At 36.5% G+C, this 66,890-nt stretch overlaps 5 protein-coding genes across 6 annotated transcripts; 3 read left to right on the top strand and 2 right to left on the bottom strand.

Moving 5' to 3' along the window:
• Positions 1–15,947: 15,947 nt before the first annotated feature.
• LOC147492467 (cysteine-rich receptor-like protein kinase 10) lies at positions 15,948–20,352 on the bottom strand. Its single transcript, XM_086564225.1, has 7 exons — positions 19,302–20,352; positions 18,275–18,409; positions 17,674–17,795; positions 17,364–17,574; positions 16,907–17,144; positions 16,610–16,760; positions 15,948–16,442 (listed from the first exon to the last, which is right to left on the bottom strand). The coding sequence occupies exons 1-7, from the start codon at positions 20,287–20,289 to the stop codon at positions 16,134–16,136; spliced, it is 2,154 nt and encodes a 717-aa protein (XP_086420351.1). The 5' UTR covers positions 20,290–20,352; the 3' UTR covers positions 15,948–16,133.
• Positions 20,353–20,442: 90 nt separating this feature from the next.
• Positions 20,443–24,410, bottom strand: LOC147492466 (receptor like protein kinase S.2-like). The gene is made up of 4 exons (XM_086564223.1): positions 24,141–24,410; positions 23,962–24,028; positions 22,064–23,384; positions 20,443–21,854 (listed from the first exon to the last, which is right to left on the bottom strand). Exons 3-4 carry the CDS (start codon positions 23,326–23,328, stop codon positions 20,591–20,593), a joined length of 2,529 nt encoding a protein of 842 aa, XP_086420349.1. The 5' UTR covers positions 23,329–23,384; positions 23,962–24,028; positions 24,141–24,410; the 3' UTR covers positions 20,443–20,590.
• Positions 24,411–33,702: 9,292 nt separating this feature from the next.
• PGI1 (phosphoglucose isomerase 1) lies at positions 33,703–44,212 on the top strand. Its single transcript, XM_086569457.1, has 14 exons — positions 33,703–34,351; positions 37,454–37,567; positions 38,157–38,255; positions 38,354–38,437; positions 38,603–38,746; positions 38,824–38,889; positions 40,582–40,650; positions 40,731–40,838; positions 42,269–42,321; positions 42,415–42,553; positions 43,050–43,206; positions 43,335–43,413; positions 43,705–43,771; positions 43,900–44,212. The coding sequence occupies exons 1-14, from the start codon at positions 33,821–33,823 to the stop codon at positions 44,032–44,034; spliced, it is 1,845 nt and encodes a 614-aa protein (XP_086425583.1). The 5' UTR covers positions 33,703–33,820; the 3' UTR covers positions 44,035–44,212.
• A 1,697-nt stretch (positions 44,213–45,909) lies between these two features.
• On the top strand, positions 45,910–57,767 carry LOC147492464 (uncharacterized). 2 transcript variants are annotated; one of them, XM_086569456.1, is made up of 21 exons: positions 45,910–46,474; positions 47,924–48,180; positions 48,297–48,368; positions 48,535–48,669; positions 49,437–49,555; positions 49,636–49,941; positions 50,070–50,157; positions 50,295–50,400; positions 50,481–50,594; positions 51,106–51,269; positions 51,355–51,475; positions 51,778–52,002; positions 52,143–52,333; positions 53,561–53,728; positions 53,825–53,930; positions 54,763–54,900; positions 55,449–55,610; positions 55,695–55,895; positions 56,200–56,394; positions 56,478–56,549; positions 57,234–57,767. In XM_086569456.1, the coding sequence occupies exons 1-21, from the start codon at positions 46,043–46,045 to the stop codon at positions 57,384–57,386; spliced, it is 3,525 nt and encodes a 1,174-aa protein (XP_086425582.1). In that variant the 5' UTR covers positions 45,910–46,042; the 3' UTR covers positions 57,387–57,767. The 2 variants fall into 2 exon arrangements, with proteins under 2 accessions (XP_086425582.1, XP_086425581.1); XM_086569455.1 differs by lacking the exon at positions 57,234–57,767 and adding an exon at positions 56,705–57,026.
• Positions 57,768–64,246: 6,479 nt separating this feature from the next.
• Positions 64,247–66,044, top strand: LOC147492463 (protein FAR1-RELATED SEQUENCE 5-like). Its single transcript, XM_086567511.1, has 3 exons — positions 64,247–64,916; positions 65,002–65,713; positions 65,822–66,044. The coding sequence occupies exons 1-3, from the start codon at positions 64,247–64,249 to the stop codon at positions 66,042–66,044; spliced, it is 1,605 nt and encodes a 534-aa protein (XP_086423637.1).
• The last annotated feature ends 846 nt before the right edge of the window (positions 66,045–66,890 follow it).

Genomic DNA, 66,890 nt, shown 5'->3' with positions numbered 1-66,890 from the left:
CAAACACAAAGCTTTTTCCATTTCGACATTCTCTACAAGGACAAGGACACGGGTCGAGCCGCGGTTGTTCACAAATCATAAAATTGAATGAAATCAGCCACCCCTTGTTTGTACACATCTCCAAGTCCGTCCAATTCATTCATCCACTCTTTCCTCAATTGGTCGAGACATTCTGCAAAATTAGACATGTGGGGTTGAACAAGCACATTGTGTAATCTATCGATTTGATACAACATAATACACAATCAAACCTTGAATATAGACATTACGAGTACTAAGGCTTTTGTGTAAGTCGTTGAATCCTAAACTCGACTTCAACTACATCAAAAGTAAGCTCTGTCTTGTCCAAATAAGTACTGCCTAGGGTAGCAAGCAAAGACTAGTATTCTCAATTCTAGCTAAGTCTATGATATTAAAGGAATAGCTATAAATAGAATTAACAAAGAATATTAACAAAGAAAAATTGATTTAATCTGCCGTAACATTGGGCTATACTACCACCTTAGGCAGTAATCACGTCGAACCCTCAAATACATATACTTCATCATTGTTTCACCACCGAACATAAGAAAACTTCAAAACAACAAAGATCTATCAATACTCACCAACGCCAAATTGTGATACTTGCTCGGGTTCTTATATAGAGTTGTTATTACGCGGACCGCTTTTTATTACTACACATTGCGTGAGGTCTTTGCATACGCTTATTACGTGGACTCGATAAACCAACACCTCAACCTTTTCTAATTTTGTCTAAAATCGTTTCTATCTTAGCTAGTCCACAAAAAAATTTGTATTGAGATTGATTGAGACAAACAATTGACACCTCTCGATCATATTACAATATTTACGATCCCAAAGAACCGCTATAAGTCACCGCTTGATTTAGATCCGAGATTCGTGTGTGCACCAAGATCCGTGGTGTGCCGAGATCCAGAATCTTATCACTGTGGGTTCAAGTGTGATACTTGCTCGAAGCTTATATAGAGTGAAATATCAATTATAATATTCATTTAAGTGAGCAGACCACATTGTAATTCAAATAAAGCAATATAATGCCAACACCGACTGGACAAAATCCTTTCTTCTTGGCAGATTCTAGAAAAGTGAGCGTAAAAAGTAAGAGAGATACCATCGGGAGAAGCCTAGCAAGTCAAAGGCATATACAGATTTCCCTGCTAGTATTCTAAATAACATACTAGAATAAATGCCAACAAATCAAACCTAATCTACATATTCGAAAGCACCACGAGAGAAATTATCATATCAAAACCACAACTACATACTAAAAACTAAGCTTGCATATATGTATGAATCAAGTAGTTCTTGCTAATAGAGAGACTTCAATAAGAAATGCGAGAAGCTAGAAAGGATAAAGGAAAGAGAGAAATTTCAGAAGCTTTAAACTCACGCTTCTTCTAAATCAAATAACTTTAATAGCAACATCTGTTAAGCTCCTTATCAAATCTGCAACGAATTGCAATGTAACAATGCATATTAAGTCAACGCGTAGGAAACCAACAACTCAGGATTTATGTGAAAATCTTACTTCTCAAATGAATTGAATAAGATATATCCTAGACGATGTAGCGCTTTGATATACACTAAACAAAAACTGCTTAATGCAAAGAGCCGCCTAGAGTATAGCAAATCGCCTCCGCGGAACCAAACGGTAAGTATGAGAACCTCACATTATAATAGTTTTTTCAATCCATACAAAATCTTATTAATACTTTTCTCCAAAGATGTAACAAACTAGAAAGAAACCTAAAATTATTACCTCAAACCGCAAGAAACGGATTGTGTCAAACGCTGTAAAAGAATTCACAAATTCACAAATTTATTTGCAAAAAGAATTCGAGAACTTTGAAAGAGTTCTCGATTTCAAACGCCGGGGATTAACTTTCATGATCACAAATTCACAACATGCTTTCACATACGTCATAAGATAGATAATTGTAAATTGTGATTACAGCCTAATGAAGAGAAAAGTTTGAGGAGAAAAGAGGTATGGCTTAATTAGTTTTGGCCTTCTCTCACACTGTTTATATAGGAAAAATAGTTAATTACAAGATGAAATGCCTATTTAATGTCTCTCTTAGACACTAACATATAATTAAGGTAGATATATAGCCAAATATAACATTTGCTACTTACTAAATATCATTGACGATTGTGGTATGGATCACCAGCTAGCATTTACTCAACACTAATATCCGATATTATCATGTAAACGTAGTTTGGTTTCTTTAGTCGAATAAGTTAATGACCTAATAAATAAGATTTTATACATTATATGATTGTAGTCTGTGAGAAAAGCGAATATGTATTTTTCCCATATTTCCGGTGTACCAAAAAAGTTTATTAAGAGTTGAAGAGTGTACAAGACTTAGAAACCTTACGTAATAATACAAGAAAAAACTCTAATACTATGCTCAACCAACTATATGTAGTTATCAAAACTCGGTTGCCACACAATTCTAGAATCTAGCAAAGCACCCCCAAAGGTTTTCATGCTTGCATAATTTGTCAAGATATGAGAAGTGCTTTTTACTTTCTAGTTGTTGTTTCTTTCCATCCATGCAAACACCACTATCTTGTGTGACAACCCGTTTAGGTCATGCGACCTAGTAGAAAAGACAAAACCATTGATCTTGATACTTTCTATAATACGCTTTTAGCTTGGTGTAATGGTCCTTCAACTAATCGCCATAAGTCATTCTTGGTGTCGTTTGCAGCCAATAACTCGTAAAAAGACGATAGTTAGAAAGCTAATATTACTAACTTCAGATTTCCTATTTAACTAATGGATGAATTAAACAATACCTTGTTATATAACCGCATAAATGAAATCTGTTTGTATCCAGACTCGACTTTGCAACCCCTTTTCCTCTACCACGAGATTGTAAGGCCGTATTCACTACAAATCGTTCATGCAATTACGCATTTATATTTTCATGTAGAGTACTAGAGTAGGTTTAGAAACCAAATGTGTCAAAAAAAACCTGTAGTAATCATCAAGCTTTTCGACGCCTAGTCGAAACAGGACCCATCTACGATTTGAATCCATTGTTTAACACTTGGAGTCACAAATTTTACCATCGAAAGCAAAGGCCCTTCATCACTATACTACGCCATCTTCATCCGTAAAGGCTACACGCTTGATTTATGATTTCCGTCCCATAATTGGGCATATATAATCCATAGCATACCTAATCGACTCGTAAATAATATACGACTCGAATGGACCCTTCAACATATCGTTTATTGCTGGGAATATTTTTACACTCTTTCATCGCCCTATTAGAACAAGAAATTTAAGTATACACTTTCAATTTTAAAATCCAATTATAGAAAAAGCTAGAGAAGATATTAAGGTAAAAGTAATTTACATACCGCTCAAATGGAAACATCCACCTTTGATGCACAGCCCACAAAGTAGCGCTTCATCACCAAATGCACCATGAGGTGGATGTGTATATCAAAAACGATGGTGGAAAATATTTTTCAAGCATGCACAATGCTTCTGCAACCATGTACTTGGCCTCTTGGATATGTTGCCCTAAAACTTTAGAAAGCACAACAAGTTGAAGAATAAGCTTTATCGATGAATAGCTCTTCGCAGATCACGACATGTTTAGGAAAGCATGTTGAAGCAATACGGTAGCAAATAACACATAATGACATGATAGTCATGTGATTTCATTACGAGCAAACCAAAGGATTTAAAGTGACAATGTTGCTCGATTTGATGAGAAACCGAAGGAAGCTTCAAGTCCTTCAAAATTTTGCGAGAAGTTTAACTTCGCCTTTAGTTAAGACAAATGGAGCCTTCGGTTTTATTGGTTTCCTGTGGATCGGTCCGATTGCATCCACCCACCACTATGAATTCGCGATCTTCCCTCATATCTTCTCAAGCACCTATCAGATCCTTTGACTTGTCTTTCTTGTCTAGGATGTAATTTAGTAGATGTTCCGCTAACATTTTTCTCAAAGTATGCATCACATCAACAACATGTCGGATTTATGAGTGGGCCAATAGGGCATATCCCAAAAATAGACCTTTATACCAAGCCTCCTCAGAACTTGAACATCTTCATCATCTACACTATCATCCAAATTCACATCAGATGTGCTTTTTTGCTACTGTTGATTTTACCCGCTTATACTTGATATGACTCACACTGCTGATAACTTTTCTCCACTTAACCTTTGTGGAGCAATGTTCAACTCTTCAGTCTTAAGTCCCAAGTATTTGCCTGACCGAAACGGGTGACCCAACGGAAGAAAGGGGCGATAGTTTGTGTAAACAATCTTCTTTGCATGCTCAAGATATATCGATTGAGTGTTATCTGAACAAATCGGACATGCTTTGTAACCATGTGTTATGCAACCCGCTAAGTTTCCAAGAGCAGGAAAATCATGAATACCCCACACTAGCATAGCTCTCAAGGTAAAATGCTGTTTTTTATGCATGTCATAAGCCAGCACCCCTTCCTTCCACAACTGTTCCAACTCCTCATACAATGGCTGAAGAAAAACGTCGATATCTTGACCCGGTGCCTTCCGCCCAGGTATCAGCAAACACATCATTTGGAACTCTGGCTTCATACATAAAGAAGGGGGGAGATTATAAGGTACCAAGTAAACAGGCCAACAACTGTAGCTAGTGGATTGTATTCCACGGGGATTGAAACCATCGATTCGCGATTCCAAGCCAAACATTACGCCGCTTCCCCGAGCAAAATCAGGCCAACTCTTTTTACATGTTTTCCATCGATTGAGTCGATGGGATGTCGATATGATCCCAAGAAGGTGTAGCTCGGTCGTACCATGTCATTTTAGTTAAGCTATCCATGGATAGTGTACAACCTCTTGAGCCTTGGAATCAAGGGAAAATGTCTCAAAACTTTATTCGCTCTTTTGTTTCTTTCTTACCCATCTTTCCTTCTTTCACTTTGTATCCGGGTGCTTTACAATCGACACATTCCGTTAACTTAGCATCATCTTTCCAAAGTTATAACATACAATTGTTCTCACATGCATGGATACTTGTGGCTTTCATTCCTAGATCTTTCAAAGATTGCTTTCATTACGGTACTTTGATGGCAAAGTGATTCCTTTCCGGGAACCATATCCTCAAAAGGGACAAAAGTGCGGACACACTAGTTCCCGACCAACCATATTTCTTCTTCAAGTTATGAAGGTCAACAATTGCCGAAAGTGTTGTAACGGAGCCTCACATGAAGGGTATAGCTTTTGTTCTCGCCATTTTCTTGTATTCGTTGTACCTCTTCCCCAAATCGGGTTCAAGAACGGTGGTGGTTCAAAATCCCCATATGATTTTCTTCATCCTCATTCAAATCACATGCAACTACTTCATGCACTCCATAAGAAGCATCAACAAAATTCCCCATCCCAAGCCCTTCAAATTTCCTCGGTGTTTTCTTCTTCAATCAATCGGCTCCACCACGGATCCGTACATGGGTTCTCACCATGTAAAACCCATACACGATAATTCTTATCCATCCCGCACCTAATCAAATGTCTAGAGATTGTATCAAACACAAAGCTTTTTCCATTTCGACATTCTCTACAAGGACAAGGACATTAGGTCGAGCCGCGGTTGTTCCACAAATCGCAAATTGAATGAAATCAGCCACCCCTTGTTTGTACATTATCTCCAAGTCCTGGGTCTAATTCATTCATCCACTCTTTCTGAATTGGCGGACATTCTGCAAAATTAGACATGTGGGGGTTGAACAAGCACATTGTGTAATCTATCGATTTGATACAACATAATACACAAATCAAACCTTGAATATAGACCGCAGTACTAAGGCTTTTGTGTAAGTCGTTGAATCCTAAACTCGACTTCAACTACATCAAAAGTAAGCTCTAAGTCGGTCCAGCGCAGCTGGCCTAGGTAGCAAGCAGCACTAGTATTCTCGAATTCTAGCTAAGTCTATGATATTAAAGGAATAGCTATAAATAGAATTAACAAAGAATATTAACAAAGAAAAATTGATTTAATCTGCCGTAACATTGGGCTATACTACCACCTTAGGCAGGCACCGCCGTCGAACCCTCAGTCGACATATACTTCATCATTGTTTCACCACTGAACATAAGAAAACTTCAAACAACAGCATCTATCAATACTCAGTCAACGTCAAATTGTGATACTTGCTCGGTTCTTATATAGAGTTGTTATTACGTGGACCGCTTTGTTACTACACAATTGCGTGGAGGTCTTTGCATACACGCTATTACGTGGACTCGATAAACCAACACCTCAACCTTTTCTAATTTTGTCTAAAATCGTTTCTATCTTAGCTAGTCCACAAAAAAAAATTTGCATTGAGATTGATTGAGACAAACAATTGACACCTCTGATCATACACAATATTTACGTGATCCCAAAGAACCGCTACAAGTCACCGTTGATTTAGATCCGAGATTAGTGTGCACCAAGATCCGTGTGTGCCGAGATCCGTAACCTTATCACTGTGGTTCAAGTGTGATACTTGCTCGAGTCTTATATAGAGTGAAATATCGAGATAATATTCATTTAAGTGAGCGCACCACATTGTAATTCAAATAAAGCAATATAATGCCAACACTGACTGATCAAATCCTTTCTTCTTGGCGAGATTCTAGAAAAGTGAGCGTAAAACCTAAAGAGAGAGACCATCGAGGAGAGAAGCCTAGCAAGTCAAAGGCATATACAGATTTCCCCGCTAGTATTCTAAATAACATACTAGAATAAATGCCAACAAATCAAACCTAATCTACATATTCGAAAGCACCACGAGAGAATTATCATATCAAAACCACAACTACATACTAAAAACTAAGCTTGCATATATGTATGAATCAAGTAGTTCTTGCTAATAGAGAGACTTCAATAAGAAACAATTAGAAGCTAGAAAGGATAAAGGAAAGAGAGAAATTTCGGAAGCTTTAAACTCACGCTTCTTCTAAATCAATAACTTTAATAGCAACATCTCTGTTAAGCTCCTTATCAAATCTGCAACGACCATTTAATGTAACAATGCATATTAAGTCAACGCGGTAGGAAACCAACAACTCAGGATTTATGTGAAAATCTTACTTCTCAAATGAATTGAATAAGATATATCCTAGACCGGATGTAGCTTTTGATATACACTAAACAAAACTGCTTAAGTGCAAAAAGAGCGTCTAGGAGTATAGCAAATCGGTCTCCGTGAACCAAACGGTAAGTATGAGAACCTCACATTATAATAGTTTTTTTTCAATCCATACAAATCTTATTAATACTTTTTCTCCAAAGATGTAACAAACTAGAAAGAAACTGAAAAATTATTACCTCAAACCGCAAGAAATGGATTGTGTCAAACGTTGCAAAAGAATTCACAAATTCACAAATTTACTTTGCAAAAGAATTCCAGAACTTTCAGAAAGAGTTCTGATTTCAAACGTTGGGGGATTAACTTTCATGATCACAAATTCACAACATGCTTTCGAATCACGGTCATAAGATAGATAATTGTAAATTGTGATTACAGCTAATGAAGAGAAAAGTTTGAGGAGAAAAGAGTGTATGGCTTAATTAGTTTTGGCCTTCTCTCACATTGCTTATATAGGAAAAATAGTTGGTTACAATGAAAATGCGCCTATTTAATGTCTCTGGTCTTAGACACTAACATATAATTAAGGTAGATATATAGCCAAATATAACATTTGCTACTTACTAAATATCATCATGACGATTGTGGTATGGATCACCGGAGTTAGCATTTACTCAACACTAATATCCGATATTATCATGTAAACGTAGTTTGGTTTCTTTAGTCAAGAATAAGTTAATGACCTAATAAATAAGATTTATACATTATATGATTGTAGTCCGTAGTAGTCTTGAATATGTATTTTCCCCATATTTCCGTACCAAAAAGTTTATTAAGAGTTGAAGAGTGTACAAGACTTAGAAACCTTACGTAATAATACAAGAAAAACTCTAATACTATGCTCAACCAACTATATGTGAAGTTATCAAACCCCAAGCGCTACACACTTCTAGAATCTAGCAAAAGCACCCCAAAGGTTTTTCATGCTTGCGATAATTTGGTCAAGATATGAGAAGTGCTTTTACTTTCTAGTTGTTGTTTCTTTCCAACCAAATTGGGCGAGGACCTTTCGTATGAGGGAGCAATTCCACAAAACATACGGGCCGAAGTTTTGTCAATTTGTTACACATTCTTATTGTACTAGTTACATATTACGCTATTACGACTACTATCCGAGCATATTTATAAATATTTTCAGCTCTCTATTATACATGAATGAATGAGTAATAATGCTTGAAGCCAGGTGATGCCAAGCCCGGATAAAGCAAATAGCATCATGTTAAGTGAATGGTTGCTCATAGTTAGTGACAAATCCCAAACCAACTTTATGATCTTACGTTAATATGTTCATCGATAGGTGATTGAATTATAATGACCATTATTTATATATTTAAGTTTAAGGAGTCACTAGTCATGCTAATAACAAATATGGCGAACACATGCTAATAACAGCTAGTAAAATGGTTAAGCACATACCGCAGATGTCCCAGAGCATTTTGTGCACGTGGCTCTGCCATAGATGCTTCAAAATCAATGTAGAAAAGGTAATCAAAGTACTGTCATCATAAAGGATTCACTTAACCAACTTATAGGCTTTAAACCTAACATAAAAGGCTTTAAACTTATAGGCTTTATAACTGTTATGCACTACGAAAAAACCTTGGTCTAATCTAATTGTAATGATGTAATATGACATGAAAAAAAAAAGCTATATATTTCTCTGCTTTTACAAGGTCGTCGACTTTTCTCGTGACACCAAAATCAAGATAATAAAGACAGAAAATGTGCGAGAGAAAAGGACTTGAGCGAAACCCCCAAAGGCTAAAACCACGTTCTTGAAAGTGGACAAGTTTTGAAATAATTCATTTGCCGGACTCTAGATCGTGCATCCCAGGTTTGAAGAGAAGTTTGAGAGAATATGAAGACAAATGAGAGACTGATCCGCTAATACCAACGATAAGGGAGTGGAATTAAAATCTATACTGCACCGCGGATAAAACGGAAGATTCAAATGGCAATCTTGAAGGACAAGTTGGGTCCCAAAGAGTCGTGGTGATTCCACAACTAGAATTCTAATCATACACTCGTCTTCGTGCTTAGCCGACATATTTAGCTTTGGGAGGATTTCTTACAATCTCACAAGTGACCTCTATAAATGGTTGAACTGATATGACACAATATTCAAAGAAACTGAAAGTGCAACCGTGGATAATACCTTAACCGACTTTTGCAAACCAAAAAATCAAGAACAAAGCTCATATAAGCTCATATACAACCCTCGTGCACACATAAATTAAATCTCGAGATCCACTAGGAACAATTAATTATCAAAGAAGAGGAATCACCGGATCAAAGAAGAGGAATTAGATACCAAGTAAAGTCTGCAACTTGAGACAAAATATGGGCTGTGGACACTAACTAAAACAACCACTAGCTAAACATCCATTTCTAAGACACTAACTAAAACTAACTAAAACAACCACTAGCACACCATTTATGCCCCCCTGCCCTTTATAGATGATCACGCCTTTACTTAGGGGTTTGCTATTATCTGCATTGTTTATCGCTTTTACCAACAAGAGTCGCCAATATCTAAGCAACTTTTGCACAATCATCGATGACCTTCGTCGAAAATATTATGGTGAGAGGACACTATGCAAACCACATTCCACATTCTCAATGTACTAGACAAATTTCAAAAGCGAACAAACGAACATTCCCAAATGATTATTGATAAACAGGCCAACAGTATATATATGAATGATGGTAATGGGTAACAACTCAAGTTCATACAAAGCAGAGCTACGAGACAGCCATCAATTTACAGTAAAGGTCACAAAATCAAACATATAACAGCCATGTTACAAGTGAAAGTATATGACAAATCTAATTTCTCACAGACTTGTAACCTTTTGAGTCAGTATTTGAAAGAGAAGGGTAGTTTTGGTGATCTCAGTTTTGGAAGCAGTTCCCCTTGTGATTTAGGTGCGATACAAGTTACTCGCTTTTCTTGATTTTTTTTGAGTATATGAATTCAAGAAAGTTTTATCTGATGGATTTTTTTTTATTCTTTAGGCAAATCTCCTGCAATGGATTTGTTTCCTCAACATACTGGATTTGCGGAAGAGGCAATGAAGACCACTGAGTTTAGGTGATGGGTCGTTTTCGTAATTTTATTGTCTGTTGAACGGAAGCATGCCTTGAATGTGTGTTTTTTTAAAAAAAAATTGAAATGGAAGAAGACGTAATGTAACATATTATTAAAAACATACATTTCAATATCTGAATTATTGAAATGGAAGCAGTAAATCAAGTTTTGCAAGTGGGTGAAACAGTCGTTCATTTCAGAGCTACCATCTTTTACATTTGAAAACATGGAAAAGTAACAAACAAGCAAATCAAAGAGAACCCAACCCAAAAACAAGCAAACACGGTACATTTTTCTTTTTACTAAAAGTAGAAAGAAAAAAACTCCAACCTAAAACAACTCATCATCACAAACTAGTACTGGAACTCGAAGAGATGATTTCATGAGAGTTTCTATTAATAGTAAAAAAAAAAAACGTAATGGCGGTGAGAGAAAATGAAACGGTGGTTAAATCAAGAAAGGAATGAAAAAAACTAGAAAGAAAATGAAAGATTATTACCTTGTTTTCTTCTTCTTCTTCTTCTTCTTTCTTTGATTGAATCTGAATCTGAAAATTAGGTTTTGAGGAGTGCGAAAATAATGGGGCGGTGAGAGAGAGAGAGAGAGAGAGAAAAAAAAAAGTTATGTTTTATATTTCGATTTTTTTTCGAAATTTTTAAGTTTGTAACACTTCTCCAACGCTTTTTAAGCGTTAGCAATTAATTCCGGAAATTCACTCAAATAAAGCAACGCTTTACAACATTGCCAACGCTTATTTAGCGTTGGCAATTTACTAACGGTAAATAAGCGTTGCAAATCAAAAAAGGTGCGTGTTGCAAATATCCTATTATGGTGTAGTGATTCTTTCACGTGCCAATATATTATTGCACTACACCACACTCCCGTGGGCAAATATTCACCAATACTATATTAGCATCTCACATATAAAATAATGGAGTGTATATACATTTCTCCAAGATATTGCATTAATATAAATATCCCAGCATATTATCTCATGTCACAATGCTTCAACGTATCACATACATTTTTCTTATAACGTATTAGGAATATAATATCTCCTAATATCTCAATATCGTCGCGTGTCAAAAATATACACAACATCAAGGTCAAATCTTTCTTAGATAATGACCACCAAATTATACAAGCTTCCACAAAGATTTTATTACTATATGTGTCCATATAATATACACATAAAACGAAGCACAAATAAACAAATTCACAAATCACAAATCAAAGCCCCCCAATATATATATGTTTTACACTACACTTTCGTCCAAATCTAAATTAGATAATGACCAACCAAGTTATATAATATCGACAATATTTTATATAATCAAATATGTGAAAAAAACTAGAAAAGTCAACGTTCCACAAAGTCAAAGGTCAAAGGTCAACGGTCAAAGTCAACATTCAAGGGTCAAAGGTCAACACATCATGGTCAAGGGGTCAAACTCAACATGTCATGGTCAAAGTCAACATATCCTTGTCAAAGTCAAAGTCAACCGCCAAAAAGTCAAACTCATTATCGTCAAAGTCGAATCACGCGTTTCCATGTTCGACAGGGTTCATGGTCATAGTCATGGTTCATGGCTAAGGTCAAAGGTGCATGGCTCATGGGCTCATGACCAAGGTCATGGTTCGGACCCTAACCGCTGCCCAAACCTTAGAACCCGAAAAGTCTAAAACCAACTTATTAATTCTACCCAATCTAAATGGGATCTATATTAAATTATATGGACCGCCCAAGCAATATTAGAAACGCCCAAAACAGTTAAGTGGTTCGGGTCCAAATTTGAACTGGCCCACCAAAAACTTTAAATTAAACTAGTCCACAAATACAAATGAAACGCCCATAGACTAATATTAGAACCCGGTCCCAAAACTTAATTAAATTGGGCCCCAAACAAAACCGAAGTTCGCCCCAAAAACAAATGGGAGAAGGCCCAAACAAAACTTAATTAAACCGGTCCAAAACATAAATGGGTTCGGGTCCAAAAACAAATATCAAAACCGCCCAAAGAAACTAGTTAGATTTTAGCCCAACCACATAAGCTAAACCGAGCCCAACAACTTAAAATAGAATCCGCCCAAACAAAACACCTAAGGCCCAAAGACTCAACTCGGGTCAAGCCCAAAGCGACCACCGCTTCATCTTCTCCATCAGGCTCCTTCCTCCACCAGCCACCAGCTCCAAATCGACCACCCCAAATACCGATCGCCTACCCATTCCAACCAAGCGGTTGGACTCCTAAAGAAAAACCCCACACCTTTAATATAGGAAAAACTCGATTTCATCTCCCCCTCACCAGCCACCAGCGCGACAGCCCACACCCCAATCCAACATACAAACATACATCCACAACCCACAACAATATCAAAACAATTCAAACAACGGAAAAATCACAAATCAAAAACCATCAGTAACACAGTAATGGCGTTCGGCGCCATTAAAGCCTCCTTCGAAGCTTCACTGCCCCCACTCGACCTTCCACCACCACCAATCCTCCATCCACCAACACCAAACCACGAAAGAAAAGTTCAAACAATATCAAACAGGAGGATTTCATTCTTTTTTGGCTCGCCGCCATTAACGAGCTCAGTTCCAACAGTGTTTCAAAAATACAGTTTAACCAATATATTTTTAACAACCACAGTACAAACGACAATAACATAAAAATGAACCGAAAACATAAACAGAAACTTTTAACAAAGATCGCCCGGTTACACGGAAAACTATAATCCGTGAAATAGCAAAATAGCTACTCACTGTATGACCATTTCGATGAATCTCTCGAAGTCCGAAGCCGTCAAGCTATCCCACCCTCCGTAAATCCAAATTTTCATCATCTGCTCCATTTTTAATATTTTATTATTCTCTGAACCCTATTTTCCAGAACAATGTGTTTATATACTTGGGTCCGAAACCCAAGCCCAACACCGACTCGGGCCCAAAACCAGGCCCACGTATCCCGATCCAATCCGACAAATTTTGAAAATTAATAAATAAATAATTAATTAAATAGATAAAAACGTATTTTAAAAATACGGGCGTTACAGGCCAGGTCCTAAGGTTTGGGTTTGGGCTTGGCTAGTTGGGTCCGAACCATTTTTCTTAGTCATGAGTCATGCACCTTTGACCTTAGCCATGAACCATGGCTATGACCATGAACATGTTGAACATGGAAATGACGTGTTGACTTTGACTTTGACTTTGACCATTGATCATTGATTGACCGTTGACTGTGGAATGTTGACTCTTTCAGATTTTCACATCTTTAAGAATATGGACAAATGTAGTAATAAAATATTGTCAAAAATTGTATAACTTTGTTTGTCATTATCTAATATAATTAAGATTTGACGTGAATAGTGTGTAAAACATATAAATATTGGCATGTAACAAGAGGGAATTCTTATAAGACTTGTGATTTGGACTCGAATAATTATGTGTGATATTTGGACTTGAGTGAGTCGTTTCATTTTGATATTTGGTGGAATGGACTTATATTTTGATTATTTATATACTATTTATATTGTGCACAAATGGAAATAATGTGTGCATTTGAGGGTGACTTGAGTTCACATAAATATATTGAACGAATAGATTTCATGATTGATTATTATTATGAGTTGCTACTTAAATGAATTGTAGTATGTATGAAAGCTTGAGATATTCCATATGGTGTAGTGCAATATATGATTGGCACGTGAAATAATAAGTTTCGAGATTTGATATAGAGATATTTGGATATCGTGCAATGAATAGTATTGGCACATGATAATGTGGATTGTATTATAACGAGAAACGTTGAGCTTTAGTACAATTAAGTATACTGGCATGAGATAGAATAAGAATTATTCTGAGATATAAAGGTATGACACCTGAATAAATTACATAACGAAAATTCCTAGAACCTAGCTACCACAACTCATGGATTTGCCTTAGTGATGGGCGCGATGTGATATGATTGGCCTTCCGGCGCTTCAGTGAATCTGAATAGCCTTCCGGGCGTAAGTAATGTGATTGGCCCTTCCGGCGCTTCAGTGAATCTGAATGGCCCTTTTCCGGGCGAAATAATAGTTTTTTATTCCGTTCGCAAAATTAGAACGAGACGCCGATATTTTATGCCGAATAGTGGCGATTTACATAATGACGCTCGTGTGAGGGTTACTTGGTGTCGCGCATCCCGCCGGGGTAGTTACGCATCGAGTGGTTCATTATGTAAGGGGAGGCATGTGGATGTACATGTTCGGGCGCTGGAAAGCGATTGTGGTAGCCGGAAACTAGGTAAGACATAGATACGACGTGATTTTAGGGACACGCAAAGAAAGCCTTAAATAATATAATTATGGTAATATATTGGTTAACTATTTATCTTTAAATATATTATTGTATATGGCTTTGCAGAAGGGTGGGTTAAACTAATTACTTGGGCAGAGACGACCCACTCTGTAATTGAGCATGAAATATGGTACGGATATAATATGTTTAGTTGGTTATTTGTTTAGTTAGAACCTAAGGCGCCTCGATGGAGGAACTACATGCCTTATTTATTATGCGTATAGTTTGTTGTGTGGTTAGTGGAAAGTTAAGGCACCTCAGTGGAGGAACTACCTGCCTTAATTATTGTACTTAAGGATGTTGTATTAGTTGTTGGAAGTGAAGGCGCCTCGGTGGAGGAATTAACTGCCTTATGGATTGTGTATGTATATGTACAAGTATATGTTGTATTTTAGAGCTACTCACACCAAAGATTTTATAATGTCAACCCGATTTGCATGTTTGTTTATCGGGTGTGTTTCATTAAATGAACATAGTTGATAAGTCTTGACAGTTTAGTATTGAAGAAGGTTGGTTCTTTAGTGGTTTTAAGTTAGTGTTGCATTTCAAGATAGGTTTTGTTTTCCCTTGAGGTGATATAGAGTTTCAGTTGAGACAATGTTATTTGTATTTTCATTTGTAATTTTAAATAAAGAGTTATTGAAAAGAGATTTGTAACCTAATCTTATTTGTGAATTTTTGTAATGAAGAGGATTTTTGTTTAATTGAAATTTTTATTGGTTTTTAATTATCCGCATATTTAAACTGTTTATGGGTGTTTGAGAGTTGAGAGTGCGTCACACTTCGAAGATCGAAAGAGTCGGAACAAATATTGTTTTTCCGAATTCTGTCGAAATTCGGAATGTAACATTTGAGCCTCAAAACAGCTTCAACTTTCTCAGCCTTTTCATTGTATGATATATATATTGAATTGAACAGCTTATCTATTTCTCATTCTTCTCAGTGTTTTATATTACTTTTATTCAATTTTTTTACTAGTAGATGATATAAATTAAAATAATAATGAGATGGAATTACTATGATGTAGATATATCGAGATCGAGATTAAATTAATTTGGCTCGTGAAGGTTAAAGACCTAATTATCCCAAAAGAATACTTCGTTGACACTTGAGATTAACAGAATATGTTCCTTTTCAGTCCAGTTAATTTATGATCTGTGCATTCGGTTAGGCACTTAGGCAGTTAGGCCTGGCAATTTAGATCACTTCCTCCTTCCCTTTAATATCCTAGGTAAGGGTCTTACACTCAACTATGAGTCTGCTACTACACAATTGTCGACTACAAGTTTGGCCAGAGTCTGACCAAGTACTACATTTCAACATCGCATAGTTAACATATTAGAACTTGTTGTAACTATAAAAAAAGATTCACTTATAGATGGCTCAAAGTGCCATGAAAGAGATTCACTTGTAAATGGCTCATAAGGTCGTGAACGTGTACAATTACATTTACTTCCATTAATATGTCTTGAAAGGCAACCTTAACAAATAACTAACATATCTAATTCGAAGTACTCTTCATCCATGAGTGTTAACGAGGGTATAACTCAGTAATCGATGCTTCATTTATGGACTGTGGCAGAACTGATTGGCTTGAATTATTTCTGTTTGGTCCATGCTCCTCTGTTGTCCAGGCAGGTACAGCAGGTGATGGAAGGGTGACAGAGTAGCTGTTTAGCATTAGAACAACTGATGCCATTGTAGGTCTCCTCGCTATTTCTTTTTGAACACATAACAAGCCAATGTGTATGCATCTCATTACTTCATTTCTTGAATAGCGTTCTCGCAGTGTTGGTTCTATCAACTCTAAAGCAGTCCCTTCCACCCACTGTCTCCATGCCTGCAGCAATTAATCATAGGTTTATTTCAGTATAAAAGCGGTGGTATCTTGGACTGTGTCCAAGAATATTCTTAATTCTATTTGTTGTTCTTACAGTGAAGAGAGTGAGGACAGTAGCTTAAAAAGAATAACGAAAAAGGATAAATAACAACCATGGCCATACTCACATAGCTTAAAAGGTATTCGGCGCTTTCTGAACCATAGAAAGAATTGTTCTTCTGACCACTTACTATCTCTAAAACCAAGACACCAAAACTGAAGACATCTGATTTCACCGAGAATTGTCCATGCAATGCATACTCTGGAGCCATATACCCGCTACATCAACAATTAGTGTTCTTTTAGATGGGAACCACAAATGCATCCTATTTTAGAGCAGTCAATCAAAGGTGTAACTCTGATTCCAAAATGTAATATGCCTCTTCAAATAAAATAACAAAGTGGTTCATATTAGTTATACTTACTATGTTCCAACAATTCTTCCTGTAATGCCCTGAGTTTGGTCCACCACAAAAAGCCTAGCAATGCCAAAATCAGAAATTTTTGGATTCATTTGGGCATCTAACAAAATATTGCTAGCCTTCAAATCTCGATGAATAATTCTGTCACGAGAATCCTCATGAAGATATAGAAGGCCTCGAGCAATCCCTCCAATGATTTTATAGCGTCTTTCCCAGTCCAAATATGAACGCTTGATCAGATCTACAAATGAACATACAAATGCTATAGCAAATTAGTATGAAACTTTCTCTTGCATCCAATGATACTACAAGGAATAATCACATAATGAACAAATAATATTTTATTTGATAATGCCTTATTATAGAATTTCATCCATGCTAATGTAGTGTGCGTGTGTGTTCATGTACGTGGGCGCATGCGCATGTAAGAAATACCAAAGTAGAGAGATATTGAGCAAACCAAATAGGAACTGATCGAGGCTTCCATTTGGTACAAATTCGTAAATGAGAAGTTTTTCATTTCCTTCCAAGCAGAAACCTAAAAGCTTTACAAGACTCCTGTGTTGAAGTTTGGCAAGTAACAGAACCTCATTCTTAAATTCTTCTACCCCTTGACCTGAGTTTCTAGAGAGCCTTTTTACAGCTATTTCCTGCCCATCAGAAAGCTTACCCTGTCGATAGAGAGGGTGGGGCGGGGCGGGGGTACAAAATTAAATAGTTAGCAAACAGTCCTGTTAAGTTTATTCTTGAGTATGGAAATATTGTATAACCTTGTAAACAGGACCAAAGCCACCTTCCCCAAGCTTATTAGAATCGCAGAAGTCCTCTGTAGCAACTCTTACGGTTCCAAAGTTAAATTGCAGGGATTCAATAGTACTTCTCTCATCCACATCTGTCAAAGTAAACATCAATAACAATTATAATCAAAATCATACATAGTACATCTCTTCATGTTATTATTTTATTTTTTTTTTTTTTCTTTAGTTTTTTTGGATTGGCTAGCCTATTTTGAATGAGATCAGTAACCCATTTGATGCTGGTAGGGTTCAATCCCCAGACCTCTAGTATCATCACCCAAAGGTTTTACCAACTTTGCTAGTTGGTACCTGCAAAAAGGTGTGGGCAAGCCTGTTTCTAAAGCGATCAGTAACTAAATAGTGTGTAAGCGGGGTTTGAACCCCAGACTTCTGGTATCATCGATTTATCCAAAGGTGTTACCAACTGAGCAAGCTGGCACTCCCTTCATCTTATAATTCGACAAAAAGACACTTCAATGAGAAATATATATATATAGTCCTGCTGACTAGTTTCTTGCTCATTGATTTCTCCACAAACGGATTGAGATAAAAGAAGAATCAAATCTGTACTCACCCTTGACTATATTGATTCCCTTCTTTCTGCATAAACAGAAGCAAATGGTGGTCATTGATAGAAGCAGCAGTACCACCACAATTACTGCAGGAACTAATATAATGACAACATATTTTGATGATTTCTTCCTCTGTCCTGGAAAAAGATAAAACAGGTTTTTTTTTTCTAGGTAAGCAAATATTGTATTAATTAAGGAAAGAAAAAGTACAAGGCAGGGAATTCATATAGTCCACTGAATTCAGTGGGTCTATAGAAATTAAGCAAATCTAAAATAGACCTATCCAGGGACCTCCCATTTGGTAATCCATGGGGGTCTCTCATGGAAAACTACTTGAACATTATCTTGTAGACTCACTGAATGCTTTGCTGCTTGATCTGCGGAGAAGTTTATTTCTCTCCAGGCAGGTGTTAACTTACAAAACCCTAGATAAAACAGGTAGGTTCATGAACACATACAAAAATTGACATCAACTGTACAAAAAGATTCTGCTAGTTGCCTGATCGTATATTATATACTATACTTTGCATATCCCAGTTACGTTATGCTTTGGTATGCCTTACCACCCTACGCTGTAATATATAAATATAATTCCCTTAATCTCTTTCGATCTCCCTCTCCATGCGTTTTCTTCTAATCAAATTATTTTCCGGACAAACTGAATGAAGGCCTACACAACTTGGTAAGACATAGCATTTTACTAACTCACAAAATCAAGTGCAGTCCTCTTTACATACACAAAGCAAGACACTGCACCTATTGGTAAAACTCTAAATTTTTTGGTACGCTCAGATAAGATAAACATCAAATTCAATCAAAAGGAATTAGACTTTAGAACAAAGAGTATATATGGCTATGTTATATTACATTTAATTATACAACTTTGTTTTACTTTTTCGGTGACAAGTGCAACAACTTAAGCATCATGATCGAGTGATCACTTCAAAATTTCACATGAATAATCTTATATCAACCTTGCATCAATAATAAAGCAAGCAAAGGCCCATCTCAGAAAACCAAGTTGCTTACCGTTGGTTGTATTCGTGTTTGGTGGTGCTATTATTCGAGGAGGAGGAGGAGGAGCTGGAGCAGGAATGATTGCTTCCGGTCCAAAGAAGTTGAAAAGCTCAAACCTTATGTTACAACTTGGTTTAATAACTCTTCCACCCTCACAACATGTAGGAAGCTCAAAAACAGATGTATTTAGACATTTACCACAATCAGTCCTACTTATATCTTGAGTGCACTGAGCAAGTCCAAATATATTCTTAGAGCTTGTGAAATAATTTTCACCAACCGCAAACAAAGTTGAAGAGTTAGAAACAGCTCGAGCCACTAGTCCTTCCATCAACTCGTTCCGTTTCGGACTGAACTGGTCCGGGTCACTTATATTATTTGGGTTATACACATAAAGAGTGGGATCAACCTGCATGGTCGATATGAAGGGCTTGTCGGAGTAGTGCAGCCAACACTCAAAGTAATATATAACTGATTCTTTCCTGAACGGGCACCGAATTGTGACCTCTTCAGTTGCGGTTTTGGCACACTTGTTGCAGTCTTGAGAGCTGAAATCAAGTCTGCATTGGAAAAGCCCATAAATTCCATCTGAATTACTTCTCACGGTGCTGGTAAAAAATCTTGTATTATCTGGACTAGTGCTATTATTGGCCATGGAAGAAAGTAGGATGCTGAGATTAGCTTCATATGTGCTGTTAGTTGCGTAATTTCCTCCTAAACATGACTCACCAACACGGTTTTGGGCAGTGCTGAGATTGAAGTGTAGTACCATTGTAGAAGAAAAGGCAAAGAATAACAAACCAAAGAGACTCATCGACATTTCTAGGTTGCAAAGATGTACCAGTGATAATGGTGAGTATGGATGACTTTTCACTTTTGACACTTCCCGGTCGGTTGAGACGTTGACTTTAAGAAGAAAAAAACGTTTTAATCCCCTGTAACTAATTAAGCTTGGGACTTCTCTTTTAGCCTGGTAACCAAGATTTGAACTAACATGCATTAGGATGATGTTTGAAAGAGTGCTTCTGTTCCTTTATGAATCATAACTTATGATCCAATATTTGCCCCAAAAAAAACGAGAAAAACAACTACAACCAAATAAATAGAGACAAAACTTAGGAATGTAAACAGATGTCAGTGTATCAAAGAGATAAAGCTAAGATGTACATACTGCTGTACATTTTCTTTTCCTGAAAAACCAAATTAAGTACGTGCATTGGAATCGTCAGGAGTTACATAAAGAGTGGGGGTGTAAACCCTTTGTACTAGTGTAGAAAACTTCAGAGATTCAAATATACAAATTACAAATCATAATTCCCATAATTAGCTCTCATGGTGCTTGTGCTCGAAGAGACATATATGAAAGGATTGGAAGGAGGCATAGCCTGTATTTGCCCTTCAAGAACCTTCACCACAGTGCTCATGGATGGTCTATTTTTGGGATTTTTGTGAGCGCACCATAATGCAACCATAGATAATATACCTGCAGTTTTTATGTCCTTCTCCTCAATGCCACAATCCTCCATAATATCGTCTAGCTGTCCTTTGTCAAACTTTTCCCAAACTTGTCTAGGAAACCAGTTTTCGCTCTCGCTATTCTGAATCCTCCTCCTCCCTAGAACTTCAAACATCAACATGCCGAAGCTATAAACATCAGATTTACAACTTCCTTTTGGCATTACCATGGACACCTCTGGGGCAGCATAATCAAGGGTACCTTTGAATTTAGGCAAGCTGACCTCATAGCAATCTCGTCTCTCACGCGAAGCGAATCCAAACCCTGCAAGCTTGGGAGAAAGATTTGAATCAAGGAATACATGACTAGCCTTTACATCGAAGTGAATGATTTGCTCCTCACAATTCTCATGCAAATAAGAAAGTGCCTTTGCTGTTTCAGTTGCAATACCATACAACTTCTCCCACCCTATACTATGGTGGTTCCCATATAAAGCCTTATCCAAAGATCCATTCTCTATGTACTCATAGATAATTGCTTTCATGTTTTGTTCAAAGCAAAATCCATAAAGTTTAACTATATTCCGATGATAAAGTTCACCCATTGTAAACACTTCAGCCATAAACTTCATTTTAAGGGCATCCGTCCCGTTGTCTTCAAGTACCTTAACGGCTACCTCCACACCATTACTACACTTACCTTTGTAAACTTCTCCATGCTCACTAGAACCTATTTGACAAGAGAAGTGTGAGGTGAAGGTCTGAAGTTGCCCATGCGAAAATCGTTGCTGAATGCCTTTCCTTTCCAATTCTTTCAAAATTCCACTCGAGTTGTCATCACTCCCTTCCTTGAAAACTTCCTGATTTTTTTCATTTAATTCAATGGATGTACTACCTGGGCGCTCTTTTTCAATACACGCCATTGCATCACTACTTGTAGGAAAGAAATCTTGTTTGAAAAGCTCATTCTGAGTTGATGCATTGTGCTCTGAAGTGACCTTAAGAGATACTCTGCTTGTAGCAAATTCCTCATACAAGCTGAAAATACTGTTTTTATATATGCCATCTGTGGGATACTTTCCTCCATCTTGAAAGCTATCCTCATACAAGCTGAAAATATAAATACACGGGTTAATTTGGCCAATCTAATACCCCATAGAAAAATATGGAAATATATTTGTAAGACTTACAATTGATTAGCAATAAAATTTAAAAAATAGTTGGAAATCATCTACATCTTTTAGTGAACAATGGACGCTCCAACTTAAATAACACATAACCAACCAACACCTAATTTTCGGAAAGAAAAATTCTCATACCGTTCATAAGAGGCAGGAGACACTAATGAATACACATCGAAAGCGGTTGGTCCACCTGTTCTTGTAGCACCACCTGTCACGCTGACATGATATGGAAATGGATTCGAAGGCGGAAGCGGTGGAGGTTGTATTTCCCCCTCAAGCATCTTTACCACTGTGCTCATGGAAGGTCTATCTTCAGGATTTAACTGAGAGCACCATAAAGCAACCATGGATAATGTCTTTGCTTTCTCCTTATCCTTCTCCTCAATGCCACAATCTTTAATAACTTTATCCAATTGTTCTTTCTCAAACATCTCCCAAAGTTTCCCTGGAAACCATTCTTGGCCCTCATGATGATTTCTCTTCCTCCTCAAAACTTCAAATAGCATCATGCCAAAGCTGAAAACATCACTTTTATACGTTACTTTTGCACATTTAAAACAAACCTCTGGAGATGCATAACCAGGGGTTCCTCCAAATCCAGTTTGTGTGACACGATTAAAATCTCTGCTACAAAGCTTAGCCAACCCAAAATCTGCAATCTTAGGAGAAAGATTTGAGTCAAGAAGCACATTACCAGCCTTTATGTCATGGTGAATTATTTGTTCATCACAACTGTCGTGAAGATAAGAGATCCCTTTTGCTATGTCAATTGTAATAGCATATAGCTTCTCCCAATGTATGCGAATGTTGTTTTCATATAAAATCTTATCCAAAGATCCATTTTCCATGTACTCAAAGACAAGTGCTTTCATTCCGGGCTCAAAGCAAAACCCAAAGAGTTTAACCAAATTCCGATGATAAGTTTTGTCCATTGTGCTCACTTCAGCTATGAATTGTTCTTCCATGTCATCCATTGTATCTTCTTTCAGTACTTTAACAGCTACTAGCACACCGTTAGGAAACTTACCTTTGTACACATCTCCAAACCCACCGGAACCTACTCGAGTTTCAAATTTTGATGTATATTTCTGCAGCTGCACATGTGAAAGTCGCAATGTGCTCTGTTTTACTCCTTCATGCATGAACATATTATCCGGTTGTAAGCTTTCATTCGTCCTTTCTACTATAGCATCTTGAAAATTTTCAAACATCCTATTGTTAGGATCGTACGGAATAGTTCCATTTAAAGTGTTTTGTATTGTCTCAAATGCTTGTTCTACGTCACGTAGGTTATCCAGTCCTTCTATGCCTCTGCTCTCCATTTCGTCCCTTAAATTTTTCAGAAAATCCATCTCTGCCGCAAAAGCATTCAAGCATTCTTCTAGACTACGATTATCCATGATCTTATGTGATACAAGAAAACTGCAAGTCGCAGGTGATCCTGACTTTGTCACGTCTGCGAAAGAAAAAGAAGTGCAGCTAAATTGGATAAAATACTTCAATACTTAAAAGCCTAAAATTAAGAAATTGAATAGAAAACTTTTATTAAATAAGGTGTAAGCTATTTTCTCATTAAGCCATCAACCAATTAGGTCAGTCAATGTCTTTCATTCAAAGGTTTTAGGGACGTCAAAAATAAAATGATTTCTATGTCAACAATTCAAGTATATGCAGAGGAAGTTAAGGATCTAACTGCCCAGCACTGCTTGTTTAGTGTACTTTATCCCAATTTAGCTAAAACTCATGAATGCCAAACTAAAATTCTCCAATAAAGAAAGACAATCCTAGAGACAGTGGCAGAGCAATTAATTCAGTTGAGGCTTAGCCCTATATATCAAGATAATCAATCACTTTGCATCCTCGTTTGAATGGGTGTATACTAGAAAACTATATGGACTTCGTCTTAATTATGAATCAGGTGGACTGTTTTGAAATGGCAAAACATATTCCATATAATAAGTTCTGCATCCTAGGCATAAGACTACAATTAGTACCCATTTAACACTAGCAAAAGGCTAGAAAGAAGCTTTTACCTGAAATATCAAGATCAACTAGTTTCGACTTCCACCCTACTGTCTGCTGACGGCAATTTCTTTGTACCTGTAAAAGCACACACAACAAAAAAAGGTTACAGAACAAAGCTATTTTCTCCTCTGTTGTGACTTCATAGTAATGATTAACAAACGAAAGCTAAGCCTAGCCGAGTACTTACCAATTACCAAATAACTAAAGTGAAGATGGTTGTATATCAAAAGTCTGTATAAAAGGTTACGGTCTTTTATTTAAAAGTTGTTGTTCTTTTGGATCTCACTATGAGGGCTGTTTATGTGAAGGATTGAGTCATTGAGATTTATATCATGGCAACTGGAACAAGTTGATGAAGTTGTTTGAATCAAGCAAAAGATCGAAGTCAATGGACTCATGTGTTTCAATTTAATATTTAAGGAATACCATTTCTCCCTTTCTTTAATCTCTGAAGTCTGAACAAGTTAAAAATGTTAAAGAGTTGTGCATGCAGGACACTATGAAAGACAAAATATTCTACACTTAGGGGCAATTTGTTTTGGACCTTATAAGAATATAAAAAACAAAGTTCTTATAACCTCTTATAAGATGTGAGCCATAGTTTGATTTTGGGTTTCATTTTTTGTTTTTTTTTTTAGGATGATACTTATTAAAAGTAATGATTCTAGTGGAGGTGATGAAATGTTTTAATAAATAGCGGTGAAATGGTGGTGGTAGTAGAAGTGGTGGATGGTGTGGTGGTAATAGCGGTGGTGGTGGTGATGATAAATTAGATCTAGTAAAGGTAATGAATTCTATAAGTCTTATAACTTGAAAAATGACTTTCAAACACCCTGGTGGTGATATCTTATATACCCCTGGGAAATTTCATTTATCTGGTGGTGGTAGTTATAACCCCATTTTCATTATCTTATTTTCCAAATAATTCCATTACCGACTACCACCACCACTACCACCACTTCCGTCACTGCCACCACCACCACTACCACCACCATCATTACCTCCACCACCACTACCATCGAACTATTAAGACTATCACCACCACCACTGTGCTATTAAAACCACCACCACCATCACTACCACCGTACTATTAAGACCAATATCATCACCTCCACTACCACCACCACCGTACTATTAAAACTATCACCACCACCGTACTATTAAAACATCCACCACTTCTACTACCACCACCATCACCATGCTATTAAAACCAATATCATCACCTCCACTACCACCACCACCACCATATATTAAGACCACTACCACTACAACCGCCAATTAAGGTAGTTTCCTAAAATTGATATTCTAATTATCAAAATTGATTTGAAACCGAAAATCAAACTATACGTTTATTTCAAATTAATATATTCAAGTTAAATGTGATGTAAAGTAGGGTTATATTTGTCAAATAACCATCTATAAGATGTCATGTATTTATTTTTTTCTATTTTTACAAGTGCTTATAATAGGAACTTAAAATTAAAAACAAACCACTTTATAAGACCATCTTATAAGACCCTCTTATAACACATGGTCTTATAAGACCCTCTTATAACTTAACCCAAAAAAACAAATAGCCCCTTATAGTCTTTTACTTGTTAGGGCATATCCAATGGGGGGTGTAAAATTACACCTCCACACTGTGTAGTTTAAGCACTAATCGGGAGCAAGTCGCTCCAAAAGCTTATAGCCCCGGATTAATCGCCTTAGTTAACCTATAATACATATGTCACATATAAGTGATATAACAACCTAAAACAAAATAAAGTAAAAAAAATACAGGCTTAAGTGGTGGAGTGCTAGCTGGCCTAAGAGTTTTCTTTGGTCATTTTTCACTTTTTACTGTTTTGATTATTTCTTCGGTGAAGTGAAATGTCTTCAATATATAAGTTCGTAGGCTTTTCTTTTTTGGGGTTTTTTGTGGGCTTAAATTTAAAAAAATAAAAATAAATAAATAAATAACCTATTAATCGGCGCTTTTTTTATACCGATTTTCCGATTAAGCGGAAGAAATCGCATGTTTTATGGCACCCGCTCAAACCTTTAAATTTTGTATAGATCGGATCGGTCGAGGGGCGATAGCTTATGCGCCGATTAATAGGCGCTTAAACTGCCCAGCCTCCACATAGGCGCTACCTAGGTGTCATTAGGATTTTACTACTCCAATTGTAAATTATTGTAGAGTCCATAGATATCCATTCTCTATTGTTCCCAATGGAAAAGTGTAAAAAAGTTAAATTTTAAACTCGGAGACGTCCTTCTTTAAATTAAAGTGGGATGTCACTTCAAGTGACGTCCGAGTTTAAAATTTTAAAATTGTGACTTTAGAAATAGATAGGGACGACACTCCAAGTGACGTCCGAATTTGTTTTTACTTAGACGTCTGTTCGAGTGTTGTCCGGGTTTTTTATTAGCTGATAGCGAGAGGGGGAATTTCCCACCCTCTCTCTATTACCTACGGTATAACACTCCCATTGGAAAGAGTTTTTTAACATTTGGGATGTAAAATTTCCACTCTATATAGTTTACACCCCCTATTGGAGATGCCCTTACGGAGTATAAATTAAAATTTAAGCAGTTAACCATCTTTGACTCTTTGAGCTAAAAAATGAAGTTATTTTAAGTATTGTACACACATAGGCGTGCCACGTGCAAAGATTTGTCCTAGTTTGCTGGAGTAATCCAGTAAGGTTATTGGTGAGTAATATTATTTATCGAGTGGTATTGTTGGAACCACACTTCAATAATATGGAAAAATTAAATAAAAAACATATTTTTTGACATATCTCAATAACTACCAAAATATTTGGGGTGGGGCTTAAAAAAATAAAAAAAAAAAAATAAAAAAAAAATAAAAAAAAAAAATAAAAATCGTTTGTTTTTAGAAAGTTATGGACAGCTGATTCTAATGAGTTTATTTTTAGAATGATATAATTTGATATTCAAAAAGGACTGGCGGCACAGCTTGTTACACATTTGTCTTAATTATTTGTTAAAATTCGTTATCATTGTCAATAAAATTTTCACTTTAAAAAAATAATTAATTAATTAAAAAATAAATTTTCAAAAATAAACAAAAAAATAAACTTAAAATAAAAAACAATCGAAATTGAAATCTACTAAGTGAATACCTGAAACTTATTAAATCTTTGATTTAAAAAAAAATAGTGAATTGATTAAGTAAGACACAAACTTTAGTGCGTTGAGTCAGAGTAAGGGGCAGATGCAATATGCAATACTATTTCTTTTTTTACTTTTTGTTTGGGTGAACAATTATTACTGTATTTATGGTTTTTGAGCAAAGTTAGGGAGGGTTACAACCCGGGTCAGCCAACTCATAGATCTGCCCCTGTGTTGAGTGCATTTTTTCAAGGACGAGCTCATTTAAAATTGACTAAGCACAAATGTGATTAAAGTGAAATTAAAGAGAAAAAACATATGATAACCTATAGTTGAAATCATAAACAATTTAACCATTTTTTTTTAACCAATTAATTTAGATGAAACATGTTAATGGGTTTAGAACTTTAAACCTAAAATTCTAGCCGTTGAAAAAAATTATAAATCGCATGTTAAGTCTGACTTCTTTGAAGGTCTAAAGGTTTTTAATCTAAAAAACTTATTTTCTTTAAAATTCAAAAATCTTTTTGCATGTAGCAAATAAACTTTTTAGATAAAAAAAACCTTTAGACCCTCAAAGAAATCAAACTTAACATGCGATTGGAAGAATGCAACGTCGCCCCTCTACTTTGAACACACATAATTCGGCCACTATAGAGCTAAAATGTAGTGGTTGAATGTTTTCTTTGGTGCTTGGAGTTCGATGACTTTAATATTACAAAACATTAAAATTAGGATTGCTAAAATAATGAAATGAGGAAAAAAAAATAGATATGAAAATCCATGATAAATGACACTAAATCCAATGCAACTTCTTCCTTCATTCCAAAGTTCACCTTAATTTGTAGACTTTAAATCTCCCCATTTGGGACATAAGTTGCAAAAATCTCAAAACGAGTAATAACTCTCCAAAACACTCCATCAAATTAAACTTGTCTACAAGTACATATCTACATACAATCAACAAAGGGAATTATTTTTTAAACTCTAGGCGGATTGTTATTCTCTAGATAGTCCTCGATGACCTAAACTATCATCGTCCCACAAACAGTAACAACATAAATTCATTTGTTGTAGTAAATAACATCATGCATCAAATTGAAATGATTTTGGGGATTCAATCATCATCCAAAATGCATTTCCTGGTCTAGTAATGACCAACCTGCTATGGATACCATAAATACTTATGACAATTGACAATACAATTTCTACGTATTGGGCTTAAGGACATAATAAATTTAGTTAAGAAAGTACGTTAAGAGAAATCGGAATTCCATTCAAGGATGCGATGCAATGGTTGATCGTTGAATATTTTTTGTGAAGAAAGATTAATCTGAATTCGTGTTAATGAATTAAACAATTGGACGCTACCATGTGCACCTATTATATAGTCAACCAAGTACTTGTAGACCCAATGTAACATGTGGTTTCAGGAAACCATCCCAACTCAAAGCTAGTGGATCTCTTGTTCTCCAAGGCCAACAAAGCAATTTTGCATTTCATAATGAACGAGGATGAGCCATGGGGGTTGAGGGAATATAAAATGGATAAAGATACTTGGTTAAGTTTAATACTTTTCTTTAATAAATTTTTTGATTTTTGATTTTTTTTCATCACGCTCATGTGAGGAGTGTGATTGTTTTTTTTCACATGCAAAAAGATGTTAAAATGTGTTTCAAACCTTAATGTGCATATTATGGAAGAGTAAATCCAATTTATGTATTTGTTTATATAATTATGAATTATTTGAGTATTGTTGACGTTGTGATTTTGATGTTCCCCATATCGAGATACTTTGTTATATGTTCAAAACAACAATGTATCCTTCCGTTTGCCATATATTTATTTATTAATGAAATTAAGGTGTTTGTGAGTGTTTATTGTGTGTTCCTAGTATGAGTCTAGTTGTGACTGTATGAGAGACACATCAATAATAATAACAATAATAACTTGCTTATCACATTTGGAAAAAGAAAATGATATGCCTAAGCGGGCTATTTTGCAAGTTGCATTTGGAGGATGCCAAGGTACATGAAAAAATTGAATAAAGTAACAAAACTTTATTGATAACAGTATGAATTTGGAAGATGTGTTTTATAAAACAAAAACAAATAAAGTAAAAGAAATTTACTCTTGATGATTGAGGATTGCAAAACAATGTCCTAAAGACGAATTTCACCCCTATTCGAGTGCTCACAATTTTTTGAGTTTCGTCTTGCCAGGATACAACAATCAGTAACTCCAAAGTATAGCACTACAATTTTGAAGTCCTAACGAACCTTTGAATGAATTTTTGTACTCTCAATGAAAACTTCAAAAAATCAAAATAGAGAGAAAGAGGATGATGATTTTCAAGTCTTTCTATTAGATTTTGAGATATTTTGGGATCCTTTAGAATGAACAAGACAATGGTTTAAATAAAACGAAGTGCCTCTTTAAATAGTCAACATGTCTGTTCAAAGAGTCACTTTTTATTTTCAAACATATGTCTCTCCAAGACCATGTTAAAAAAGTTTTATAAGGCCTGTTTGTTTTGGAGAAAATGCTAGGGAAAAGAAAGGAAAAGAGGTGTGGTCCACATTTTCCATAGTTTTTTTGTTATTTGTTTGTCTATGGAAAGGAAATAATGTTTTCCATGCGGAAACAAAACTAGGGAAATGGAATTGGTTTTGAGTCTATGGTTAAGACCTACAAATTTTAGGGAAAGGAAAGGAAAAAAAAACAGTCACAATTTACTTTCCTTTTCACAGTTTACTAAACAGACACAATTTTAAAAAATACTCGCTATGGGCACCTTCCATTTTCTGTTGGGCGGACCCAAACAAAAAACATTTATTACAAATTTGCCATTGATCCTAAAAAAAATAAATTGTGTTGGGCACCTCTCCACTATATCAAGGTAATCTGTTGCCGTATATCAATTATCCTAACGGAAAAGAGGGGAAATCAATTTAGGGCCGACGATTTATCGTGGGGGTGCACTACGTGAATCGGTGTTTTGGTGGTTAATGCTAAGAGGACAACAATAACAGCATAACTCAAAATACTTGACAAGTTCTGTGTTCTGGGCAGGGCCGGCCCTGGGACTATGCTGTCTAAGCCCTTGCATAGGGCCCCCAAATTAAACCGAAACTAAAGGCCCCATTAAGCTATACAAAGCCCACTATGGTATTAAAACCCCAAACAATAGCCCAGAAAAAAATAAACAAATAGACTTTGCATTGGTCCTTTGGAAACTTAGGGCCGGCCCTGGTTCGGGGGGTGAATCTTAAACTCGGAAATCCCACTTCTCATATTTTTCTTCTTTTTTGGAAAATCTCATTGTGCAAAACTTTATCATCCAACTGAAACAACAAAGTGAGATCCTTTATGCTGAAGATTATTATGAGCCTAAGAGATGTAAATATTAAAGAATAAAAACAATGACCTATTTACATTCTGCTGAACAATCACGAGTATTTACCCAAATCCATCCTCAGTCTTACAAATTTGTTTCATCACACTCCTACAAGTAGTTCTTATAGTTGAATATGTACAACCGTAAGATATGGATTATAAAGACTCTAGCGAATCAAAGATGACACCAAAATTATTTGAAATATTGTTCTAACGAAAAAGATCTAATATTCCAATTCACAACTAATGAATTCAAACACTAGTGCCCCGAGGTACCGCCAATCCCAACATAATCTTTCTTAGACTCTCCTACAATATCTTGGTACTTGGTAGTACTGCAAACAAAACATTCATGTCTGTGGGTATCCGTTGATTTGTAACTATCTATATCCAATTCCATGATCCAATAGGCACAACACCCCTTCATTTTACTGGGTTGAATAAGCAGTAGTAGGTTGAGAAAGTTGTAGGAGACGAAGTGGAACAACAGAATCTCTTAACAGAAACTGAACTAGACGAAGGGTAGGAGACAAAGGTAACCGCCTTTCTCGGTTTCTCGTTCGGGGTGTTTGATTTGGTGGGTTGTGCCCAACACAAGTACAGACCCCAAAATTGGGCCAAGTTGGGCGGGATTTTGCTTAACACAAAAAGGGGTCTGTTAATAATATGATTTTTTTTAAAACTGTTTCCATTCCTTTACTTTCCTTTTCTTTTTAGGACCACTTATTTCATTTCATTTCATTTCCATTAGTTAAAATTTAACAAACATGCCCTAACTGTCAGAAAAAAGAATGACGGTTTTCCAAAAAGTAAACATTAGTAACTTTTTGATAAGTGTCTGTGAAATCCAAAAATAAAAACTAAGTCCCAACCATACAAGTCAAAGTCCAAGACCCCAAAGCCCGAGACCATATATGGAATGTTCATCATATTCCTATGAGTCCTATTACTGACGGACCCCATATTGTGTTGGGCAGACTAAAAAAAAAACAATTATTACAAGTGTGCCATTGGTCCTAAAAAGTCCAAAATATATATATATATATATATATTACTAGTGTGCCATTAGTCTCAAAAAATTGAATTCGAAAACCCCAAGCTTAAAATACCCGGCTAGGTCATTCATTGTGCAAACCCAACGATGTGGTCACACCGTTTGGACTGAGTCCCCAACGATGTGGCCACACCGTTTGAGACTTAGTTGGGGACTCAGTCCAAACGGTGTGACCACATCGTTTGAGACTTAGTCCAAACGGTGTGGCCACACCGGTCAAGAGGCCCAAAAACAGAACTTTATATTTTTTCAAAGTTCAAATCCCAAACGGTGTGGCCACACCGTTTGGACTAAGTCTCCAACGATATGGCCACACCGTTTGGGATTTGAACTTTGAAAAAATATAAAGTTCTATTTTTTGGTCTCTTGACCGGTGTGGCCACACCGTTTGGACTAAGTCTCAAACGCCAAAAAACATAACTTTATATTTTTTCAAAGTTCAAATCTCAAACGGTGTGGCCACACCGTTTAGACTAAGTCTCAAGCGATGTGACCAAGTCGTTTGAGACTTAGGCCAAACGATGTGGCCACACCGTTTGGACTGAGTCCCCAACGATGTGGCCGTTTGGACTGAGTCCCCAACGATGTGACTACATCGTTGGGTTTGCACAATGAACGGCTTAGCCGGTCGTTTAAGTTTAGAGTTTTCGAATTCAATTTTTTAGGGCCAATGACTTATAATATTTGTTTTTTTTTTTTGATTTTTTGGAACTAATAGCACACTTGTAATAATTGTTTTTTTCTTGAAGTCTGCTCAACACAATATGTGGTCTGTGGATAACAAATACCTATTCCTATATCCACTTAGAATTTTTCCAACAGTCGTGACGCAAACATGCAATATTGAACTTATGTTGCATTCTCATGGAGCGTCCCTCGTGCAATGAACTGTGTGAACAGACCCGTCCCTTTTCCCATTCACTTCCTTCGGTAGTGGCTTCAGCCTTCAGGGATTAGGAGCTATATTTATATTAGCGTCTCGTTCTTAACGAATTGCGTATTTTCACATTCGGATAGCGTCTATGTTGTATTCACTATTCACATTAGTGAGATATCCTAATGTTGTTTTTATCGGAAAAAAAATGCTAATGTTGCCGCTGAAAATTAAACGTAAAAAGATTAAATGGAATGGAGACTAAATTGAAGTTAATTAAGCTTGGAAACGGATGGCAACGGAGGAGCTAAAAGTAAACCAAACTCATTTGATTTTTCACTTGGAAACAAATCTGAAACGAAAGACTTCGTTTTTAAGGAATTAATTAAAATAAAATTGAATGGAATGTCTAAGATATGCACTGCTAAGTTTAATCAAACAGTTATGCAAAGAGTTGCAATTATTCCTGAATGCAGCCAAGCAAGTAGAAAAATGAAAAATTAAATGCCGAAACCCATCTAATGATCTAAACCGTCAGGTGAGTTGGAAGAGTTATCCATCTTTAATCGGTTCGGCTTCGTTTAAAAAATTTAGATGGTTCTTGAGTCTTCCGTTAACAGTTTTCACAATTAAAACCCAAATATAATCGAACCGAACCGTATTACCAAAATGGAATCTATAAGCTAGGTCCAAAATATCAAATTTGGTGAATATTTCGATGTACTCAAAAACCAATATATATCAGATATATGGAAAATATCAAAAATATATATTTTTTTGTTGACCAGTTAAAATTTTATTTTGTTTGTCGATATATCAAAAATATCATTGATTATATTGAAAATATTGTCAATATATCGGTCAAAATCAATAATATTTAGTCAAAATCAATAATTTATATCGAATATATCATATATATCGGTCGATATATATATATATATCGTTAGATCAGAAATTGTAATATATATCGGAAAAAAAGAATTTAATATTCAGTTAAAATATATCGAATATATCTATATCGATATAACAAAAAAACGATATATATCAACAGTATATCGGATGTATCAGTGATATTTTGGGCCTTGCCTACAGTACCGTATTTGGCTCAGAGTCTAAATTCTGCGTGAAGCAGACACATGAATTGCTTCCATCAAAAGCCCAAAGTCCAAAAGTCAATTGGCTGACTCACCTGCTGTATCTGCGACTCTGTGATGTTGAAAACTTGAAATCCAATCCAACAATCTCCTTAGTCCTTTCTACACATTCAACTCAAAGCCTCCAAGACTACTAGTCAGACTCAGACACGAACATTCAATCTCCACCGTTCCTCACACGTGCCACAAATCACATGGCATCTCACTTTCCCGACCAAGAAAATATATAAAGACCATTTTCTCCTCACTTTCTTCTCCCATTCATTATCATGGCTTCCTCCGTCTCAACTTTTTACTCCTCAACTTTCAAAAAGAAATCAATCTCTAGATCATCATCAATCTCTAGATCATCATCAATCTCATTTCCCGTTCGTTCAAGATCTCATTTCGATATATTCCAAACTTATTCCATCGTTTCGGCATCTTCTTCAGAAGTATCGAAAAATAATAATATCATTACATCAAAAAAAGGAGGATTACTGGAGAAAAGTTCCGAAGCGTTATGGGCTCGATACTTGGATTGGTTATACCAACATAAAGAATTGGGACTATATATAGATGTAAGTCGAGTTGGATTTACTGATGAGTTTTTTAAAGAAATGGAAGTGAAATTTGAGACTGCTTTTAAAGCAATGGAAGATTTAGAGAAAGGAAGTATTGCTAATCCTGATGAGGGAAGAATGGTGGGTCATTATTGGTTAAGGAATTCTAAGTTGTCGCCTAATTCATTTTTGAGGATGCAGATTGAGAACACACTTGAGAGTATTTCTAAGTTTTCTGATGATGTTATTAGTGGCAAGGTCAGTGCATTTTCTCCTTCATTACTTATTTTACTGTAATGTATGTTGAAAAAAAATATGTGTTTTCAATGATTATATGCGTTGACATTCCTTACTGATTGATTATTTGGCCTAATTGTATTTGAACAATGTGTCTATGTTCCAGTCTTTTACTAATTAGATTTCTACTTTGATAATCTGCTCAAGTTGGTAAGTGAAGTGTAGGTTGTGATTTTTTTTTTTTTTTGAGTAACATGTCAATGACTTTGTACGATGTTTTGAATGAATATACTCATTTCCGTGAATCACAAAATGATTTGTGCAAAGTTTTGGTTGTATTAATTTGAGATACTCCTCTGGTTTGAATTTTTTTAGAGACTCCCCCCATGTTTTGAAATCCATTCAATATACCTACCCCCTTACTCCTCAACTTCCGTCAGCTAGTTGAAAGCCAAAAACATGTCATTGACCTTTTCACCCTTGATCGCATTGGGTGCTTTTCCACCCTCCATTTGTATTTATTAAAAAATAATACAAATTTAAACTCAATAAAAATTCAAAATGACACTTGTCATCATCTCTAATTCTCTACCGTTCAGTTCAATTAATATATGACTCCTGTTAGAGTTCTAAGAGGAGGGAGATGTCCCACAATGCTACTTTTGTTGTATCAGTGAGTGGGTGGTTAGGAAGTTTCTATTATTGTGAACTCTTATTTTTCATATATAAACTGAAGTGATACTAGGTTGAAACTAATGAGGTTGTATCTCTTTTTGTCTTTTCTCTCCAAACTTCATCTCCATTAACAACAATGCAATTTTACTACTCCCACACATCTTCTTTCCTTATTCATTTTTTTCCTCAAAAACTCAAGACAAACATAACAGCAAACCCCATTCACTAAACTCCCAAGAAATTTATCATTTTGGGTTTTGATGTTTGAAAAGTGGGCTTGAGTTGATTTCATTTTTTGATATCACTGCTTTTGGTTAATTTAGAGCTGATTTTATGCGTTTTCAGTTTGATCTATGAAGATTATTCATATCCAAATTGATCTAGAATGCATTCAATGCACTAAATGAGAATTGATAGAAAATCATCAAATCAAGTGTAATTAGAATAAAATAATGAGGAAAGTTGAAGATTACAAATGGTAAAACTAAAGAACAAATTAACATTACAAAATTCATCACTATCCAACCACCACCTCCGGCACTCAACCAACATCAGACAATGCTCCTCAAAACTATAGCATCAAAAACCTCAAAATCAAGAAATCAAACCCAAAAATCAAATCCCATCAACTGAAAACTCAAGAAATATAACCCAATTTCACATAACCCCATTTATATTATTCTATTTTGACTAAGATGGCCATGGTTTAATGAGATGGGGTTTTTGGCTCTCATAACAGGTTCTCTTTCGTCTTAGCAGCTTCTGTTTAAGAGAAGATGGTTCGTTTCGATTCGTTAATGATATTTTCCATATCGATTTTTTTAAGACTTTATTCTCATTGGAGATTCCAACTGGAAATAAATAAGTAAATAAGAAAGGACCGACCTAAGGTTTCCAGTAATAAGCCGTGATAGATTCAAGATGATAGTGAGGTTGAGGTTGCTAAGGTTTTATATGGACTGATGAATCAATCTCCAGGTCCATCAAGGCAAGAAATTGCTACAAATTCTTTACAGGAAAGAATTGATTAGAATGATACTAATGGATCATGGATCGTTAATGATGCGAAAGGGAGAAAAAGAAGGGATTTGATGTAGGATGTCGGTGTAGCACTGTAGCATGATCTAATAGATGAATAAATTGGATGAAGGAAGAAGATGAGTAGGAGTTGTAGGTTAATCAAAATGGATGGTAGAGTATTTTTGTCTAAACATTTCTTCTAATAAATTTGCATGGACGATGAATGATGACTTGGTTGAGTTGGAACACATGTGGGACTAGTGGACTACTAAAGCCATGTTGGAAAAGCACGAAATGGTGGTCAAGGGTTAAAAAATTCCAGTGAATATTTTCTGGCTGTTAAGTAACTGATGGAAGTCAGGAGCAGGGGGGTATGTTGAGCGAATTTTTAAATAGGGAGTATCTCCCAAAAAAAAAAAAAAAATCATAACAGTATGGTTTCTCAAACTAACCCTTAATTTATTGAAACTAATAGTTTACATGATCTTTTAGGTTAGTTCGAAACATATCATATAGTTTCTGGTTATTCTGTGTTTCGATGAGGGACGGTCAAGGTCTGGTAATAAAAGTTTATAATTTCTTTTTAAATAGTAGTTACAGGTAGAAAGGAAATTATATTAAATTGAGAGGGAGGGGGGAGGGGAGGGTAGGCAAGTGCCAAGTGGTGGTTAGTGTTTTATGACTTCGTTTGATAGTGATGGTGTGACCAAATTATGATAAGTCAATATTGATTCTACTGATTTAACCAATTTTGACGTGTCTATCTAGTTGCTTGACCACCTGGTCATTGAGCTAGATTATTCTTTGATATTGGGTATCATGGGTATTCTTAAACCAAATTGTTTCCCATTGTATCTGGGATGTATTGTCATTCATCTCAGAAACAGTTCACCACATGATGTGAAGTGTTGGTCTGTCTGACATTACATGAATGTGAATTTCTTAGCATGTGGCTGTGGGAGTCTGACTTTAAGATTAAAATTCCAGAAAATTTGTATGAAATGGATTGCCCTTTTGTGTGTGTGTGTGTGCCATAACATTCTTGTGATGATTTTTGTAATTCATGTATTCATGGTAATGAAGCTTTGCTAAATGTTTCTAAATTAGAACCCTGTTCTCTCAGTTGCCGTTAGTTGTAAATCCAAGTAGAATATTAATTTGCTATGTCCGAGTTTGTGGATTTAACATGTTAATATTCCTAGAAAGTGAGTGCATTTTTTTGATTGCCATAAATTACCCTTTATACCACCCAGGCTTATACCATTTTGCCCTCTGTTTTCGCACTAGAAGCTCGACCTCTGTTAGCTATGCAGTTGCAGTTTTGTTCGCTTCACAACAATTAATTACTTGTAATTTTTGATAGATGTTATAGTTTTTCTTTCTTATTTTGTTTTGTATATTCAATATTTGAATTGCACGTTGAAACAGATTTTGTCTCCAGCTGGCCGCTTTACTCAAATACTGTCTGTGGGGATCGGAGGTTCTGCTCTGGGACCACAATTTGTTGCAGAGGCACTGGCTCCTGATAATCCCCCGCTGAAGGTTTGTCTCATAATTTGGAAGACTATTTATGTGATTACCTTCATCTCTGGAGTTGGCCATTATATGATCATTTCTCGATGTTTACTAATTACTTTCAACCACATTCTAAGTGAGTGATGATTATTGTAGGCCCCTTTTTACATTGCACGTCTTATTTGTAAATTTATTATGGGTCCAAATTCAGCTTAAACTCCTGTTTCTTTCAACTGTTGAGTCCTAATACTCTTTTTGGATGGAGTCATAGCACTTGTGAATTTTTTATTTTCTTTCTTGTTTACGTCTTTCTAAGAATTTTAGGGATGTACAATATATGTAGTTGTCAAGGTGGTTTTGTACTTCTAATGAGAGTTTGTATTTTAGGTACTCGAGATGCTATATTGTGGTTTATGATTCTATCTGTGAGCCATATCCCTATATGAGTGTTAAAACGCAGTTAGTTAGGAACTTATATAGAGATCCTTCCACTCAGTTATTAAACAATATACGTCCAATCATGTCATGGGGTCTTTTAGGTAATGCATGCTATGACCCATCAGTATCTGGTTTTAACTTCTGTGGCATAACTTCTATTCTCCATCATATTTTCCAGATAAGGTTCATTGACAACACAGATCCAGCTGGAATTGACCATCAAATTGCTCAACTTGGACCAGAACTGGCTACAACACTTGTAATAGTGATTTCAAAGGTCTTGTCCTATAGATGCTCTTTCCATCTGTATCTTATTTATTTTAAAGTTTCCTTAGATTTTACTGCTGATGAAATCTTGCATCTATACTTTCGCAGAGTGGTGGTACCCCTGAAACTCGAAATGGTTTATTGGAGGTGCAGAAGGCTTTTCGTGAAGCTGGCCTGGATTTCTCGAAACAGGTCTTGATCTCAGGTTCTTCTTTCTGCTTATTTATCCTTTCTGCTAAAGTAGTTTGTCACAAAAACAAGTTAAGCAACCATCGTTTGCAAGAATGTACACCAGCATAAAGAGTTTCTATTCTTTGAGTTCTGAATTTTGATTATTGCTTGATGGGTGTTATGCAGGGTGTAGCGATTACACAAGAAAATTCTTTGTTAGATAATACAGCAAGGATTGAGCGGTGGGTAGCCAGATTTCCTATGTTTGACTGGGTTGGCGGTAGAACCTCTGTAATGTCTGCTGTTGGTTTACTTCCAGCTGCACTCCAGGTCTGTTATACAAGAAGTGATGTTTTATTTACGAAGCTTCAATTTTTTGTTCTAATTCCTAGAATTTTTAACTTCAGGGAATCAACATCCGAGAGATGCTTGATGGTGCATCGTTAATGGATGAAGCAAACAGATCAACTGTGGTAATTATTTGCTTGTCTTTTCAGTTTTTTATATTGAAGAAGATTGGTGAATTCTTTCGAACAACAGGGGTTTTCATGATTCTGAAGTATAGATAAAATTGTGTGACTAGATTCTTGAGGCACTTATTCCGAGTGTTTGACGAAAGCTGAAATTGTCTTTTTCTCCTTGTTTGAGTTTGCGTGGAGGATTGTGATCCGATCATGTTAGTTTCTTTAGACTTCTCTGCTCACTTGATCCCTGTCTTGTTTGGGCTTTGTCTGAATGTCTAAGAATGTTTGATCTTCTCTGTCATTCACTTCTTTTAATTGGATGGTATATGTGCTGTGTGTAAAGATACCATTGGTGAGTAGTATAGTAGTATCAACTTCATGGTATCTTACACTGGTATCAAGTGTTGGGCATAAACACTTTGGAACACCAAAGTCCTTGATACGTCTGTGAATTTTTTGTAGAAATAAATTCTGACTTGATGAACTTTTCTTCTTTTATCTTTTTGATATGTTTTGAAACATTTCCCCAACTTGAAATCCCCAACCATTAGTGGGTTCATTTGTTAACGAGTTTTGGTGTCTAACATTTATTATATTTACTTTCGTTTCTTTAAAAACCACTGTTTTTCTAATTGTTGATTGTTTTAGATACATACCCAAGAAAAAAGGGGTGTTGATTTTACGTAGCTTGGCTGTCTTTGTCATCCTTAAGTTTTTTGTTTTCATGCCATATTTTTCTTGGTCCTATGAGTATCTTCCTTATCTTGTTTTATTATTTATTTATGGGTTAACTAGGTTCCCCTCCTCCCCCCCCCCTCCCCCCAAAAAAAAAAAAAAACTAGATGTGTCAATTAGGATCTTCCAAATCTTTAATTACTTAATGTGTTAATTTTTGGTGTAGTAGTGAACAATGGAGTTCTCCACTTTTAAATAAAGAATGGAAGGGGACGGTGGTTCTAACCTAGATTCTTAATATCACACTTTCCCATAAAAGTGGAATTTAATATAGAACCAATTTCTCTCAACCAATAAAGATTAGGCATTTGATAGGTTAGTGACATAAGAGGCAACCCACGTACAACTTGGAAACCAAATTCTCATAAGATTTTATTCTATAGAAAAATGGGTCTATAGGATAAAATATTATGAGAATTTGGTTTCCAAATTGTATGTGGGTTGCCTCTTATGTCACTATCCTATCATGTGAATGCCTAATCCTTATTGGTTGAAAAACAACAAATAAACTATGAGACAGATAGCCAGCAACTTATATGAAGTTGATACATATTTTGCCTGCAAACTCCCAAAGAATGCAAGTCTTCACATCTTTAATAATATGCTAACTTTCAGACCACCATAATCACATCTTCTTAACGAGGCACACTTTCCCATAAAAGTGGAATTTAATATAGAACCAATTTCAGTTTCAGAAAGTGGTCTAAAAATGTGATGTTGCCTTATCTTAGTCAATCAACGTTTGTTACCTCCAGCTTCAATGTGGACAATGCTCTTTTGATTTTGCTGATTTACTTTTCTTTGATAACTTGCGTAAAGAAGGAATGGAGGTTTAGATAACATACAATATCAACGAAGAGTCTCATGTATGCATGCGCCCCCAATATAAATCTGTTTTACAGTACTTTTCCTATCTTAGTCCCTTACTATACTAGTTCTAAATTTTTTGCTTACAACCTTTTTCAGGTGAAGAATAATCCTGCAGCTTTGCTTGCTTTATGCTGGTATTGGGCTTCTGATGGTGTGGGGTCCAAGGTTCGCCATGACATTTCTAGCTTGTTTTTGAATTCTTTCATTAAATCATTGTGCATTTATATGTTTTCCCTTCTCCGCAGGATATGGTTGTACTTCCTTACAAGGATAGCTTGTTACTTTTCAGTAGGTATTTGCAGCAGTTGGTCATGGAATCACTTGGCAAGGAATTCGACCTTGATGGTAACAGGGTATGCAACTCATTATCTTAAAAGGCTGGAACTGTCAACCTGCAATGTGCTTCTTAAATTTCCATATTTTATTGATGAAAATATTATAAAATGCTACAATTGGTAACAAGACTAACTTGACACCCCTAAATGACATCTCAAATTGACACATTTATCTAAAACTGGACTTAAACAATGATTTAATAGCTGAGTTGTGGTAGATATGATCTATATTCTAGTTAGTGCACTGGCCTCCGGCTCGCGTTGTCCAATTCATCTATACACCTGATGGACTTAATTGAGGGGGTATGGGTGGGGCCTTAATAAACCTGTATCAGCTTGGACAATTGAACAATAGTTGTTGATTTTTTCTCATCATCCTAACCATTTTAAAGGATATGGCTTAGTATAGGTAAAAGGTTTATAACTATAAGTTGAGTATAGGAATCGTTTTAGCTTTTTAGGCCATTGGATTTAGATGTAGGTGGACCACCACACTTAGATATACGTATATATGCTAATTGTAGACTCATATATAAGAAATGGAGAAGAGATTATTCTGCAAATTTTTGTATAGTCATTACTCCGTGCTAACCAGTTCCAGTTTTTCAAAATGATGTATATTCAGACTTGTTGCCCCCCCCAGATTGTTAATGAATCTAATGATGAATTCCAATCGAAATGGCCTTGCAACATGTGGAGATGGAAAAGATTGATGTTGGGTGTAGGCCTATACAAAGGGGTGGTAGTGACACCAACTTAATTATTTTTTATTTCCGGTAAACTGTCTGGACTAAGAGTTGATAATTAAAAAATACTGATGATAAACACTTGTCAAACTGAACATAGAAAGAGATTCTAAGTTTTTTTTTTTTTTTAGCTCGGTAAAGTGAATATCATTAATAAAGGAGAAGTAGGCTGAGAAGGCCTACATTACAAGAAAGAAACAAGAACGAAAAACATTTACAATAAAAGAAACTACATAAGAAAAAATCAAGAACTCCACCATCACCCCATGTCTAAGAACATAAGACAATCCCACCTAGCTACAAAAGACTCAAAGAAACATCCTCTAAACTCTTTGAAGATTTTAGACCATTGATATAGTAAGACTTTTATCGATAGAATCGTCTTCTTAGACGAAACTGAGATGCCGTCAAAGTGATGACGGTTTCGCCTCAGCCAAATGCCCCACATGAGAGATGTTGTCAAAGTGACGACGGTTTTACCATAGCCAAATGCCCCACATGATCGCAAAAGGTAATAAGCTCCACAGACGATTTCCTGAAGAAGTGAATGGACCATGACCCCAACCCTTCAACAAATCCAATACCCGGCCTGGGCATACCCAAGTCACTCCAGACTCTAGAAGAAAAGTGTTAAGTATAAGAGCTCATGTGTTAACTGTTGTCATTGAACGTCTGGATTACTTAATCCATCTTTTTTGACAGGTAAATCAAGGGCTTGCTGTCTATGGAAATAAAGGGAGCACAGATCAACATGCGTGAGTTATCTCTTATTCTGGTTAACTTGCTATATACACACTAGGTATAAAGAATGTTTCGAGCGTGAGTTCTCACCTATCTTTTCTATACAGATACATTCAACAATTAAGGGAGGGAGTGCACAATTTTTTTGCTACCTTCATTGAAGTATTACGTGATAGGCCCCCTGGTCATGACTGGGAGCTGGAACCAGGTGTTACATGTGGTGACTATCTGTTCGGAATGCTGCAGGTTGGCTATGGCTATGCAATTTATGATTAATACTCCATCAAACCGACATCTATCTGTGTTGGATGCATTAAAGTAGATACTTGTTACTTATTCTACCGTGTGAATGGATTAGTTATTCACTTATTTGGCTATTGATACCATACTGCATTTTACTGACGTAAAATGTACATGTTCCCATTCAGGACTAGCTTCTTACTTAAGACCTTTCACATATACAATTTTTATTTTAGATGCTATTCTATCAAGTTAAGTCTATTTGATGTATTTTATTCATGGCAACAACATGCATTAACTGGTTTTCTTTCCTTAATGAGCTGTACTCATCGTGTACATGATGAGAATCATCGTTAAATAACACACTGCCGTATATATTTGACTAAATTGTAGTTAGGGAGAGAAGCTACAAAATGCCACCATGTGGATACTAGCATCACTCCGTCCACTGTAAGTGCGTGCAGTGCCTCTCTTGCTTAAAGCTGTATTTGAATTTGTACAGGGAACAAGGTCAGCTCTATATTCCAATGACCGGGAATCAATCACAGTCACTGTGCAAGAAGTGACTCCCAGATCTGTTGGGGGCATGATAGCACTCTATGAGCGAGCTGTTGGGATCTATGCATCGCTCATCAACATCAATGCTTATCATCAGCCTGGTAAATTATAGTGTCTGAGCTGTTGTGATTTTTACCTTGAAGATGTATGCCAACTGGTTGGATTTATGAGTGCATGATCCATCTTATCTACTACTGTGCCTGTTCTAATGTTCTCACTTGTAAAACAGGTGTGGAGGCTGGGAAAAAGGCTGCGGGAGAAGTACTAGCTCTTCAGAAGAGGGTTTTGACTGTACTGAATGAGGCTAGGTATGTTTTCTTATGTCTCAGTGTATTAGCTATAAACTGGATTTCTCTTGTAAAAAACACGTAAAATAATTGAAGAAACAACAGATCAAGGAGTATTTCAGTAGTATATTATGGATTTCAGGAAAATGAATTTTCTAAAAGTGAGTTTAACATTGAAACTTGATGTAGATAACCAACTGTAGAATAAGATGAGAAAGAGGAACGAGTAAGAGGAGAGACCCTCACTGCTTGAAGATGCAATTTTTTGAATTTCTTCTTGCCATTCTTTTTGTAATGGGTTTCTGTTTTCAGCTGTAAAGATCCCGTCGAACCATTGACACTTGATGAAGTAGCTGATCGTTGTCATTCTCCCGAAGAGGTAATGTGGTGCTCTTGTTCTAGATATTTGTACCCATTCATTAAGAAGTGGAGTTTGGTCTGTTCTTTTTTCACTTCCCATCCCACTAACTACTTTGCCAATTTTTTTTTTCTTCCTCGTGGAAGCAGATCGAAATGATTTACAAAATTATTGCACACATGGAGGCGAATGACAGAGCTATCATTGCTGAAGGCAGTTGTGGATCACCTCGGAGTATTAAAGTTTACCTTGGGGAATGTATTGTGGATGATATGTATGATTAATCTTCATCAGCAACATTCAAATTTGTTTTTTTTTTTTTTGCTTTAGCTTTACAGAAGAGGTTTGATAAATGGTATCAAGCTAGAGCTAGTACAACTTTCGAAACACTTCATAAATCAAGTTGGAATACTCTCGCCCAATTGCACAATTGGATAAATAAGAAAAGCAGATTTTTGGTCCTTTTTAGTTGCTCTTTCTTCTTTATGGTTGTTATTTATTTCATTTCAATTTTATTGTTTGGAACTTGAGGAATGTTATTTCAACCTTTTGCTGCACTCACCTTCCCACCCAACTATGATTCCTTCCTCCGACTAAACTTCAATTTACAAACTGAGAAAGAAGTAAAAAAGTAGTGTCTGAAGAAGGTAAGGGAGTAGTCACGACTCACGAGACCATATTGGTGGAGATTATTGATATTTAAAACCTGTAGCTGATGGAAATTTGCTTGCGATTGATGGATTATTTTGGATCTTGCCTGGCAATTGTTTTTACCGACGGTCTCTGATACATGATAATTCACTTTTCATTGTGTATTTCAAGTTTTCAACAAAACAATAGATCTTGATTGGTACGTTTGTACAATATATTGTGGATGTTGAGCCCCTTTCAAATAAAAAGTACAGAAAAGAAGGCGCTCGAATGTAAGCAAAAAATCATGACAGCCTTGTTTTGTAGTCTACCAATCCTTCAGTAGTTCAGTTTCTCCCCATGCTTTCACATTTGCTTCAAAATTCAGCTGGCCTCTCTCTCTCTTCCTCCCAAATATCTTCTTAGCCAGGATTGATGTCCCTACCAGCCTACCAGTTGGCTCTTCTGTAAAGATAGTAAAAGATTACCTGACATTTAAGAAAATGTCTGGACGTACTGACCCAATTTAACAAAATGCTAGATGTACTGGCCCCAATTTAACAACTGCTATCAAACATTGAACTTCTAGCTTAAAGTGATCTGCATGTCCTATCCATCTTTAGAAACAAAGGTAAGTTGTGCTGGTAAGACAACCGAGACATGGATGAGGAATAGGCCGGTATGGATCAACTTATAAAGAATCCCCTTAATAAAAAAGTGTGACATGACCGTGAACCACCTTGCAAGCTAATATGAAAACAAGGCAGTTAATAGACGATTAGACGACAACTCTGGTTAGATAGGAATCATAGGATCACATGCTTCAACATGAAATCCTGCTCAGCAAAAGTTTTTAAATTCTAAACTTAAACACTTTGCTTTAGTTACTTTAAAAAGTGCTGAGTAAGTTCGTGGTGAAGGCAACATGCAGCCCAATTTGATAAAAACGAACAAATAATGCTGAGTAAGTTATAACGAAATTAGCATGTAATGCGTGTTGGAACTAAGAAGAGCTTTAGTACTTTACTTTGATCAGCGCTTTCAGCGTGTTTGAACTTCAAATTTGAACTAAAGTAGTGAGGGCATGCAAATTAAAATTTAAGCATCAGAATTAAAAGCTCCCAAAAGTTGATAGTATCGACTTCATGTTTAATTGAGACCTTAGTTGATAGTAACATGCCTTTTTACAACTTTGATATATATATATATAGTACATGCATGATGCATGGCCAGAACACTAATGAACCGTTGATGGATTGCTGGTATATTTTATGAAATGTACAAATTAGAATTCAACATAATCTCTCAAAATAAACGAATTAAACATCAAACATGTTGACAATTGAATTTTATTAAGTACCTTAACATAGGTTGTAAATTTTCTTTCATCTCTTAGTTCAAACAAGCAGCCCATGCCCATGTGAAAATGACATCAACGGCATGTCTAAATGGTCCTACCCAACTACCACTCCCACGGCACAAATTTTTTCGACCGTTATAGAAATCCACGTCACACTCCAACGTATCCATTTTTATTTCAAATATATATATATCAATTAAACCACTAATTACCATTTTTAAATCCTTCCTTTTTGTTGGCTTTAAAACCACTACTGCTTAGAAAGTTTAGATATTTTTTTTAAAGAGTTGAACTGAAATACAATGAATAGCACTTACATTCGAGGTGTTAATTTACCACCCCCTGCAAAGTTTATTCCTATACCTCGTGTTGTACCTGAGGATTTAGATGATAGTGAGTTTGGGAGTGATGTAGATGAGACTACAGACTCTGAGGAGGAGGAAGTTTCTTTGGATTCAACTACTAATGGTTTAGCTCAGAAGAATATGAATTCAATATCCAAAAATCCACATTATGTTTATTCAGATTTTAGCTCGTCGAGGGAGACAATAGGGAATGGTAATGAGAGAAACGGACAAGGAGGGGGAGTTGGAAATAGGTATCAGCAAGAGTATACAGATGAAGAATCGTCGGGTTCGGCTATGAGTTCTGAAGTTGAATCGGCCAGAGTAGGAAGCAATGCATATTCGGCTCTTCATGCAGAGACATATACTTCTGATGGCTACTCTTCCAGGGTGAATGTTGATTTAGTATATTCTTAATTTTGAATTTTGATTGATTGTGCCAATGCATTAGATGGTGGAGAATCTATATAATAAGGATAGGCCTGTGATTATATGCGGAGCTTGAGCTTTTATACCATAGGATGGTATTATGAATTGTGTGTTCTGTAAAAAATGTATTGCACGATTAATTGGGAAAATCTATCTGTATCTCATGCAAGATTTATGTCCTAATTAGGAATCAGACTTGAACTTACACTTGTGTAACTATTTTCTTTCACAGAATCTAGTATGAATTGAATTTTCTCCATCGAAATATAGTTATGTTATTCATGTATAATTTAGTAATAAATGTTGTGCTCGTGGTATAACAAAAGACTTAGTATGTTTTGCCAATATCAAGTGAGAACTGTGACAGATAGTACTGTTTAAGAAGCTCCAAATCAAACAGCCTCGATGTCATGTGTAGGCGTGTGTTATCTTTTCTATTCTAAAACAAGTTTTCGAGGTCCCCATAAGATCTTAAATCTATAGTTGATCTGTATCATGGTTGCAGGGAATTTATACATTCTTTTCAAGATAGATTAGTTATAAAGTGGAAATGCTATAGGGCCTTAGGCTTTGCATCATTATATTCATATCTATATGGTTTAAGTTATGAATCTATTGCAGGATTGCAGATTTCATTATCTTCTTCGTGTAGCATCATTCCATTACAGCTGCGCCTGCTAATCTCATTTCTCATCACAAGTATAATACTTCATCTCCATAAGCATTGTAACAGCCCTGGTTATCAGAAATACCTTCCTGTCATAGCAGCAGAATCACCGTAAATACCTAGTGTACATCTGCAATAAACCTTTTGCTCCATAACCTCAGGAAAATTTACAACTGGCCCATTAAGAACTCTCAAATGTACTGCTGCTACTAGTAGTAGGTTACCAGATATGCAGTCATCAAATTTTCCCTGAGACCTCTATTACCTCGGGCAAACATATAATGGCAAGTCACACACTAGGATCACAATCTCCTTTCTTCCTTCTTTGCATTTGGATAACATAACAATGATATTGGTAGTAGCATATGACAATGGCAGTGCCAGTTGCAGTAGAATGGATCCTTCTGGGCAAACCCCAGATGCTTCACATTGTCTAAGTTTGGGGGAGGGAAGAGGGTGTTAAACTTGAGAGTATAGGTGATTTTGTCTCTAGGTCTATAAAGGAAAGGTTTTAATGTGGTTATGATTGTAATGAAATCTTGGTATGCATAACAACAATTTCCTAACATATGCCCTCTTTCTCTTTCTCTTTCCTTTTGTTTCCTGAATACTTATCACATAGGATCACAGTTAAAAATAGTTGTTGTGTGTGTCTCTGTTATGTGATAATACTGTGCATTTTCATTTATCTCTTACTTAATATAGCTTTTCATTTGATACTAACCTTGCAAGACGATTTGCAGGACTGTTTTATAAGAAACTTGCAGAATCAGAAGCTTTCAGATGATGATGTCCGGAGTGCACCTCCAATTTGTAGTTCTGGTCTGGAAGCCAACGAAGGAGCTGGGCAACATCTGACGTCGAGAACACAGGGTAACCCATGCAGTGCAGATGCAAAGAGCTTTTCAGTCAGTAAGGTTTCTTCTACATCTGAAAACATAGCTTCTGCCAACGGGGCTCAGTGTAATTCTGGAGAAAGGATTCCTGATCAATCTGGAAGGTGTGTACGGTGCTAGTTAATGTCCAGTGAAAGCATTAGAATAAGAACACAAATGTGAACTGTATGTTTATTAGGATTTTCAGCAAATAAGTAAGTTACCTTATTGTATTCAATAGGACTTCTGGTGGTGTGGATGCTCCTGTGTCTGTAAGTTCATTCCCAGCTCTCCTACCGACGTTCCATGCAAGGTACATTATGGTTTGTTACAGTTGATGATCTTTGGCATTTGTTTCCAATTGATGATAATTAGATTGTCTCTCTGTACGAGTGATGAATGCTTTGCACTTTCAGTTTCTGTTCTTCTATTACTGTTTTTTTGTCAATAATTCTTAATTATGTGTCTGCTATGGACAGTGCGCAAGGTCCATGGTGTGCAGTAATTTCGTATGATGCATGCGTCCGGCTTTGTCTTAACTTGTGGGCAAGGGGTTGTGCAGAAGCTCCTATCTTTTTGGAAAACGAATGTGAGCTGTTGCGAAATGCATTTGGGTATGCTTTGTATTCCTTTTTCTTTATTGTCTTCGCCATTATATTCTCTCCGAACGAAAATGATGGCGCTCACTCAGAATCTTGCAAGGGTACTACTACATGGGAGCTAACTTGTAAAATTTTTGGGCATGACTTGCATCAAACTTACGGACTTCTTAGTTACTTTCCTTGACTAGGTATAAGAAAAGATTTTTGAAGCATAAGCCTTTAGTTTCAAAGATATTAGAGCTTTGAGTAGGGTGAGAAAAGTAGAAGTCCTCTTTTTTGGTGTGAGAATAGGAGATCATTTGTTATTTTGTTACAGTAAAAAATGTGACGGAACACAGGACTTCAGGTGTGCATAACTTGGAAATCCAGTACTCAATTAGGTTAAGCGTAGGAGGCCTGATTTCAAAATTGAGAATTGGAGATCACTTGCTTTTCCATTGCAGTCAAATATGTCACAAAGAACAAATACCGGACTTGAGTTGTGTATATTTGGTAATCGAGAAAAGGGGTTGAAAAAAGAATGCCTGATTTCTAGAGTGGGAAACAGAAATCATTGCTTTTCCATTACAGGCAAACATCTCACAAAGAAGTCCAAATACTCAATTAGGGAATGTACGTCTCTCTCTCTGTTTTTTTTGGCAAGCTTAAAGTGTCATGCACCCAGTTTTGTTAAATATTTAAACTAGTGTTCTGGTTATGAATATTAACACGCTGTATCACTTTGTTTTGTGATAATTATCATTCTTATATCCTCCTCTTTCATTGTGTATTCATCACAGTTTACAGAAAGTTTTGTTACAATCAGAGGAAGAAATACTTGCAAAGCAGTCTTCAGAGCTCATCAGTGAGGGAACTGCGCTAAAGCCTAAGAAAATCATTGGCAAAGTGAAGGTCCAAGGTATTGTAAAAAGCTATACTTGGGACATTATCATTGTGTCAATGCCTCTATCTTCTCCTTAAATTTGTGTTATTGTGCAGTTCGTAAAATTAAAATGGCTCTGGACCCACCAACCAGCTGCAATTTTTTATCTCTAAAATTACCAACGATAAGAACTGATGCTCTCCGACATCACCTTTCGAGTTTGCAATCAACTCTCTCTTCTGGATGTAATTCACTTTCTAATGTCCGTGTTGCACCCCGAATGCAAACCAAAGGTTCCTTTTCACGACATAGCTTGGCATATGTTAATGCAAGCACTCAGTATGTAAAGCAGGTTTCTGGGCTTCTGAAAGTTGGTGTGACGACTCTGCGCAGTGGTTCATCTTCATATGAAGTGGTGAAAGGTATTTTTTCAATGTCCACAAAGCTGAATATAGTGATAACAATCTTTTTTTGATCTTCAAAAGGACTACTTGTTTTTTTGTTGAAATAGATCATTCATTATATGATATGATAATATTAATGTTTACAGAAAAATACTGTTGTTTATTGCGATTGAAAAGCTCAGCTGAAGAGGATGCAGTTAAAATGCCACCTGGTTCTGGTGAAACACATGTTTTGTATGTACTTTTTTGCCCTGCTATTGTCTATTATCTTCTCTGTGAGAAGTTTGAATGTGCATATCATAGTAAAACATATCATGATGCATCTCAAAATGCATGTTTGGATTAACCCTGAGTCTATTATATTGGTACAGCTTTCCCGACAGTGTAGGCGATGACCTTATTATTGAAGTTCAGGATTCGAAGGGAAAGTGTTATGGTCGTGCATTTGCTCAACTAGCTACTGTCACTGAGGAGCCAGTAAGATTGTTCAGCCCACCTGGTTTCTCTAAGGTTATGAATTGTTGCGCTAGTAGTCTAATATATTACTTAAAATGCAGGGAGACAAGCTTCACTGGTGGTCTATTTATCGTGAGCCAGGGCATGAGCTTGTTGGCAAACTACAACTCCACATAAGCTACTCAACCAGTTCAGATGAAAATGGTCATCTTAAGGTATGGGGCCTTTCTTTTCTTTAAGTACTTGTAATAGAAATCAAGTACACATTGAAAGCTGTCGAGGAGGGAGGCAGACATCAATGGGGACACCAAGAAAATACACCCAACTAGGGTTATAAAATCTGGCCAACAGAAAAGATAATTCTCAACAAGTTAGTAGTTTATATTAAATCACAATAACAACTGATTGCAATTGTTGGCTCATTTATAGTAGAAGATGGCATGCTAATCTGGCTGAACCAGGAAACAAAAATAAAACAAAATCAAGTAAAGTAAAATAACATGCTAAGCAAGAAACCAATCCTAAAATGGGATTTGAAAGGTTTAGGTAATAAAGTTATAACTATCAAAAACAAGATACCCATATCCTAATAAGGAGATCTAATAAGGGGCGGAAGGTAATGACAACCCTCTCTCTCTCTATCTCCACCTTCTGGCTGCATATTGGTGTTTGCTGGACTGATATCATTGCTATTCTTTTTTTTGTCTGGTACCTTCTTTCCCTTAGTGCGGGACAGTTGCAGAAACTGTTGCATATGATATGGCTTTAGAAGTTGCAATGAAACTTCAGCATTTCCATCAACGCAATTTGTTGTTGCATGATCCATGGAAATGGTTACTCGCTGAATTTGCATCTTATTACGGGATTTCACATGCATATACTAAACTCAGGTATTGAAACTCGTTTGCTGAAGAACTTCTGTCAGCTTGCCAGTCCATTTAAATTTAGGTAATTTCTAATGGTTATGTTCTACAGATACCTTTCCTATGTTATGGATGTGGCTACTCCGACAGCTGATTGTCTCAACTTGGTGCACGATTATCTTTATCCTGTAATCATGAAGGGACATACTAAGAACACATTAAGTCATCAGGAGGTATATACTATTATACTAAATCCCTGTTTTGTGATTATTTTTTCTTTAATTATGAAAACATTTATCTTAAAAAAAAAAAAAAAAAGAAAGAAAAGAAAATATAGGATTCGACTTCTAATACCTTCGTGAGATTGTATTTCATCGAAATTTTGAATATTTAGCTCAAGTCCGTTTAAGGACGTCCTTCAGAGAGCCGGGCTATATATATATATATATATATATATCTCTTGGAGTTGGTGCTTCTTAGCATTGTTTTTTAAATATCTTCTAACACAGTGCATGACTGACAACTGCTTGTCCAGAACCGCATCTTAGGAGAAATCGAAGATCAACTTGAACAGATTCTTGCTCTAGCTTTTGAGAACTACAAGTCTTTGGATGAATCATTATCCTCAGGTATGATGGATGTTTTCAGGCCTGCCACTGGATCTCCAGCTCCTGCTTTGGCACCTGCGATAAAGCTGTACACGCTTCTTCATGATATACTCTCTCCAGAGGCCCAGTTGAAGTTGTGCAGCTATTTCCAGGTCAAATAATCACATTACTTTCCTTTTTCATATTATCTTACTATTTTAAGTTTCCTTTCTGTTATTTCTTTCTCCTGGTGTGTCCGTGTGCATGCGTATGTGAACTTTGTTCATTTCTTGACATGCTGTTGTTCGTCCAGTCTGCAGCAAAAAAGAGATCAAGAAGGCACTTGGCAGAGACTGATGAGTTTGTTAGCAGCAATAATCAAGGGACAGTGATGGACACTGTGAGTCTTTCTACAGCTTATCAGAAGATGAAGTCTCTTTGCTTGAATCTAAGAAATGAAGTTTTAACTGATATTGGTATCCAAGATCACCATGTACTTCCAAGGTACGAATTTTCTTTTGGTCCATCATGCAGGATGTTGCTGCTTATTTAGTTAAACCTCTAGTGGAACCTTTTGCATCTTTGGTTCCTCACTGAAAACCAGCATTATGTGGTTAGACTTTAGAATAGTTTTACCGGCTTTTTTGAGGAGGCTCACACAGTACAGAATACATTAGTGATCTTATGGAGTCCTGTGTTTTATAAGTGGTACACTTTCTGTTGCTTGTATGTGTTTAGAAATGGTACATGTAGTACACAAGATACATGTAAGCTATGCTACGAAGGATATTTATCATTAGGAAGCTTATTCTAACTTGGGAACTGGTAGTTATAGTACCATATGGTATAATCATAGAAGTGTGTTGCAGCAATGGTTGTTACACAAGATTCATGTAAGCAATGTTACGAAGGGTACATAATTTTTCATTAGGAAGCTTATTCCGAGTTGGGAACTGGCAGTTGCTACCACAGTGTATAATCATGGAAGTGTAATGTAAGTTTGTAACCATATGGTCATACACCTCTGAATTGTTTTTGACAACCTCCCGCAAAAACCTTACTACAGTAAGTTTCGTCCCCAGAGTGCAAGACACAGTGAAACTGAACATAAATTATCGAAGTGTATTGTAGTACATAGAGAAGTGTATAGTACAAAATGGTTGTACTTATCTGTATTGAAAACCCCAGAGTGCAAGACACAGTGAAACTGAACATAAATTATCGAAGTGTATTGTAGTACATAGAGAAGTGTATAGTACAAAATGGTTGTACTTATCTGTATTGAAAACCTCAATAAGCTAAGATGGTAATTTGGCCTACGCCATTAGATAATTTTGTTAGGTTCAAAAGAAAAGAAACACAACCTTCAGATACATTCTTGCATTAAATTAAAAATTCAATAGAAAATGTATATGTTTACCCAAAACAAAAAAGTTCATATACATTTATGACTCTAATGGTATGTCCAGGAATTCAGTAAAGGAACCCCGATATCCATAGTACTCGTATAGCTTTTTTTGTTCTTTCAATTCCTCTAATACTTTGAGTCATAAAGTCCACCAGGATGCTAGTTTTGTCTTCATAGGTCTATCCACAAGCTAATAGAACACTTCTCACATTGTTGCTGGCATTTACACTTTTCTTCATCACTAATTCACTATCTTATTTGCTACCCAAATTCAAATGTTAGATGATCTTATTACTAAACAGTGTTCCTCTTTCCTTTTGCAGTTTTATAGACCTGCCAAGTATTTCTTCATCCATATACAGTGTGGAACTTTCAAGTAGACTGCGTTCGTTCCTTGTTGCATGCCCACCTACAGGGCCCTCTCCTCCTGTAGTAGAACTTGTAGTTGCAGCTGCGGATTTTCAGAGAGATCTTGCCAGCTGGAATATCAAGTAATTGAACCGATATGACTGATTTTCCCTACAAAGTCTTATTCAGTATGTTGTAGTTTTTGTACTCCCTCTCATTTATCTTATGAAATTATCCAGTCCTGTAAAAGGAGGAGTTGATGCGAAGGAATTGTTTCACTTATACATCATTCTCTGGATTCAAGATAAGCGTCTATCACTACTTGAGTCCTGCAAATTAGACAAGGTAAAAGCCTTCTGCCTTTGGTTTCATATTCAGAAAACAAGAAAGTGACTCTGAAGCATGATTTTGCTTACTCTTGTATGTCTTTTGTTCTACTATTCTTGTTGTAAAAATATTATTGGTAATTTGTAGTTTATAGCTTCTGAGACATCCATGCTGTTGTTTGTTGAGCTAATTTACTTCTATATAGACATCTAAGTTCTTAAATTTGGTGCATGTTTATGGTGATGCAAAATAATCATACTTTCCTTGTAGAGTTTGTCATTGCATAATAAATCGATCCTTACCAAGGATAAGATGCAGAATGTGTTTACTACTGCTGGTGTAATTGAGGAGATAATTATGAATTCTGGAATCTTGCATGAATAAAACCGTAGAAAACCACAGATGTATGATCTGAATTAAATGGTAAAATTGTAAGATTCGTATTGAGTTTCTATGATATATTATGACAATGAGTTTAATACAATTCCACATAGAATTAACAGTTTTTCCATCAAACTTTACAATTATCATTGTAAATTGTTACATTTACATGTATTGATCGCGAAATGCTATGTAGTCCACAAATACAACGTTCCTGAGTGATAAAATCATGTTTTCTCCATGCTATAGTAGAAACCAGAATTTCATTAGCACTGCCTTTATATACCCTTAAGAAGCAAACTTTTGCCAGAAGCATTATTACCTTACATAGAGATACTTTTGAAGCTTCCAGTATTATATTATTATTTTATTTGCCCATCTGATTCCACTTATCTATCATATAAAAGAATGTGATTTTTCTCTTAATCCAATTTGCTTGTAAGAACTTATTTTCAAACTCAACTTGCAGGTAAAGTGGTCAGGTGTTAAAACAGAGCATTCTACAACTCCATTTGTAGATGATGTGTATGATAGGCTGAAAGAAACCCTCAATGAATATGAGAGCATAGTTTGCCGCTGGCCTGAGTATACTTTTGCTTTGGAAAATGTATGTTCATTTGCAGTATCCTTTCAAATAGGATATGTTTATCTGTTCATTTTCCCCTTCTTTAAGTGCTGTGTTATCAAAGGCCTTGGGCCACCTTACGAATGCCTTTGACAAAGACATGCGACTATTTTCACTTAAAATTGCTGCCTTGGCCGCTGGGGTGCCTTAGGCTGCCATTGAAAACATATTTAAAATTGGAGATACAGCGTGTAGACTGTAGACTTTGTAACAGCATAGTGCTTGTAACCTAAGAAGATTCCTAAAGTGCGAATTTTATAATCCATATACACCCACGGAAAATTCTTCATAATTATTGTGGGCTTAATAATAAAGAGATGTGATACCAGTATCATTTGCGTGTTAAATTCTTATAAAAGAAGTCTTTTGGGACCTGTCAGACAGTTGGCCCTATTCACACTTCACTTTTCCTGGGCAGTTGGTCATCTCTTCTGGTTTCCACTGATTTAAAAATTGTTTTTGTCACTCTAACATAGTTTTAGTGTTTTTGAAAATTTTGAACTGATTTTTTTTGTTTGTTATCACTAAAGGCCATTGCAGACGTTGAGAAGGCAATTGTGGAGGCTTTGGAGAAACAGTATTCAGACGTTATATCACCTTTGAAGGACAATCTGGCTCCTAAGAAATTTGGGTTTAGATACATCCAGAAACTTGCTAAGCGTACCGACTGCGTCTATTCTGTCCCTGAAGAGGTGAGTGATTCTGTTTCCGTACCTATTGAAATTTATATTTAATTACATATTCATCTATTTAGTAGTTAAACTTTTGGTGTTTAGTTGGGAATCCTTTTGAACTCCATGAAGAGAATTCTTGATGTGCTGCGGCCAAGGATAGAAACCCAATTAAAGTCATGGGGTTCTTGTATACCAAATGGTGGAAGCGCAGTACCTGGGGAGCGCCTTAGCGAAATAACCGTTATGCTGAGATCCAAGTTTAGGAACTGGCTACAAGCGATTGTGGAGAAACTTGCAGATAATGTGGGTACCCTTCTGATCATGAGATGCTTCTTCTTTGTAGCTTTTACTTTGTGGTTTAGTAGAAAAGTTGATTTGATTTCTTTCCATCATTTGAGAAACTTATTGTAATGCTATTGGCTTTGGAGCCACTAAACTTTTTGAGAAGGATGAACTCCGTACTCATTAAAAAAGCTCAGAATAGTGAAGTTCACATTCATTGTCTACATAAGTGGCCATCTCAGTTGGGCATATGTGTTTTGTTTCTGCTCATAGAGAATGTTTAGTCCACGCTAAATCTGACCAATTACTATGTACTATTTTTTAGTCAAGAATGCAGAGTGCAACAAAATTGAAAAAGATCATCCAAGCTTTGAAGGGCACAGTGGTCGAATCAGATGTTCGGAGCCGAATGCAGCCCCTGAAGGACCAGATATCAACTACAATTGATCGCCTCCATACTGTCTTTGGTATGCATGTATTTGTAGCTATTTGCCGTGGCTACTGGAATCGAATGGGTCAGGTAAATTGTTACTGGTGGTTTTTCAGAACTTCTATGGGCTTGTATTTTGGAAAAGGTTAATATGGTTTTATATTTGGTGGCAGGATGTGTTAGGTTTCTTGGAGAACCGGAAAGACAACAGAGTGTGGTACAAAGGATCAAAAATTACTGTTGCTGTGAGTAGCTTATTTCATTCCATATTTTCTACCAAACATACAGGGTTTTAATAGTATGAAAAAGTAAATAAAGTAAGAAAAACACAATTAAAAAAATTGTGAATTGGACACATATACCAAGAAATTTGAGGAATATGTGATTTCATGCACTACAGGTTACAGAATCCGTTACGCCAAAAATTACCTTACAGGAACCATCAGAGCCATTTCATCCGTCATGGTTTTTGGCTCAGGAACATAATTTCCACATAAGTTTTCCTGTGCAGTTCTATTTATGGGGTGCGCAAAAACCTGCTCAAAGTCCAATCCAACAGGTGCCTCACCAGGCACTGGAGTACTACTCAAACTCACGATCTCCCCAATAGGGGAGGGGGAGTATAGACAGTTTAGAACTGCACTACTCGGTGATGGATGCATTACTTTTCTTTTTCTTTTCCTTGTCCTTGTGCACATGTCTTCGACTATGGCTGTGAAAACATAGTTCAACAATGGAATGTGTAGATTTTAAAGAAAACCTGTTACGAGGTTTGGATCATCATTTGTGCTGATTCCTAACTTGTTGATGCTTCTCAAATAACCATTTTGATTCGAAAGTTAATATCCATTCTTCCTGTGATTACTGAGTAGCACCATTAGGCATTATGCTTTCTGTGCATTTTATCGACTGTTTGTTGGAATTTGCAGATTCTGGATGACACCTTTGCATCACAGATGCAACAATTGCTAGGAAATTCACTCCAAGAGAAAGATCTAGAGCCACCCAGGTTAATTATGGAAGTGCGTTCAATACTCTGTAAGGATGCTCCAAACCAGAAGGACTCCAAATACTACTACTAAGTTTTGGGCGTATTTATTTATGTAAGTGTGAGATACTGAAAACAAGCTTGAAGACCAACGCGAGACATGGGATCCTAAAAGTTATTAAGTGGTGCTAAGAGTATGATATTCATTTGGACCGTTGAGTTGTGGATAATAAGACGGCTGAACCTCTATGGCCTAAATCTGGTCATGTTCCCACGGGTATAAGCCTTCACTCAGGCTACACCATTGTTGTACAGGAACAGAGCAACTAGCTCATCTTAGCTTTGATAATCCGTCCCTTGTGGCAAGTTTTCCTTTGTAAATGTAACCCTGACAGTATTCTTATTACTAGAGAAATTTTGATTTTGTTATCAACATTCTTTATATTGAGCTTATAAAAGATGTATCCTTAGTTCATTAGTTCCACATATCAGCTGGCATTAAACATCATGGACATGGTTAAGAAATGAAATTTAAATGATGGTTTGTTAACTCTTACAGTACAGGCGTATAAGTGTATCTTCGCATCTACTTAGTAGTGTATGTTTTCCGGTGTATTGGCCCCACAATCGATGCTTTTGGGGAATTGGGAGTAACTCGAAGAAATACGAGTGTGGAGCTAGCATCTAAAAAGGGCCTTTTATAGTTGGGCTGGATAGTAAAATCATGCTTGTAGTGGTGCAAAGGCCTAAGAAATTATAGAAGACTGGATCAAGTGCTCTCCACAGTCCACACCACTTTCCTGTTGCAAGCAAGTAACAAGTTAAGTTAACAAATTTTACACTGTTTTGACTTTTGAACAGGAGTTCGTCTACCACGAGGATATCTCTATAGGGACGCCAGCCGAGACCATTGGATCCGAGATCTAACGGTCCGAAAATAAAAAAACAAACCCATATTCTCTCTCTTCCTTTTTGTTTTGATTTTTCGCACCGTTGGATCCGATCCAACGGTCTCGGAACACTCATCCCTATAGGGATATCCTCGTGGTAGCCCAGATCAGAAAATAAAGTGCATGCCAAATGGCAATTTGGATCTTCCACGTGACGTGCACACAAATAAGCATAGAAACATTTGTTTTGTTCCTCGACTCCTGAGTCCTGACACAGTGTATGAGTACCACCTTTATTACTGTACTAGCTACTGTGCACCACGTGGGATCTATATACCTTTTTTTTTTTTTTTTTTTTTTTTTTTTATTTTTTTTTAACTTCTAAACGTTAAATTACTATTTTGCCCTTAAAAAATTAAAATAATAATAATAAAATATGAAATGACCAAAATACCCCTACGTCCACACACATTCCCTCGCTCACTTTCGCTTTTTCTATTATTTTCCCTATTTTATATATATATATAAATATATACATATATATATATATATATATATATATATATGGGGATAGATAGAGCCACAGTAATCTTAGCTAGCCACATTGTGGACACAAAATCCATCCACACCTTTCATCTCGTGCATCAACATGAACCCGATCCTACGGACATAGTCCATTCTTCTCCAAAAACGAAATTCAAGAAAAACCAAAATTTCGTGAATTTTGAAAACAAAAACACGAAATAGGATTCAAATAAAAATCGAATGTTTACCTTCTTCTCCAAAAAATCGGTGTTTACTTAATCAATCAATCTCCAAAAAATCGGTGGACCACGGCTACACTCTCCTAAAACAATTAAGGTTTGTGTTTACATTCTCTCTTTTAATCTTATCTCCAAAAATCGGTGTTTCACTTTCGAAAACAATGTGCTAATTAACCATTGTTGTGTTGAATTAAGGTGTTCATTGACGAATCAATCTTCGTTTCAAGCTTGGTTTAAGTCGGAGCAACCTTTATTTTCACAGGTTTGTTTCTTCCATTCAAACAAGATTTTGTTGTTCATAAATTGGGATTTTGCTTCTTTTTTATGGAACTAATTGGCGTTGATATGGGTTTGTTTGATATTTGTTTGCTTTATAAACATTTAAGTGGGATTGAATTATTAATTGAAGATATTTTGTTTGTTTACTTGATTGGATTTATAAGAGATGAATGATTCAAAATAAATAAATCATTAAATCAAGCAATGAAGTTATGAACGGTGAACTCTATCAGAGTTTTGAACTCTGTTAGAGTTCGGTGAACTCTTTCAGAGTTCGTTTTTGAACTCTGTCAGAGTTCAAAGTTTTGAACTCTGTCAGAGTTCGGTGAACTCTTTCAGAGTTTTGAACTCTGACAGAGTTCACCGATTGAACTCTGTCAGAGTTTTGAACTCTTTCAGAGTTCAGAGTTTTGAACTCTGTCAGAGTTCAGAGTTAACATAATTGGCTCATTTGAAATGAAGTGAGTTAGGAGCCACCCTCGAAATATGTATATTTTTTCCTCTTTGTCTCCAGCGTGTCTGCCTGTGAGCTACAACAAGCTTTTAGATGCATTTGCATTGTGCAGTTAGGTTTTAAGTTGTTCTTGGATCTCTCAGTTTAGCCTGACTTTCTATATAAAATTAGAAAACTCAACTTTTTATTGGTTTGTTGGACAAGTGAAATAGGGAAGAACTCACTTTTATGGTTGTGCATGGGCTTTCTTTTGTATTTAGTCGGATCAGGGACTTACGTGGAAATGTGTTTGAAGCTTGCGATGTTTTGGTTTTGAAAGACATTTGGTTCTTCTTGCGAAACCGGAGGCCTCTCTTTATCTCTTTCATTACATTTGCCATGAAGAGAGTGTGGAATACCCTCTTCTCTTTAGTTCACCTTAACAATCATTGTAAGAGACTGGAATTTGTACAAAGTACGACATATGACATCGATTGCATTGATTTTATCTTAAGTCTTCTAAGCCATATTTCCGCAGGCTTCCTCTAACACTAGGTTTAAAGCCCAAATGTTCACCAAACTCTGTGTCAAAATACTTTCATGAGTACTGACCCATATTGGACTAGGGTAATAGACTTGACCCCCTGTTTGTAAAGGTTACTGCAAGGAAGATACTTTATGTGGTTGGTTTTCCCTTCTTTTGATTATGTACTTTTACTATAGGCTAATGGAAGCCTTTTACTGTGAAGTTTTACTTAGTACCTCGTACTTTACTTCTTTAAAGTCTATATGAAAAAAGGAGCTGTTGATACAAAATTGGGAAGTTGAAGTTAGAATATCTAATGTGAAGGCGTGAGGCTAATTCTTAAATACATTTTAGAGATGAAGTTGCAAAGGAAAAGGTGATTTGGATAGTTATACAATCAGAGGTGTCCAAGAAGAGATATCTTCAGCTTCGGAGTGATGACAAAAATCAAATTTTGGATTTTTGCTAAGTAACATGGACACTTTGTATATGACATATGGCCACTTCCATAGTTATTTATCTGTAAAGAGACACTTTTTAAGGTCTTGAACCCAAGAGTTAGTTGTGTAACTAAAGAATAGAAATAGTTTTCTTTTTAATTAGTCGTGTCCTTGTGTCCTAGTTCAAATAGGTCGTAGTTTTCTTTTTATTGGTTTGTTAGACAAGTGTAGCTAAATGGATGTTTGTTTGTTTGGATTTTTGTTACTGTAGATGGAAAGAACTCTGTGCAATAGGTGTGGTGATAACACTCATTCATCAGAGAAATGTTGTTGGTTGTCTACGCCTTGTTGCATTCGAAAATGTCGTGGAAGTAGGATCCTGAAACAGTCGAGCCAAATCCAATCTCTTGGGAAAATTTTTTTGACCTGTCGCGCTTGCGGAGACTTCCAATGGTTGGAAGACGCGAGAGCATCGTCATTAGTACCTCTAGAGAATCTAAGATGCAGACAGTTGAATTGCGCGGGGTTTAGAAAGGTTAACACAACAATGAAGAAAACAGAAAATGAAGGCAGAAAATTCTTGAATTGCACCGAGTGTGGGAAGGATTTTGAATGGTTGGATCGTTGTTAGCTTGGTTAAGGAGCAACATTGAGTTGGCAGCGAAGTTCAAGCTCTTCCACAATCACCTCTTCCTCGTCTTCAAAAAAGATAAAAAGTCAAAATTACACTTGAAATTGATGACGATGGTTTGTCGAAAAGAATTCGAGTTTCATTGTAAAATTAGATGAGTCGTGGTTGATTTCAAGTTCTTTGTATTGCGTTTTTGTGAACTTGTGGTGAATGTAATTATGCTTTGGTTAATTCATTTTGTGAACTTGTCGGGTTAATCCATTTTGCTTATCTTGGTAACAACTTGTGGTGAACTTGTGGTTATGACTCGATGTAACTATGACTCGGTTATGAACTTGTGGTGAACTTGTGCTTATCTACTCAACTATGACTCTAATTTATTTGCGTGTTAAGTGAATATCTGAAGGTTTTGACCGGAGGTTGAGAGTTCGACACAATCGACAATGTTAAAGCGAAAATTCGGACAATGAGGGAATTCCACCGGACAGACGCTCATTCATTTTCATTTTCATAAGCGGCTTGAGGATGGTCGTACCTTGGCAGATTACAACATCCATGGAGTCCACTTTACATCTTGTCCTTTGTCTACGTGGTGGCATGCAGATTTTTGTTAATACCTTAACCGGAAAGACGATCACTCTAGAGGTTGAGAGCTCGGACACCATTGACAATGTGAAGGCTAAGATTCAAGACAAGGAAGGGATTCCTTTGATCGATGAGGCTGATCTTTGGTGGGAAGCAACTTGAAGATGGTCGCACTATGTTGTCTGTTTGGTTTGTTGTCTATTGGATCCTGGATTCTGTGCTAGTTTTATTTGCTACAGAATCTTGTGTTGATGTAACAATGAATAAATTTGATTGGTAGTTTGTTCTAATAACAATGAATAAGTTTGATTGGTAGTTTGTTCTAATAGTTTCTGTCAGAAAATAAAAGCTGTCACATTTCCTACAACTTAAATAGTTTAACAAGTTTCTACAAGCTGTCAGAGAACAAGTTTTGGTCCGAAACATTGGTCCGAAACATAAACAGTTCCTACAAGCTGTCAGAGAACAAGTACAAGCTGTTAGAGTATTGGTATTTCACAGAAACATACAAAAAAAACCGCAAGTAGAATAGAAAAAAGACAATGAGAACACCGACTGAAAAAAGCACAAGCTAACATAACATAACGCAAGTCTGTACTAGTTTTACACTCCGACAACTTGCGCATTTTAGTTTGTCATTGCAGAACGTAATGTTTTTGCCAAAACACTAAAAAAATTGTTTTTTGCATCTTGAACGGTGTGGCCTAAACCCTAAACACCTTTTTGAGCGGTGTGGCCACACCGCTCAAGAGGGAAAAAAAGACAAACACCATTTTTATCCAAGCTCAAATCCCAAACGACATGACCACACCGTTTGGGACTAAGTCCAAACGGTGTGACCATGCCGTTTGGGACTAAGTCCAAACGGTGTGGCCACACCGTTTGGGACTAAATCCAAACGGTATGATCACACCGTTCAAGAGGGAAAAAAACAGACCACCATTTTTATCAATCTCAAATCCCCAAGCGGCATGGCCACACCGTTTGGGACCTAGTGAAAACGGTGTGGCCGCCGCAGTTCAAGAGAAAAAAACAGATCCACGCTCAAATCCCAAACGAAATTTTAGAAAAACAAAAATTTTGCAAAGCAAAAACACGAAATAAACAAAACATCAGTCTCTCCCAAAAATTACATCGAGAATTCTTCTCCAAAAATTTTCTACCCTCTTCTTTCCATAATTCACGAGTGGGTTCTCTCTTTGGGCTGTGTACTTCTTTCACAAAAGGTAATTTCTCTATTTCTCATTAATTTCTCTATTTTGAATTTCCTTATGCATTTTCTCGACTAGCCTTATTATACATTTACACTTGTCACTTGCTTAAATGGACAACAATTTGTTTGAGTTGTAGTTGCTACTATACTTTGTTCACAATGCCCTTGTTTCCACAATTTTGACATTTTTTGTTACTGTAGATGGACGACTCAATATTGATTGATGAAGTCGGAGAGAAGGAAGAATACGGTTCAGGTGAGCTAATGTTTCAATTTTATTTTCGATTTCTACCAACGAATTCAATACTGTATTATTGTACCGTGTTAGTTTATTTGTTTTTTTTTTGACGTGGACACATTTATTTGCAGTACCCGAGTCTTTTGCGGCACCTTCTGTGGCATTTTCTTCCTCTGTTCAACCTCCGGAGTTTGAAGTGGAAGTGGAAATTGTGAAGCCACCATGTTTGGGAATGTGTTTTGAAACTCTTGAGGCTGCAAAACAATTCTATATAGATTACGGAAAATCGTTTGGATTTAGTCCAGTAATTGAAGCTCAAAAAAATGGAGTTTCTCGTTCGGATGAAGTTAGTAGTTGTCAAATGACTTGCTCGCGATTTGGGGTTTATAGAGATCGAGGAGGCAAAAATAAGAATGTGGATGGAACTGAGAAAGAAGTGAGAAAAAGAAACACAAATACTGAGTTAAATGTGGGTGCCTTGCTTCAATGAGGGTGACAAAGCAAAATAGTGGAATCTGGAAAGTGATGAAATTTAGTAGCGAAAGCACAATCACAACCTGGTTAGTCCGGCAAAAAGAATCGTATGCTGTTAATAGAAATATGCCTGCTGCAGCTAAGGTGTTGATTGACTCATTTCGTGATGGTGGTGTACCTGTGAATAAAGTTGTTGATATACTTGACGGAGTACAAATTGGTTTTGATGATAGGGATTGTTGGAACCATTTGGGCCCCTCGAAAAGAATACAAGAAACCGGTGAGAGGTGATGTTACAAGCGGTGCTTCATTTTTCAAGAAAAAAAGTATAGAGGATCCTAATTTCTTTTATGCAATCTGGATGGATCATGAAGCAAGGGCCATTAATTTTTTATGGGTAGATGGTCGGTCGCGTACACAGTTTCAATATTTTGGTGACGTGGTTTTCTTTGATACCACATATCGTAAGAATGTATATGAAATGCCATTCGCCCCATTTACTGGAGTTAACCACCATATGCAATCAATTCAATTTGGTTGTGCACTACTTTTGGATGAAACAGAAGATTCTTTTCAGTGGGTTTTTGAGACTTGGCTTGGAGCTATGGGCGGACGTGCCCCATCTGCAATTATCACAGATCAAGATAGAGCTATGACTCTAGCTATTGGTGCGGTATTCCCTAATACTTTCGACCACAGATTCTGCCTATGGCATATTATGAAGAAGTTCCCTGAAAAACTTCCAAATTATTATTATCGGAAGTCAAAATTCAAAAAAGAATTCAAACACTGTATTCGGCAAATATTTATTCCTGATGTATTTGAAAGGAGGTGGGCAGAATTGATGTCTAGTTTTAAGTTGGAGGAGAATAAATGGCTTCAAGAGATGTACAAGATTCGACACAAATGGGCTCCAGTTTATCACTTGGATACTTTTTATGCCGGCACTTCGACTACCGGGCGTTCTGAAAGCATGAATTCTGTTTACAAGAACTTTTTCACATCTACGACAACTCTTAGAGAGTTTGTAGTGAAGAATGATAAGTGTTTGATGAGGATTGTTGAAAGAGAAAAAAAAGAGGATTATATTACTGAACACTCGAATCGGATTATAGGCGTTAATTCATTTCTCTTGAAGAGTCAAAACAAGTGTATACACAAGGAATGCGTATGATAGATTCAAGCAAGAATTCGAGTTAGCTGAAACTGAGTATGTCCTGCATGATGATGAAAAAGGTACTGACGGCAACAGAACCTACACTTATAAGTCGCGAGTTACAGGTGACGAGCGTGAATGGAAGGTGAAGTTCAACCCAGCGACAAAAGAAGGTAATTGTGAATGCAAAACTTTTGAATTTCTAGGGATACCTTGTGGACACCTCATAAAGGTATTTCAGAGTCGTGATATTGAGATTCCCGAGCTCTTTATTCTTAAGAGGTGGATGAAAGGGGCAAATAAGTATAGAGCTGAGTATGACCGTGGACTGGTAAGTGGCCATGAGAACTCTGAGGTACTGAGAATTACTCGACTTCAAATGGTTGCTAATCAGTTGGTTTATGAAGCTGCGGAAACTGATTCAGCTTACCAATTAATGCTACAAAGACTGCAAGAACTGTCAGTGGAGCTCAAGAAACAGAAGGAAGTTGACCCTGGTGTTTCAGTTGTTAATTCATGCACTATTGCTGATAGTTCAGCACCGCCACTTGACGACCTATCCCAAGTTTTACTTTTGAATCCTAACATCTCTCAAACAAAAGGAAGAAACAAAGTCGTGAAGATTTATAAGAAAACTAAGGACAGTTGTAGAATAAAAGGGGGTCTTGAACAAGCATGCGCAAAAGCCAAAGCAAAGACAGAGAGGAGATGTACATGTTGTAACAAAGTTGGTGTTAACCATGACAGACGAAATTGTCCTAAAAATCCAAACAAAAAGAAGGGCCCAAGTAAGTATAATATTGTTTCCTTAAGCTTAATTCGTAGTATCCTATATCTTACACAATTACCTTTAAAACTTAACGTTTTCCATTCTTTTTGATTTCTGATGATTGGATGTAGAGTTAGAGGGGCGAATCTGACGGCGATGAGGAGAACGAAGACGAGGATGGGGAGGAGAACGAAGACGAGGGCACAAATGATAACATTTCCCTTTATCCAGTTTTATCCTGCTCGTATGGAACCTAGCAAGGAGCGGTGGTGGGGCTGTTTGAGGACACGAATATCTGCGCCATTCATGTCACCAACTTTATTTGGTGGGGCTGTCAGAGTTCTGGAATTGTGAAGAAGTTTTAGTGATTTGAGTTTTATTTGGGTTTTAGTTATTTGGGTGAATTGTCAGAGTTTTAGTTATCATAGTTTTAGTAAACTATTTATTCATTTTGGAACCAATCAGAAGTTTAGTAAATTATATGAACTTGATTATATGTCAGAACTTGATTACCTTTCAGAAGTTTTACATGTCAGAAGTTTGTGTAAATTATATGAACTTGAGTTTTAGTATAAGAGTTGATTTAAACGTAATTATGCATGTAGTAATTATTGATGTGTACAGTGATTGAATTTGGGTGAGAGACAAAATTCGAGGCTAAAACGACACGGCTAGGCGTCAGATTGCACACCAAACGGTGTGGCAACACCATTTGGACTAGGTCCCAAACGGTGTGGCCATGCCGTTTGGGATTTGAACTTGGATAAAATGGTGGTGTCTGTTTTTTTGCCTCTTGAACGGTGTGACCACACCGTTTGGACTTAGTCCCAAACGGCATGGCCACACCGTTTGGCCTTAGTCCAAAACGGTGTGGCCACACCGTTTGGGATTTGAACCGGGGTTAAAAATGGTGTTGTCTGTTTTTATTTGAGTCTTGAGCGGTGTGGCCACACCGTTTGTCCTAGTCCCAAAACGGTGCCCACCACCGTTTGGGATTTGAACTGGGTTAAAAATGGTGTTTATTTGAACGGTTTTATTTGAGTCTTGAACGGTGTGGCCACACCGTTTGTCCTTAGTCCCAAACGGTGTGGCCACACCGTTTGGGATTTGAACTGGGTTAAAAATGGTGTTGTCTGTTTTATTTGAGTCTTGAACGGTGTGGCCACACCGTTTGTCCTAGTCCCAAACGGTGTGGCCACA

The sequence above is a fragment of the Coptis chinensis genome, chromosome 6 (assembly GCF_015680905.1).
Source record: "Coptis chinensis isolate HL-2020 chromosome 6, ASM1568090v1, whole genome shotgun sequence".
Lineage (NCBI taxonomy): Eukaryota > Viridiplantae > Streptophyta > Magnoliopsida > Ranunculales > Ranunculaceae > Coptis > Coptis chinensis.
The sequence above is the reverse complement of the archived record's forward strand: the minus strand, read 5'-3'. Positions and strand labels throughout refer to the sequence as shown.

What these genes read in the sequence shown, in the direction of transcription:
- LOC147492463 (XM_086567511.1), top strand. Translation starts at nt 64,247, where the DNA reads ATGCCATTCGCCCCATTTACTGGAGTTAACCACCATATGCAATCAATT. An exon ending in CTTGAAGAGTCAAAACAAGT is followed by an intron (nt 64,917 to 65,001) that starts GTATACACAAGG and finishes ATGATGAAAAAG; the next exon opens with GTACTGACGGCAACAGAACC. An exon ending in AAAAAGAAGGGCCCAAGTAA is followed by an intron (nt 65,714 to 65,821) that starts GTATAATATTGT and finishes GATTGGATGTAG; the next exon opens with AGTTAGAGGGGCGAATCTGA.
- LOC147492467 (XM_086564225.1), bottom strand. Translation starts at nt 20,289, where the DNA reads ATGCATGTTAGTTCAAATCTTGGTTACCAGGCTAAAAGAGAAGTCCCA. An exon ending in GCTTTGGTCCTGTTTACAAG is followed by an intron (nt 17,575 to 17,673) that starts GTTATACAATAT and finishes CTCTATCGACAG; the next exon opens with GGTAAGCTTTCTGATGGGCA. An exon ending in CCTCGATCAGTTCCTATTTG is followed by an intron (nt 17,145 to 17,363) that starts GTTTGCTCAATA and finishes GTTCATTTGTAG; the next exon opens with ATCTGATCAAGCGTTCATAT.
- LOC147492464 (XM_086569455.1), top strand. Translation starts at nt 46,043, where the DNA reads ATGAATAGCACTTACATTCGAGGTGTTAATTTACCACCCCCTGCAAAG. An exon ending in TTCATATGAAGTGGTGAAAG is followed by an intron (nt 49,942 to 50,069) that starts GTATTTTTTCAA and finishes TAATGTTTACAG; the next exon opens with AAAAATACTGTTGTTTATTG. An exon ending in ACTGGAATCGAATGGGTCAG is followed by an intron (nt 56,395 to 56,477) that starts GTAAATTGTTAC and finishes ATTTGGTGGCAG; the next exon opens with GATGTGTTAGGTTTCTTGGA.
- PGI1 (XM_086569457.1), top strand. Translation starts at nt 33,821, where the DNA reads ATGGCTTCCTCCGTCTCAACTTTTTACTCCTCAACTTTCAAAAAGAAA. An exon ending in ATGATGTTATTAGTGGCAAG is followed by an intron (nt 34,352 to 37,453) that starts GTCAGTGCATTT and finishes ACGTTGAAACAG; the next exon opens with ATTTTGTCTCCAGCTGGCCG. An exon ending in GGGAGCACAGATCAACATGC is followed by an intron (nt 42,322 to 42,414) that starts GTGAGTTATCTC and finishes TTTTCTATACAG; the next exon opens with ATACATTCAACAATTAAGGG.
- LOC147492466 (XM_086564223.1), bottom strand. Translation starts at nt 23,328, where the DNA reads ATGGATAATCGTAGTCTAGAAGAATGCTTGAATGCTTTTGCGGCAGAG. An exon ending in TCTCCTGCCTCTTATGAACG is followed by an intron (nt 21,855 to 22,063) that starts GTATGAGAATTT and finishes TTATATTTTCAG; the next exon opens with CTTGTATGAGGATAGCTTTC.